Source organism: Xyrauchen texanus, chromosome 31 (assembly GCF_025860055.1).
Source record: "Xyrauchen texanus isolate HMW12.3.18 chromosome 31, RBS_HiC_50CHRs, whole genome shotgun sequence".
Classification (NCBI taxonomy): domain Eukaryota; kingdom Metazoa; phylum Chordata; class Actinopteri; order Cypriniformes; family Catostomidae; genus Xyrauchen; species Xyrauchen texanus.
Window position 1 is genome coordinate 7,796,025 of NC_068306.1, and position 72,089 is coordinate 7,868,113.

General features: G+C 39.7%; 2 protein-coding genes and 1 long non-coding RNA gene across 5 annotated transcripts; 2 read left to right on the top strand and 1 right to left on the bottom strand.

Moving 5' to 3' along the window:
* The first annotated feature begins 2,353 nt into the window (after positions 1–2,353).
* LOC127624793 (terminal uridylyltransferase 4-like) lies at positions 2,354–33,962 on the top strand. Its single transcript, XM_052099685.1, has 30 exons — positions 2,354–2,513; positions 5,653–6,137; positions 7,270–7,415; positions 9,636–9,752; positions 11,191–11,368; positions 11,947–12,035; positions 12,144–12,195; positions 12,521–12,590; positions 13,270–13,396; positions 13,498–13,617; positions 14,780–14,965; positions 15,042–15,216; positions 16,526–17,034; positions 17,290–17,440; positions 17,602–17,688; positions 18,845–18,948; positions 21,832–21,889; positions 21,977–22,080; positions 22,427–22,516; positions 22,766–22,879; positions 23,005–23,082; positions 25,000–25,177; positions 25,674–25,721; positions 27,297–27,379; positions 27,512–27,627; positions 27,952–28,106; positions 28,264–28,367; positions 29,654–30,230; positions 32,492–32,644; positions 33,814–33,962. Exons 2-30 carry the CDS (start codon positions 5,717–5,719, stop codon positions 33,894–33,896), a joined length of 4,473 nt encoding a protein of 1,490 aa, XP_051955645.1. The 5' UTR covers positions 2,354–2,513; positions 5,653–5,716; the 3' UTR covers positions 33,897–33,962.
* A 5,006-nt stretch (positions 33,963–38,968) lies between these two features.
* LOC127624855 (uncharacterized) lies at positions 38,969–40,712 on the bottom strand. Its single transcript, XR_007968227.1, has 3 exons — positions 40,363–40,712; positions 40,039–40,245; positions 38,969–39,116 (listed from the first exon to the last, which is right to left on the bottom strand). It is a non-coding gene; the product is annotated as an uncharacterized LOC127624855 (long non-coding RNA).
* A 653-nt stretch (positions 40,713–41,365) lies between these two features.
* On the top strand, positions 41,366–51,231 carry LOC127624824 (cytochrome P450 2J2-like). Of its 3 annotated transcripts, none has more exons than XM_052099766.1 (9): positions 41,366–41,637; positions 45,401–45,560; positions 45,636–45,788; positions 45,919–46,079; positions 46,339–46,512; positions 46,665–46,806; positions 49,967–50,154; positions 50,262–50,403; positions 50,502–51,231. In XM_052099766.1, the coding sequence occupies exons 1-9, from the start codon at positions 41,455–41,457 to the stop codon at positions 50,690–50,692; spliced, it is 1,494 nt and encodes a 497-aa protein (XP_051955726.1). In that variant the 5' UTR covers positions 41,366–41,454; the 3' UTR covers positions 50,693–51,231. The 3 variants fall into 3 exon arrangements, with proteins under 3 accessions (XP_051955726.1, XP_051955728.1, XP_051955727.1); XM_052099768.1 differs by having other exon boundaries at positions 41,434–41,611; XM_052099767.1 differs by having other exon boundaries at positions 41,514–42,823.
* The last annotated feature ends 20,858 nt before the right edge of the window (positions 51,232–72,089 follow it).

A 72,089-nucleotide genomic window follows, 5' to 3' on the forward strand; every position in this document is an offset into this window, starting at 1 on the left:
GAGATTTATAGTAAAAAAAGAAGACATGGAATGAACATTGGAGTCGTGTGGATTACTTTTATACTGCCTTTATGTGCTTCTTGGAGCTTCAAAGGTCTGGCCATCATTCACTTGCATTGTTTGGACCAACAGAGCTGAGATATTCTTAAAAATATTTGTTTGTGTTCTGCAGATGAAAGAAAGTCAGGGTGAGTAAATGATGACAGAATCTTTATTTTTGGGTGAGCTATCCCTTTAAGGGGACAACTGCATGAAATTCTTTTAAAACATATAATATAATATTTTTGATCAGCCTAGTTCAAATAATTTAAGAACAGTTTTTCAACGTTAATCAACATCGACACCTAGTGACCAAAAACGACTCCAAGTGGAGCTGTTTCACCTTTACGCAAATAATACAAAACGTTACTAAGTATGATATGCACAATTAAGAAGAGTGGCCACTGTCCATGCAATGGACCACAGATAGTCAAATGACCATTAGCCATTCTTGCTAATATTTGTATAACACAGGAGCATTTAAGTTACTTTAAAATACATTATACTGTAGAATAAACAGTTTATGTGCATGCACAGTGAATGAGGTTCAATGACATAAGCATTGTGGTACAGTACATGCATTGCGGATCTCTTAAGCATTATATGCAACAGTGTTAATGGAATGAATGAAAGTTAATAAGTGTTCCCAAACATTGTTAAAAATCAGGCATGCTGCTTTAAATGCTTAAAACTCACACAGATGAAGCAGTTGAGATTCATTGCAAGAAGAAGGTTGCCACGTAGATGAATGAACACACTCAACACAGTCGCAATGATGAATCACAACTCCAAATTGCTTGCTAGTATTTTATTAGAAGAACATTTCTGGACGTGAGGAAATCATAAAATACCATTAAAGCATGCATGCACACCACTAACTGATGCAACATTAGTAATACATGTGTTTATTACATGCATGTTAGTGTTGCATCTAACGCTGGACTATAGAGTTCATTACCGATCCTCTGTATTTATCCAGAGAAACTGACCTCCCTCTGCTGTTTACCACCTTAAAGGTGTAAAAGTCTCTCTTTTTGGCCTCAGTCACTCATAATGATAATGTAAGCGCTCGGAGACTCATCTCTATACTGCTGCAGGATTACTCTGATGTGGGGAAGATGAGTGTGGAACGGGATGGGACAGTCCGGCTGCAGACAGAAATCGTTAAACCTGGAGCGGAATTTGCCCTCTGATGCAACTGCGGACTCTTACTCATGCCCCAAACAACCAATCAGAAACGACTCTTTGACATTCACCAAGACGTGTTTGAGCCGACCGTTATATTATATTATATTATATTGTATTGTATTGTATTGTATTATATTATATTATATTATATTATATTATATTATATTGTATTGTATTGTATTATATTATATTATATTATATTATATTATATTATATTATATTATATTATATTATATTATTATATATTATATTATATTATATTATATATATATTATATTATATTATATTATATATATTATATTATATTATTATATATTATATTATTATATATTATATTATATTATATTATTATATATTATATTATATTGTATTATATTATATTATATTATATTATATTATATTATTATATATTATATTGTATTATATTATATTATATTACATTATATGATATTATTTTATATTATATTATATTGTATATTATATTATATTATATTATTATATTGTATTATATTATATTATATTATATTATATTATATTGTATTATATTATATTATTATATATTATATTATATTATTATATATTATATTATTATATATTATATTATTATATATTATATTATATTATATTATTATATATTATATTATATTGTATTATATTATATTATATTATATTATATTATTATATATTATATTATATTATTATATATTATATTATTATATATTATATTATTATATATTATATTATATTATATTATTATATACACAGATGCAAGGGAATGCAATGGCAGAAGAGGTGTGGAATGTTGGATAAGTATAAATAAATAAATAAATAAATAAGCTGTGTATTGCATATAATTACTGCATGCTATTATATAATGTTAATATTGTAATATTTGTTTGTTTTTATTTAAAATAAATTTCGTATTCATCAAGGAAACATTTTATTTTATTTTGTAACGTCACAATGTTTTTATTTTGTTTGTGTTTAGTGAGCCACCGCGCGCCCCTACAGGCACGACCCTGTCAGTCTGACGCCTTGAAGTGACGCGTCGATCTCCAGTGCAATTTCGCGTTTTCCTCCGCCTTTTCAGCGCTGACGCGGCCCCCACAATACCTCGCGCGAGCGACTTAAGATGGCGCGTGCGTTCGCTGTCTCGAGCAGGGCCGAAAACAACAACAACAACAGTAACAGCAACATCATCAGCCCCGAGATCAATGGCGTTTAGCCGACACCGCGCACAGACCCAGCTCCTTATGTGCCCATTTACTGCACACTAGTGAATCTAGGTAAGGAAGAAAAGTAAACAAAGAGCAGTAGTCTTTGTAGCGAATCGCGCGAATTGACTCCAAACATATACACAAAAGTTGTGATTTTTCAGAAAGCTAGACAGTTGAATATTTACTTAACCACCATGTAAATGTATCCTGTCTACAAATAAAGCGATATGTAACCGTACCGGTGACGTATTATCCACGTATTATCATTGCAAGGTTACATGGGCTGTTTAGTCATATCAGGAAATCATAAACAGGCAATCTAGTCTGGCTGGGTGTTGCATTAGAGCAAACACACACAAAGAAAGTGTCCTAATTGTTATTTGGGCCTGTATATATTTATAGCTGTAGTCCCTGTGTTACTGTAGTTTGGGGTTTGGGGCCTGCAGGTCATTAGGACCAGGTGAACTGATGCACATTTCCACAGAAGTCAAAACTCAACTGTGTCAAACTTATGCACAGTTTCCACTATTCCCTGTTTTACTATCTTTTTAATGGGAATGTCTCATTTATACACAGTGCCTATTTCCGTAACTTTATTAAATGTAGTGAGTATTATAAATTTAGCTTGTATGATGCACCTTTATTTCTCTGGTTTTGCTTTAATGCTTTTACGACATGGGCGTAGATTTGCCTTGAGCATTGGGAGGTTGTACTTGCTTGTTTTGATTATTGGGGTGGGGGTTACCTCCCCCCATCCCACCTGGAATCTATGCCCCTGTGTTATAATGTATTCATATAGCAAGTATGCTTTAATGCATGCTATGTTTGCAATGTAATAGTACCTACTGTATACTATTCTTACTATTGTTGTATGTATTCTGTACACAGTATAATTTGGTGAATGCATAGAATACTTGGATGACCGCCTACATTTGCCAACAATGTGAAGTATACCATAGAGCACACTTGCTGTACTTATTGAAGTACACCGCTGTGTTGAAATGCTTATCATATAATAATCCCCCTTAGTATTTAAAGTGTGCATTATCGTAAATGCACTGCACACTTTTCAGTCAGTATTTTATGTTTACATGCACCGCTTCAGTCTTCATCTGTCTGTCCTAGTAAACATGACAGTGTGTAATCAAATACGTGAAAAAAGGAGGTCAGTGTCAGATTAACGTGTTTGCAGGACGAAGCCGCGCTGCAGTCACATTATGCAGGTCTGTTAAAGCCCAATGTATCCATCGCTTTACTGTGTGCTGGTACGTCTTGACTTGAACATGGCGGTTGATTTAAAAAATAAAGTAAAATCCATGGGGGATGGTTGGGTCCAAACATTTGTCACATGCACGAGAGTTACCGCACATACCTATTTAATGCTGTAAAATCCCATTGACTTGTCTATAGCAGGCTTCTGCGTGCAGCGTTTCAATTGTGCATATTTCAGAACATATTGATGGATTCTCATTTGTTTATTTCAAATGTATTGAAAGGGACTTTTGCATAGTAAGATATTAGTCTTATAATCTCTGTATAAAGCATCAAAATTACATTTAGATTTTATGAACTTGTAGTAAATAAAGAAATAATGACGGAAATATTTGGTTTGTCTATATTTTCCGAGCAGTCTCTTGTATTTTGATATGTTTGTCGCAGCTGTCATGTGCTCCGCTGCATGTTTTATTAAACGATATGCTTTCTGGCTCATTCTATGAACACAGTCAACACGAGACTAGTAAAAGAAACCATTATAACCACTCAATTATGATTTAAAGCGATATATATACAGGTGATAAAGTGTAATTGGTTATGTGTACATTCTGTATTCTATACTGAAGGATATGCATGACCATAATATGACCTCTTGCCATCTGTTATAGTATTTTATGAAGTTGGTTGGAGTAAGTAATGGAGGTTTAGTCAATGCAAAATGCTTAAACGGTGGCTTAAGAGTGTAGTTCTACACATAAAAGTGTTGTATTGTTTTATAAAGTCACCGAAAATGTCCTAAAACACAAGTCCAATATCTTCCGTTTTTTTTCTCTTTTTTTAAAATGTTAAAAGATTTTCTTGAACTGTTGTCTTGACCGTTTTTAAAGGGGTGAAGGGGAGGGGTACACGTCAACCTATCGCTAAACTTCGACCGTTTTCCGGCTGTATTTTGCACATTTTCGCAGTGGAGAGCTCGCTCACATGCTCACGGTTGCCAGATTGAACAAATAAAGCATCACACAGGGCAGAGTTTAAATTCTGTTGTTTATCATACTTGGATTATTGAAATATTTAATTTGCCTTCAGCCTGTCTTCTAGAAAAACTGCACTGCGACTGAAAATTATAGGCTCAGCTATACTTTGTTTTTCCCAAACTATTCTGTCTGTACTCGAATCATAAAACCGAAGGATTCTTTGGCCTTTAGGCCAACGTCGCAAAATCAGACTGGTGCAATTTCAGTCAACCTGGTTGACCATCTACTTTTACTTGAAAGGATAGTTCACCCAAAACTGAAAATGTCCTCATCATTCACTCACTCTCATGCTATCCCAGATGTGTATGATTTTCTTTCATCTGCAGAACAAAACTGAAGATTTTTAGAAGACTATTACAGCTCTGTAGGTCCTCACATTGCAAGTGAATGGTGACCAAATATTTGAAGCTCCGAAATGTATATAAAGGAGGCATAAATGTAATCCATGTCTTCTGAATAGATCGAATCATTTTATGATGAGAACAGACTCGACGGCTCGATCATGATTTCAAACTTGTTTACGCTTCTTAGTGCTTGACGCATGCGCAGAGCGATAGATGGCGCTAGGAAGTGTAATCAAGCTTGAAATCATGAGCGCAAAGACTACTGATGTCAAAGTCTATAGTGAAAATTTAATTAATATTTGGACTGTTCTCATTCAAAACCGATTTGATCGCTTTAGAAGGCATGGATTAAACTATGGCATTGAATGGATTACTTTTATGCTGCGTTTGTTTGCTTTTGGAGCTTCAAATATTTGGTCACCATCCACTTGCATTGAATGGACCTACAGAGCTGAGATATTGAGTGAGCATTGAGCACAATAGATATATGACTGTATCCTACAATACAATGTGTGTGAAATGACCATTTTTAACTTTCACTCTCCAATGAGAAACTTTTCATGGATAAACATTCTGAGATATCCTGACTCTGATTCTGCCCCATTTCCTTTCCAGATATCTTCAACCCAAAGCCCTTTGGGCCTTTTTTTCAATCTAGTTCGGAGAGAAGCAGAGTGGCATGGAGGACCCAAAGAGCCCTGTGAAGGTGGTCAAACCTTCCCGCTCGAACAGGGGCAACACTTCGTCCTCCAAAACCCAGAGGGAGAACCCTAAGGCCCCAAGCCGAAGCAAGGACGGCATCCCCCGGGTGAAAGAAGACCTGCAGGGCAGCCGTGGCAGTGGCCGGACCCGCACTGGCAGCCCTCAGGAGCCGGAGAAGGCTAAAGCTCGTAGGTTGACTGGCAGGACCAACTCTGGGGAGAGGGGGAAAGGAAAGACCCAAGCCCAGTTGAGCGAAGCCCGTCAGCAAGCCCAGGAGAGCAAAACTCCAGGCAGAGGCAGCGGGCCGGTTAAGGATGCAGGAACAACATCGTTGCCCAACACACACGAGGAGACCTCAACGGAAAACAGCACCATCACAACTAAAGACAAGACACCTGGTGAGAAAATACAGACTGACTCTTTAGTTTTTATTCGAGAATATGTATCGGCCCGGGCTATTAATGAGCTAATATTCATTATATTAGTAAATATATTTGAAACCCAAATTGACACTGATGAAAATTACAAGTTTTGAAATACAATGGCCAGCTCCTTTTGTCTTGCTAAGGCTAATTTCCTTGCTAAAACTTTGTATCTTCTGGAATACACATAAATAAATCTCCAATTGAGCCGTCTATCAATATCAGGTCATCTATGAGTCATTTAGTACCAGGTTCTCCACAAACGTGCAGTGCATGATGGGAGAGGGGCGGCTCTCAAACGGCCGCAGTGCAGCCTCTTTTCGAACGGCTCTCCTCGCCGGGCCCTCGTAGATGACCTGATATCGATAGCCGGCCCACAAGTAATTTAGCACCAGGTTCTCCACAAACGTGCAGTGCATGATGGGAGAGGGGCGGCACTCATCCGGCCATGCCCCGGCCCCATCTTGAACAGCTGTCCTCGCTAGGCCCTCATGGGCCGGCTATCAATATCAGGTCATCTACAAGTCATTTAGCGCCAGGTTCTCCACAAACGTGCAGTGCATGATGGGAGAGGGGCGGCACTCAAATGGCCACACCGCGGCACCTTGTCAAACGGCTCTCCTCGCCAGGCCCTCGTGGGCCAGCTATCAATATCAGGTCATCTACAAGTCATTTAGCACCAGGTTCTCCACAAACGTGCAGTGCATGATCGGAGAGGGGCGGCACTCATCCGGCCAAGCCCCAGCCCCGTCTCAAACAGCTCTCCTCGCTGGGCCCTCACGGGCAGGCTATCCCTGGCCAAACTGGGCTCTCTCGTACTGCGCAGGATAACAATTGCAACAACACATCATCAGTAGAGTAAAACTACCCTGTCTCACAACGGTCTAACTGACTCAGTAATAAATGATTAAGGCCTGGTGAAAAGTTTAATGAGACCTTCATACAGCAAAATTGATAGGAATAAAAATTCACCCTAGGACATGAAATTGCTCGTTTATTTTGGAAAAATAAATTGTCAAGCTTTTGTATTGTGGCTTTTTTGGTAGGCACTCTGTTTTAATGATCTGTTTTTTGTTTGTGTGTGTATGTCTGTTCCTTTAAATCACAGGTGTGGATGCCGGTAGACAAAGAGGCAAGCCCACAGCTGAGGTCACAGAGGTCATGGAGTTGGGAAACTTGACCTCTGACCAGCAGTTGGGCCTCAAACAGGCTGAGGAGAGACTGCAGAGAGATTACATACACCGGCTGCTCAAGGTAACGCATAACTGATGCATTCAAACTAGTGATGTCCCGATCCGGCCAGTATTCATCTTAAATCCGTGATCGGCCGATCGTGCCTAGATTTAGGGCAGCATGCAGGCAATCACACATACACTGCTCCTCTAATGAATGAGTGCTTTCTCAGCCCTTGAAGCATGACAGAGTGGCCTATGGCGGGTGAGTTGTTGGCAATTATAAGCATTCGCAAATTTAAACTTTCAGACATGATGTGAATGAGATGAATATGCCGGTTTTTACTGGTTTTCAGTATGTCACAATGGCATATGTAAGATTATATTCATCCATACAGAACTCAGTGGATTTGTGATGTATTTTGTACCTGAATGTTAAAATAAGCTATTACGCCATTCTAAGTAAAAGTTGATTATATATGTGAGTTTTATAAAATGCTAGCTGCACTAAGTTAAATGCATTAAGCTGAAGACATCTTTTAGTTACTTTGTTTACTTAGTTATTTTTGTAAACAAACAAAATAACAGTCTGCAGCTCTATTATCTAGGCAAATACAAGTATCCGATCGGGACTATGCAGATATTTAAATATTGGATTGGGGCCAAAAAATCTGATCTGGATATCCCTAATTCAAATTCAACCAATACTAAAGATATCTTGTCAAAATGGTTAAATAGGAAGTACTGCGAAGTCCTCAAAGTACTATGAATTTCGTTTATTTTATGCTCTTTGATTTTATGGGTTGTTTCGCTCCTTAAAGGAATAATTCACCCAAAAATAAAAATTCTCATCATTTACTCCCCCTCATGCCATCCCAGATGTGTATGCCTTTCTTTCTTCTGCTGAGCACAAATTAAGATTTTTAGAAGAATCTTTCAGCTCTTTAGGTCCTTACAATGCAAGTGAATGGTGACCAGAACTTTGTATCTCAAAAAATCACATGAAATGAGCATAAAATTAACCCACATGACTCCAGTGGTGAAATCTATATTTTCAGAAGTGATATGATAGGTGTGAGTGAGTAACCGATCAATGTTTAAGTCCTTTTTACTCTAAATCTCCACTTTCACTCTTACATCTGAAAGTCACATGTGGTGCTTATTTAATTCACTTTCAAATCTGAACGTGAATGTAAAAGTGGAGATTTACAGTATAAAAGACTTAAATATTGATCTTTTTCTCACCCACACCGATCATATCACTTCTGAAGACATGGATTAAACACTGGAGTCTTATGGATTACTTCTATGTTTCCTTTATGTAATTTTTGGTGCTACAAATGTCTGGTCACCATTCACTTGCATTGTATGGACCTACAGGGCTGAGATATTCGTCTAAAAAACATTGTGTTCTGCAGAAGAAAGGAAACCATACAATTCTAGGATGGCATGAGGGTAAAGTAAATGATGAGAGAATTTTCTTTTTTGTTTACTGTTCCTTTAAGTAATATTTCACTCTGGTATATTAAATTGCTTTATATGAAAACAAATTATTTAAAAGTTCTTTATCCATCAAGACGGTCTTTTGCCAATACGTATTATTAGATATGATTTAAGTGCCATATCCGCGTACAAACAAAACTGCGAATTTCATTTTTAAATGCAATTTACTATATTATTCATATTATAATATTGAATATGCCAGAGTTTGATATGCATGACCAGGGAGTGTTATACGCATGTAGGTCAGTTAACGAGACCAAAATATAATGTGAACGACTTTACAAAAACAAATCCTAGTTGAGAAGAAAATCAGAGTTGGGTCACATTCAGCTGCGGTGTGAATGTAGCCTAAGAGTTGCATGTTGCGATTAAATCTGATTTGGCAAGTTATCCAGCTATATAAGCTTGGATTGGCAACAAAAATGTGTTTTTAAAAAAATAATGCAACTGGATAATTCAAGTGGATTTTTGGTAGCATGTTTAGGATTCACTCTGTGCCAAACAAAAACTTAATTTAATCATCTGATGTAATTCCGATTAGTTTACATTTGCAAATTGTACCGCCTTTGTGTATTACTCAAACTTTGATCAAGCTATTTGCATGAGTATATCAGACTATTTTACCTTCTATAATTGCATGTTGACTTTGCTTTTGAATGAAGGCGAATATCAGGTCATTAATTTAATCAGAATCAAACAAAACCCTGTTAATGAGTCGTTAAGGGTTTCTTGATTTCTCTGTCTGTGAACAGATGCCACTCATTGTGATTGGTTCCTCTGTCTCTGTGTATATCAACAGCAATCTCCTGAGTACCCAAATTTTCAGTATCTATGCAAACTGTGTTCGGTCCACGTGGAGAACATCCAGGGTGCTCACAAGCACATTAAAGAGAAACGGCACAAGAAGAACATCATGGTGAGTGAAGCTTTTTTCTTCTAGTGTTGTATATGAAGCTTGTTCCTGTGTGTTCACAATGTCAAAGTCTTACAACCTAGTGAGCTCTCTACATAGACACCAATGTTTTGCGACATATATGCATTTATATTGCAAAAATGCTGTCTATGTATGCTTCTTGCTAGGGCTATTTCTGAAATGGATTACTATTGGGGCATTTCCACTGCGCGGTACAACTCAACTCTGCTCGCTTTTTTGGGGTTTTCCACTGTGGATAGTACCTGGTACTTTTTTAGTACCACCTCGGTCGAGATTCCAAGCGAGCCGAGCCGATACTAAATGTGATGTCAAGATTCTGCAGATCACTGATTGGTCAGGGACAATCGTCACTACCAGCATCACTGGATTTCAGAGACGCGACATCAACCCGCTAGTTTTAAAGTTAGCAACAGCGATAACAGTATCATTTGTTCATGCAACTAATTGAATTGTGAAAAAAGAAATGGCTGTGCGCAAAACCACACCATGGTCAATAAACGAGGTGCAGACGGTCCACTCGTTAGCGATGAGCAAAACAATAAAGTCTCTCAGGAAGTGTCTCAGCTGTTGGCCGCACACGGCTACCACCGGACCAACCAACAGTGTACGGAAAAGTTAAAAATACTTAAGTGACAACAGAACCATCAAGGAAAAGTGGAAGTGTTTCGACCAAATGGATGCTATCTACACCAGCGAGCAATGGGAGGGAGAGCGCCCTGATGGATGATGGTACATTTTCTTATGTTAACTCGATACTCTGCTGGAAAGCTTCACTTTATTTAGCTGACCTGCTACTGGAAGCTTCTAAAACAACCAGGCCAATTTAACTGTTACACTTGTGTAAAATCACCATGCAACAACTGCTTTATGCAGCACAATGAGCTAGTAGCTAACAGCTAGCGGTCAAGTTATTGTTTTGGTGAGTTTGTGTGGTGATTAAGATGATGTCATGGCAGTAGAGGCAGCGCAACTATGACAATCAGCCTACAATCGTACCCACGTTGAGGTGGCACTAAACTGCAGTGGAAGTCAAGCTCAGAAAAGTAAAGCGAGTAGAGTTGTAACCGTAACGTGCAGCGGAAAGTGCCATAACTATAGCTGCAGTATGTAGTATGTATAGTATTTGCATGGTAATATGAGGTCATATGACGTCAAGATAGCATGTACAGTTGTATATTTGGCATTAATGCTGATTTCACTTACTTTACAATGCCTATCTTCTTATTTTCTATAGTTTTTAAAAACAGTACACATATACTGCAAAGTCTACAGTAAGAATTAAGCTTGTATTCCATTCTGAGCATAGCCAAGGTTTAAAGGGACATTCACAAAGCAGTTCACTTTATGTTGCTATTTATCTGCAAATAGCTATATTTCTATATATGAGCAACTTGTTTATGTTGGATGTGTCTCTCCGCAGGAAAAGCAGGAAGAGAACGAGTTGCGAGCGCTGCCTCCTCCCTCTCTTGCCCAGTTGAGGGCGCTAGACTACGCTGTGCTGGAGGCTGCAAAGGTGCACGGTATTTCAGAGGAAGATTTTCAGCTGAGGCAGGCCGTGGTGTCCCGAATGGAGGACATTATACGCAGTCAGCTCTCAGGTATGATAAAATCTGATTTTCTGGCTGCATTAGTCTCACATACTCCGATTTTGACTATCAGCGGGCAGTCTGGCGCACATTGCAGCTTTTTCTGGCCGAGAACTGCCCACTTAGACATGTCATTTGACATGTAATGTTTTGATTGGCATGCAAATCAACAAATCACAGTTAGGTGGGTTTCTAAGTGCTTTTTAAGAGCAGAGTCAGTTACTTACCGTTATCGTTCTTTGTGCAAATTTTCAATGATGAGATTAATAATGCCGGCAACGTTGAAAATGAAATTGAAAGGTATGAAGACTTTGCATGTCGAATTTCTATACATCCAATAGTACTGCTTATTTGACCGAAACAAAGAGAACATATAAAAATGATTGGATGCCACTAACTTGGCAAATCCAGTAATTCATTCTTCCTCAAAAGTTGTCGACCCGGTACCTCTAAAACGCAACTTTGTCCTCAATAAAAACATTTGAGCCCTTTAAGCGTCTTGCATCCATCCCCAAGTGTTGTCCTTTTGTTTGACAGGGGCTGTTAAAAATATTCTTTCTTAATGTTCTCTCTGTCTTTCTCTGATGTAGCGTGCTCTCTGCGTCTGTACGGATCCTGCTTCACCCGCTTCGCCTTCAAAACGAGTGACGTCAACATCGATGTGTCTTATCCTTCAACTGTGAGTGCTAACATATGCATATGGAGCTTTGCTGCACCAGTGAATGCGAATAAACGAATTTATTGACCATGTATTATGGACCATTAAATAAACATTTATGTTCTGCAGATGACTCAGCCTGATGTGTTGATCCAGGTGCTGGAGATCTTAAAAAACAGCGGTTGGTTTGACTTTGTTCCTCACGAGCACCACCAGTCAAAAGTTGGGCCATACCTACTCATTCTTTATTAGCGCTATTTTTTTCCCACATTTTAGAATGATAGCAAAGTCATCAAACCTATAGGCAAAATGTATTTTTGTGTCCGCAATTAATTTCAATGCTTTTATCACAAATCTGTAAATCAGAAGTTTTGTAAGATATGGATGTCTGACTGGTCCTACATATATGCATCATAGATATTGGGTGCTTTTACTAGCAGCTCTCAGATGCACAAAATACTTGTTTCGAGAGCTCAGATTAACTCTAGTTTCACTTTTGTTTCCAGTGAAGTTCGTCGAGGTGGAGTCTGACTTTCACGCCAAAGTTCCTGTTGTCTTCTGCAGAGATGTGGCAAGGTCAGTTTTATTATCTACAATAAAATGAACATATGTAAGCTGATAGAGCAACAAATGTACTGCAAGAAAATGAACTAGGGCTGTCGATTTAACGCGTTAAATTTCTGCGATTTAATTATATTGAACAATAACGCAATTAATCATGCCTCCGACCCATACTGAAATTTGGTTCTAAGGAACTTTCCTACCATTGGAGTAATTCAAGCATCCTAAAAACACAGCGCTCATGACTAGAGACGCTGAAAAATACTGAAACGCGGTGCAACCAAAGTCTGACGCATGAGTACAGAGCCAATAATTAATAATAGTGCAGATGGAACTTGGCCAAAATGTGACTATGTTCAAAGATATGGAAATAAGACATTTTGTTTTGTCTTTTACGCCACTTTTTGTATCGTCTAAATGCTTTTACTTTACTGCTGCTTGCCACGTATGTAGATTATGTGATGTGGCCTATTTGAATTGTATAACATTCATATATTATATTTATAATTATGTTAATTATTAAATAATCTTTTATTTGGGGCCTCTCTGTAAATATTAAGATTTGCGATTAATTTAATGCATTTATTGGCACGTCGTGTAATTCGAATGCAAATTTTAAGCGGTTGACAGCTCTAATATTAACACATTAAAATAATCTTTGAAACCCAATTTGAAGTGTTCTTTGTCTCTACAGCGGTTTGATGTGTAAAGTGAGTGCGGGAAATGATGTTGCGTGCCTCACCACTAATCACCTCGCAGCTTTGGCCAGACTGGAACCGAGACTGGTGCCTCTGGTGCTCGCCTTCCGTTACTGGGCCAATGTATGAATCACCAGCACGCATACGATCACAGCTTTCTTATTGTAGCTGATTCTCATTATTGCATACATCTCATCTAATGAGTGTACATGTGTTATTTGTAGCTGTGCCATATTGACTGTCAGGCGGAGGGAGGAATCCCGTCCTATTCCCTCTCTCTGATGGTCATCTTCTTCCTGCAACAGAGGGAGAAACCCGTCCTGCCTGTTTATCTCGGATCCTGGGTAAGAATGATTGTTTTAGTCGTTTTAATGACTCAAATTCTTATTCAGATGGAGTTTTTTGGCTTCATGGTCAAAAAGACTGTTTATTTTCAAGTGGAACATATTAATTCAACAGGACATTGTGTAGGACAGGACTTGATTTTTTAAATCAGGATATGATTGGCTAACAACATATCATGATATTATGCCATCATATCGATAAGCCATGATATTATTGATCAATATTACATGGGTCTTTGTAATACACAATGCTAAAGGGTCAATGGCACCATCTAGTGGTCTGATATTTCTGAGGAACAACAGCACATTTGGTGACTAAGACATACCAGACCGCTCATCCAGGTATTGCGAGTAAACTCTCCTACTTCTCGGATCACTTAGCAGGACAATGAACAGTCTGGCAGTCATTTTCACAAAATTAACACCCAACAGAATGCTGAAACATACCAGAGGTCGAATTGCATAATTACACAATAATTACATAATTTCAATGCAAATCAACATTTTATTTCCATGTATTTATTTATAAGTAGGATAATGTACAGTCATGATCGTCACCCTTTGGGGTTTATTTTACAATAACAAACGACTGACTGAACATGGTCCCTTACGTGTTTCTGGGGCCTTGGATACGTCAGCAGCAACTAAGCAAAATGTTCAACTTTGTAGTCTTTATTTTAAATCTAAAGACTTTCCTTTTCAGCCGAAGTCAACGGGAAAAATGTTAACCAATAGGCAAATGGCTATTAAGGCATCGTTTTGGGCCACTGTAGTATGAAATGCAGCTTTCTGAACATTTTCCAATTCTTAATGCAGTAAAGATTACTGCAGTGATTGCATATAGATTAAACAAAGGAGCATTTCCATTGAGATATGTAGAGTGACCTTGGTTGGTGAAAAATGGCATCATAAATTGCACTTTTTTCTGTCAGGCTTGTCCGGGAAATGTTTCTATTGAAAAGATGATTGGCTCTTTTAGCTGATATGGTGGGACTTCCATTCCTACATCCACCATATTTAGCATTATGAGTTCTCCCATTCATATGTGTAGGAGTTTCTAATCTCATCCTATATGGATTTTGTAGAATTCCCCCTCTTTTTGCGATGCACATCAATAGTTTATGCAAAGTTGATGTTTTTTATATGGTTGCCTGTGTGGTAGATTGAGGGCTTCGAGGTGATGCGTGTGGATGAGTATCATCTAACGGGAATGGAGTCGAATCTGTTTGTGGGGTGGGAGCACAGACCTGTTCCTCCAGGTGAGGGCCGAGGAGAGGGCAGAACCAAACCGGAACCCAAAAATCCCACTGAGAAGAGAGAAAAGAAGGGCCAGCACATGACGGGCAAGGTGACTACTACATTTTATTAAAGAATTTTGGAGAAAAGCCTGAAGTTTCTTTTCCTTACAGTGTATTTGTCCGTAGGCTCGTTTGACTTTGGAAGCGACGGTGAGTGCGTCTCTAGGTCAGCTGTGGTTGGAGCTCTTGCGATTTTACACGCTGGAGTTTGCCCTTGAAGAACACATCATCAGCATCCGCCTGAGAGAAATGCTGTCGCGAGAACTCAAGCACTGGCCACGCCGCAGACTCGCCATCGAGGGTAAGAGATGATGGAGGACAGATGGATATGAATAGTCCCTCAAATGTATTTTCTATCAATTTAGTTACTCTTATTTTGTTCCAATCCAGAGTGACTTGCTTTCTTGGCCATGCGAAGCTGAAGACATGTAGGTTTCAGTGAGAAATAGAGGCTAGAACTTTACAATAGGATCATTTAATTTGTGAACATTAGTTAATGCATTAGGTATCATGAACAAAATACATTTTTCAATATTTATTCATCTTATATTTATGCATTGTTAATTCATGTTATCATAATACGTTAACTTATAATTGTAAAATATGTATTAGTATATGTTATAAATTGTGAGTATAAATTGTACTAGCTAATGTTAACAAATGCAACCTTTTTGGTAAGTCTTGCCAATATCGGGCTGTCACGATTATAGCATTTTTGCTGATAAATAATTGATAACTTGTCATATAAATAATAGCGATTAACGCAATTGTTTTAGGGCTTGTCACAATTATTATGGTTAATTATCATACAAATTGTCAAACTTCTTCTGTGCGTGCTTAATACACCTAAAGAAGTAGTTTATTCATATTTAACTTGAAAACATATAATAAAATAGGGATATGTTATTTCCTTTAAGGCTTTAAAAACTTTGAAAATACTGCACAGGGGTAAAATGACATGAAAAATTATGTTTCAATATTTGAATCTAAATCTTATCTCTTTAGTTTATTTCATCCAGCCTGTATATTATGTTTTATTACATGTAATGCTTTCTGTCGATTCAAGTAGTGGTCTAAACCACATAACTGGTAAACTGTTAATCAGAAGGTTGCTGGTTCGATCCCCACAGCCACCACCATTGTGTCCTTGAGTTAGGCACTTAACTCCAGGTTGCTCCGGTGGGATTGTCCCTGTAATAAGGGCTTGTAAGTCGCTTTGGATAAAAGCGTCTGCCAAATGCATAAATGTGTGCCGCGAAACATGCCGAATAGGCCGCGATGAGCTAAAATGAGCCAACACGTTATGCTGAAAATGACACCAAACACCCCCCCCACCAACGCTCAAAAACGTTTGGGCCAGTTGCCATGTAAATTCCGGGCTAATTTCTCTTCCCAGTCCTGTCTAGTCCCTGTAATTTGCGTTTTCATTGCAATGGGCATTAAAATCTCTAAAACCCTCATCCGCCACAATATTAATAGTCGCTATCCACTTTGCTATAGCAATCATCAACCGTCGTGAAGCTGCATTTACATGATTCGTGCCGCTTTAAGCTCCATAGGAAAAGTGTTTTCATAGAACCAAACCAAACATTGTGGTTTGCGTGTTGCAGACCCGTTTGCGCTGAAGAGGAATGTGGCTCGCAGTCTGAACAGTCAGATGGTGTTTGAGTACATACAGGAGCGTTTCCGTATGGCGTACAAGTACTTCGCCCGTCCTCAGAGCAGGAACGCACCGAACGGCAGCCGCAGAATACAGAGGAAGAAACCCAGACACCACAGCAGAGCTCAACCGCACGCTCGTGACGACACAGCCAAATCTGACAGTCTGAATCGTAGGAATGTGGAGAAGAATGGCGAGGAGGACGACGATGGAGACAGCAGTGATGATGAGGAAGATGAAGAGGAGAAACTGATAAGAAAAGGTATCACAGATCTTCTGGTGAAAGAAATGCAGAATGAGGTCTCGTCTTCCACCGTCGCGTCCCACTCCACACTGAACGGCCTGCTGATGGACAGTGACGAAGAGGAGGATCATGAAGAACATGAGACTGAGCAGGACAGTATTGCTCCAGAGGACATGCACTATATCTTTGACAGGATGATCTTTACTGGAGGAAAGGTAACGGCACTGGTTAAATGAATATTGTTACATGAATGAATTATTCATGACAACATATCAATGAATACACTAATGACTCCAATGCATATGTTGTCTTATGTACCTCATTAATTAAGCTCTGCGGCATGATGCCATAATGGATAGTTGTGATTATATTCACGATAAGAAGAATTTACCCATGCTGTGAAGTAATGCATTACATTATCTCCTCGAATTACATGAAGTGAAGTTTCTAGTGGTTGTTTTGCTTTGCAGCCTCCAACAGTAGTGTGCAGTATCTGCAAGAGAGATGGTCACCTTAAAGACGAGTGTCCTGAAGACTTCAAGAAGATCGAGCTGGTACCTTTGCCGCCCATGACTGAACACTTCAGAGATATCCTGGACGGCCTCTGCTTGCTCTGTTACCGTAATTGTCAAACAGTATTTTACCACGCTCCATAGTCATCACTCCAGTGTATCTTCAAGCCAGAAAACTACCTTTTAAATGAGCTTTTTTTTGCCAAAGGATAATGTACATTTATATTTGTGCTAACTTAAAATTCAAATGCAATGTTTTTGTGTTTGTAGGTGAGCTTTTGCCGTCTCCTGTAGAGCAACAGAAGAGGGAACAGATTTTGGCCGGTCTGGAGCGCTTCATTAGAAAAGAGTACAATGGTGTGACATGCATGCATACAACCACACCTAACCTATTAATGTTAATGGCAACTGTCATGAAAGTAAAAACGGTCATCGAAAAAATATTTTCATTAAAGCTGAAGTGTGTCATTTCTATGCCACCAAGCAAAAAAGTGCTGAAATATTTCAGTTTTCCACCACAGAGCCACTCTGTTGATGCTTTTTTGAAATCAAGCTACGAATGGCTTTCTTATCTATGCCTCTGCATATTAAGCTGGAATAGGCGAAAGTTGGGCCCTATGGAATCCTATATTCCCAAAAAATCCCAAAAGAAGCACTTTGAGTTTGTATGTTTCTGATGACGGCTTCTCACTTTCAGATTAGCATTTCGCTACATGGCTTGGTGTGCTTAGAGGCTACGATTTATGTATATAAATATATAGTCTGCATGTGCTGGTCGCCTCACAGTGAATAAGGGCTCAGTTCTTTGTCGTCTACACACATAACGTGCATGGTTTTTATGATGCCGTGTTATCAGTGTATGAGCGGCTGGCTTCACACATTCACTATGAAGCATGCAGCACATGCAGACTGTATATTTATTTACATGTCTGCCTTTTACATGATAAATCATCATTCTAGGACGTGTCATGATTTTACTTTGATTAATTGTGCACTCATACATTCAATTCATCCCAAATATGTTAAATTCCTTGACATTCCGCATTTTGTAGTTAATTCCGTTTTTATGACTGGATTCTGTGATTCTGTCTGTGTTTTCCACATCATGGAAATTATAGGGTCCTATGAAAGTATATTGACACACATCACCTTTAAAGGTGCACTCAGTAATTTGTTTTGCTCATTAAAAAAGTTTTACTCCTAAAAATATTGTAATTGTAAAACAAATTATTAAAATCAAGACCACTCACAAGAGACAGTAACCTTATAATGCTGTATTATTTTTCATGGTGAGGGTCCCCTCATGGGGGCTGCCATTTTAGGATCACATGACCAGCTTAATAATACTTGCTTAATCTCCTTAATCGCCTCGATATGGGATGCATTAACTCATGGGTTAAATTAATTATCTTTTGCTGCATTCTTGCCAAGAAAGGGCTGTCTACTGACAAATAGAATTGTAGTTTGCATGCTACTTGATGGTTTGTTACACTCTCTCTCTCTCTTTCTTTAGATAAGGCTCAACTCTGTCTTTTTGGGTCTTCTAAGAATGGTTTTGGGTTTCGTGACAGCGACCTGGACATCTGTATGACACTGGAAGGTCATGACACAGCAGAGGTACTGCACACGGGGACATTTTAACCCTGTAAAGTTGCTGATTCTTTTTGTTTTACTTCTCTTTTTCACATTTATGGAACATTTAGTGTGTTATTGGCATGATATATCATTGATCTTAATTTGCATTTAAAAAATTGGTATGGTTAGGCCAATATTGGAATTAAATAATGGTAAATGGTCTGCACTTACATAGCGCTTTTTTAACCTTAGAGGTTACCAAAGCGCTTTACACTGTGTCCCAATCACACATTCTCACACAGCAATGGCAGCAATGCAAGGCGCTAGCCTAGCATTGGGAGCAACTTGTGGTTCAGTGTCTTGCCCAAGGACACTTCGGCATGTGGGAATCGACCCGCTAACCCTGCGATTAGCGGCCGACCCCGTTCGACCACCTGAGGCACAGCCACCCCTAATAATAACAAACAGTTGTCCATTTTTTCTACTGTACATTTAGAATGTGTGTTTTTTACTTTTTTTTTTGTAAATGTGCAAAACAGGATAGATTTATTGTATTGACCATCATATCAGTTATCACCATAAAATAAATACAATTATTGCTTATTGTTAAAGGTTCAATACAAGTTAAGTTCAATCGACAGCATTTGTGGCATGATGTTGTTTACCAACACAAATGTGTTTGGACTCGTCTCTTCTTTAAAAAATAAAGCAAAAAATCTGGGTTACAGTGAGGCACTTGCATTGGAAGTTATTGGGGCCAATTTGTAACTGGTAAAACACTCACTGTTTCAGAAGAATAAGACGTAAACAATTAGGGATGCACTGAAATTTCGGCCACCGAAAATTTGTTTTGGCTCCCTTCAGTGCTCAGGTTTCACTCCCAATCGATCCAGCCATTATCACTGTGCTACCAAGCAAAGGTCGATGTCAGCGGTGTGGAAATACTTCAAAGCAGTAATGCAGCTCCCTACACGCATACTACGCAGTCTGTGTAGGGCACCAACTCCCTAGGAGGGCACCAGAAAGTCCACCGTGTGCCCTTCCTCGCACGATACATGTTATTCAAGGACCCAAAAGCAGTTGCGAAACACAGACGATCGATTCACGCTCATATCACGCGAACGCGACAATCCTCTTGACTACTGGCGCATTAACAAAGATCAATTTCCATTGCTTGCACGGACTGCATGCAGAGAGAGAGAGAGCGCAAGACTATTCAGTGCAGCATCTCATGTTCTTGATAAGAGGAGGAACATTCTCTCCTGAAGCTGAGCAACTTTTGCTCTTGAAGAGAAACCCGCCCCTTTTACTTGAATAGAATGCAGTTCAATTTGCTGTGTTTAGCAGTTACATTAAAATTAGTTTAGCCCTGCAAAACTTTGTTCTTCACTTGAGGCTACATCTGTCATTTACAGTTGAGGATGGTTTTAGTTCTATTAATGCTACGTTTACATATACAGAATAGAGGCCCTCTGCCGTTCTGTGTTCTGGCTGTTGTTTTCATTAAAATGACCGTGTTTCATATTTAAACATTTTGTATTTGCAAGATGCTAGCTTAGAGCTGCTAAGTCAGGGGAGCCCAATACGTCGATCGTGATCTACCAGTCGATCGCAAAGGCAATGCTGGTAGATCGCACAAAATGTAAATGTACTTTCGTTAAATTTTAATAAAAATAAATACAATGTCTTTCCTTCTTTTAGTTTCTGTCTGACTTGCACTTGACGAGAAAATTGCGATGCTACTGCCCGGATTAGGCAGAACTGAATGTAATCCGACAGTAATCCGGGCAGTAGCAATTTCGCGCTCTGTTCTCAGAAATCCTTGGAAGGCGCGTATGCGCAAACCTAGTTGTCATGGCAACTGAATAAACAAAACCTGGCCTGGTCAATATTTACTCGTCATCAGAATGAGGTAAATGCCCTGGCTATTGTAATCTATTGTGCTGTAGGGGTTTTGGGTTTAGTGTTAAGACTGAATGATATCAACATTGAACATTGTTATATATTTTTTTATTAATTAGAAGATTAATTCCATCAAGGGATACATGCAGTAGTCCCAACAAGCATTTTCTTTTAATGAAACAGTTTTTTTTAGTTGGTAGATCTTATTGAGTTGGTCATTTAAAAGTAGATCACGCAGAAGTGTGGACACCCCTGTGCTAAGTTCATTACTTGACTGCTGTTTTGCATATCATTAGAGTTTTCTAGAACGTTACATTATTTGGATAATTTGTCATAAAAAAAATCTGTTCAATTTGATTGTTAAAGAACTGAATAAAGAATAATATATTTAATAATGTTTTATATATTTTCTGTCCAATTTTGGAGCGTTACTTTCAATAAAAGTGTGATAATTTTATAGTTTTTCAATTCAGATTCATGAAATTAAAGTATAATATTAATACAATTATAAAAAATATATAGATATTTTAAAATGGGTATTAAAAAAAGTTGTTTTCGGCCCAGAATTTTCATTTCGGTGCATCACTATAAACAATATGTGTGTTATCATGAATTTAATGTGATAAAACTGCTGCTTAACCTTTCTGTGTAATGTTATATCCAATTTTACCCTAACGACATAAAACTATGATTTTAAACAACTTTACAGCTCAAATAGTTCTCAAGTTTTAACATAAGAATTCATGTAAGTGCTTTTAAAAAAGTATAAACTTGGAAATAAATAGACCCCATTACATTTATGCATTTGGCAGATGCTTCTATCCAAAGTAACAACCTGGAGTTAAGTTGCTCAAGGACACAATGGTGGTGGCTGTGGGGATCGAACCAGCGACCTTCTGATTACTTGTTATGTGCTTTAGCCCACTACGCCACCACCACTCCATTCACTTCCATTGTAAATTCCTCAGTGTAACATGAGGTTCTTCCTCATGATTGATTGTTCTTGTTTTGTTTTTCTAACAGAAGCTGAACTGCAAGGAGATCATAGAGGGTTTAGCCAAGATGCTGAAGAAACACACAGGTATGTAAGTGTTTATATTGAAGCTGAAGTTAGTATCTATTTGAGCACTGACCCATTTTTTTTTTTTTTTATGTCTGTATGGATCAGGCCTGAGGAATATCTTGCCTATCACAACTGCTAAAGTGCCTATAGTGAAGTTTGAACACCGGCAGAGCGGACTAGAGGGAGACATCAGTCTCTACAACACACTGGTCAGTCTTTCCTACGGGTGGTTCACTTTTGAAAAGTTGGCGTCCCGCAGTAATCCCTGTAAAACTATTTTAAACAGCATTTGCAAATTATTTTATTATACATGCAGTTTGACGGCCGTAATTAATAGAGACGATTTGGGTGTTTTTCATCGCAGGACTATTTAAAATTAACAAGTGAAGCCAAAAAGGTCTTTTAAAACGCCTAAAATAAACACTCTCCCTTGTACATGTATACATTTTAATCGGATATCTTGATAATCATCTAAAACAGATAATTGCATAGAAGCCAGGTGGCAGCTACCCACATATTTATGGTGTGTGTACATACATTTATTTTGTTTGTCAGGCCCAACATAACACCCGGATGCTGGCTACATATGCTGCTATAGACCCTCGTGTGCAGTATCTGGGCTACACCATGAAAGTATTTGCAAAGGTAAGACCAGATATCGCTTAATTAATCGTATGTCTTAGTTTCATTGTTCCAGAATGAAGACAGCAGCATATAAACCTTAAATGTGAATAAAAATTCAATGTTCCCTAAATATTCATACTCTGTATTTACAGCATACCATTTTATCCATCAATCATTCTGCAAAGGCAAAATACTTACTTTAAAGTAGCGAATATGAACATGGCAAAAGAGAGGCGTGTCTAAACCTACATTTAAAATGTGTGTTTGTAGCGCTGTGACATCGGCGACGCCTCCAGAGGAAGTCTCTCCTCCTATGCTTACATCCTCATGGTGCTGTACTTCCTGCAACAGAGACAACCACCTGTCATCCCTGTTTTACAGGAGGTACACACACATACGTTTCTGCACTGATTGATTTTGAAGTCTTCTGCAAAGACATCTTTTCGGTTTGACAGACTAGCCAGAATGGTTTTGTCTAGTTTGTAATTGTTCTATGTGGTGTTCTGCAGATTTTTGATGGCAACACTGTTCCTCAGAAGATGGTGGACGGCTGGAATGCTTTCTTCTTCGATGATCTTGATGAGCTGGTGAGTGTCGTAGCATGGTTCTGTGTTAATGCATGTTTTTTTTGTTCCTCCTGAAACATTTAAGGACACATTTTCTACATGTTGTAGTCCACTTATAATTAGGGATGCACCGATATGAAAATATTTGGCTGATACCGATTTTAACTTTAGCACTTTTTACTGTTCTAACAATAATAATCCATTGAACATGGATTAGATCTGTCATGACAGGCCGAAATTTTAAAGAGAGCCACAATGAAAGGTAAATGTGAAAACACTGATGATTGATACGAATACAGATTCTGTATTTCTAAAACGTGCAAAACAAAAGAACTCACATTTTACATGTTTGTATTATGATAGAATGTTACAAATTCATACCGTGCATGTGTTCGGCAATTCCATGGAAAGGTCAACCACATCATGGAAAAAGAAAAGGTTTTAACCAAATGAACAAAACCCCTTTTTAAATTCTGTCTAATAGTGGGATAATGGATAATGCCATCCAGACCGATGAATGCCGACTATAGGCAATTTTCCGCTGCACGTTACGGCTCGACTCGCCTCAACTCTAACGTTTCTGAGCTTGCATTTCCACTGCAGTTTAGTGCCACCTCAATGTGGGTGGGATTATAGGCTGATCGTCATAGTTACGCCACATCTACTGCCATGACATCATCTTAAACACGACACAAACTGACCAAAACAATAACACGACCGCTAGCTGTTAGCTACTAGCTCATTGTGCTGCATAAAGCAGTTGTTGCATGGTGATTTTACACAAGTGTAACAGTTAAATTGGCCTAGTTGTTTTAGAAGCTTCCAGTAGCTGGTCAACTAAATAAAGTGAAGCTTTCAAGCAGAGTATAGAGTTAACATAACAAAACGTACCATCATCCATCGTGGCTGAGTCCAGGGCACTCTCCCTGCCATTGCTCGCCGGTTTAGATGGCGTCCATTTGGTTGAAACACTTCCACTTTTCCTTGATAGTTCTGGTCACTTAAGTTTTTTTTACTTTTTGCTACACTGTTGGTAGGTCCGGTGGTAGCCGTGTGCGGTCAACAGCTGAGACACTTCCTGAGAGACTTTCGATTCGTCCATCGCTAACGAGTGGACCGTCTGCACCTCGTTTAATGACCACGGCGTGGTTTTGCGCACAGCCATTTCTTTTCACAATTTGAAAGTCGCGTGAACAAATGACACTGCTATCACTGTTGCTAACTTTAAAACTAGATGGTTGATGTCGCGTGTCGGAAATCCAGTGACGCTGGTAGTGACGATTCTCTCTGACCAATCAATGATCTGCAGGATTTTGACGACTCGCTTGGCACCTCGACCGAGGTGGTACTAAAAAAAGTATCAGGTACTATTCACAGTGGGAAAACCCCAAAAAAGCGAGCAGAGTCATGTTGGGTCAAGATTTACCATGCAGTGGAATAGCCCCTTATGTTTTAAAACGCAGCCTTTTAAGGTTTTAGTAATCATGCAAGGCCATGTTACATTTTCAATCTTAGTTAAATCAGTCATGAAGCATTAATGGATATCATGCTAATGTCTCAGAAGTCAAAGTCTGCTGGTTTCAACATCGGTGCATCCCTACTTATAATTCTAGTCGAGGTTTATTACACCAAAACGAATCTTAGTTTTGCATGACTATTTTCCAACCTAGACTTTGTTTTTGGTGCTGTGTCTTTAAAGCAGCTACATGTAAATAAGTTGTAAATAAAACTTGCTTGCAAAACCATATTTATGTCTGATTCGGGAGTGAATCGTTGTTCCATGAATCATTCAAACAGGTTCACAAATCGGTCTGATTCATTAGCGAATCGGTCTGAATTTAAAAGGCCGGAAAGTTCATGGCATGACAAATGATGATGCTCGATGCATTTTCAAGTACGATCTGCATCTTAACATTTGAAGTTTCTGTGTGTGTACAGCAGCGGCGTCTTCCGGAGCTCCATCAGAATAAGGAGAGCGTTGGAGAGCTGTGGCTCGGCCTGCTGCGCTTTTACACCGAAGAGTTTGATTTTAAAGAGCATGTCATCTCCATCCGACAACGCAAGCGCCTCACCACCTTTGAGAAGCAGTGGACCTCCAAATGCATCGCAATTGAAGGTTGGAACTGCAGACCTAACCGGGTGCCACAGTAGATTGAAAACGTTTTATTGGTTGAATAGTTTCATGCTGGATAGCTCCATCCACATTGAAATATAATTGGGGGTTTACTACCTACTATAAGATCATGGCGCGGTCACTCCAATAGCCACTAGCCAATAAGAAACTATCCCATTAAGGCCCACCGAACAAGAGTTTTGTGGCAGAATGGCAAAACAAACATTTGACAGCTTAAATGAAAACTGGGAGTTGAAGGAATCGTAGAAACATTTGTATTATTGGTGCTGCTTCTTATTGTAAGTTTTGAAAAGTTATTTCCACTTACTAATGGCACACATCTAACCCCATATAAATCAAACATAACATTTGTACTGATTTTCTATGATTTGTTTTTTTTTAGTTTTTTTACCTCTTGCATAAATTTTACTTTCAATGAGAAAAAGAAAATAACTGCTTAATGACTGTTGATTTATTATTTATTTTTTTTGAATGACAGATCCCTTTGACTTGAACCACAACCTCGGTGCTGGAGTCTCTCGTAAAAGTAAGCGGAAAAATATTCCATTCAACATCTTTCAGTGTCTGTTACAGACCTTATTACAGCAATTATTGTGAATGGGTCACTGACTTTTTGATTGTAAAAATAAAATAAATCAAGTTTAAAATGCATGTGTTTAGTACTACATGTTGATTTTCATTTTTTTTTAAAATATATTTTTTTGGTTAATTTACTTAAAACGCTAAATAAAACGGGAGTGGTAGTGGTGTAGTGGTCTAAGCACATACCTGGTAATCTGGTAATCAGAAGGACGCTGGTTCGATCCCCACAGCCACCATCATTGTGTCCTTGAGCAAGGCACTTAACTCCAGGTTGCTCCGGGGGGATTGTCCCTGTAATAAGTGCACTGTAAGTCGCTTTGGATAAAAACGTCTGCCAAATACATAAATGTAAATGTAAACGGAATCACTATTTATTCTTTAAAAATGTATAATAATAATAAAATTACACCATACACCTTCTAACAAGACTTTCTTACAGTTTTTATTTTAAGTAAATAAAAAACAAATCGCAAAATGAATTTTGTCCATCATAAAATTGGTATTTTGTTTTTGTTGGGTTTTTTTGTTGGAATAAATTAATAGTCTTGTACCAAAGGGAAAAAAGTGCATCATGCCATTTACCCAAGTATATGTTTATCTGCATGGTCAGATATTAATGGGGGCTCTGGGGGCAAAAATGCCCCCCTAGTGCATTTGTCAGTTTTTGTTATTTGTAACATCTGAATACTGGTACTATCATGGTCCTAGTTATGCATTTGATTGCATAAATGAGTTGATGTTGATGGAGAGGTAATACATAATCTTCATAATTTGTATTCATGAATTGATTAAAAGGGATAGTTCACCCAAAATGCCATCCCAGATGTCTGTGACTTTCTTTCTTCTGCAGAACGCAAGTGAATATTTTTAGAACAATATCTCTGCTCTGTAGGTCCATACAATACAAGTGAATGCTGACCAAAATGTTGAAGCTCCAAAAAGCACAAAGGCAGTATAAAAGTAATCCATACGACTCCAGTGGTTAAATCCATGTCTCAGACGCGATATGATAGGTGTGGGTGAGAAACCGCTCAAAATATATCTCCTTTTTCTCTATAAACCTTGACACCGGTAGTCTCCTTGGCGATCTTGATTTCAAGTCCGTAGCGCCATCTAGCGCATGCAACGAGCACTTGAAGTGTAAACAAGCTTGAACTCATGAATGTGCCTAAAGATTGCAATGGCAAGATGTACAGTGAAAAGGGAGTTATATTATAGTCTTCTCAGCCAATATCGATTGGATTGCTTCAGAAGACATGGAATAAACCACTGCAGACTTATGGATTACTTTTGTGCTTTTTCTGGGATGATATGAATGTAGTGAGAGAATTACAATTTTGGGATGAACTATTCTTTTACATTAACATATTTGTCATAAATGGATGAGACTCAAGTTTAATTTTAAATGGTTAGAAAAATAGATGCCCTCATAATGGTAAAAATGCCCTTGAAATTCAAATATTGCCTCAATGTAAATCGTAATTTCTGACACTGGACTCGCTCACTCTGCTCTCTGCAGTGACTAACTTCATCATGAAGGCCTTTATCAATGGCAGGAAGCTGTTTGGCACCCCGTTCTACCCTCAGCCTGGAACAGAGGCGGTGAGTCACAAACTCGTTACAGCTGCTCTTCAGCACAAGCACTCGAGTGTCATACAGAGCGCTATTAATCTCAGATGATGCCCTCATTCTCTACACATTCAAACAAAGACTCTAATGTTCTCTCTTTCTCAGGATTATTTCTTTGACTCAAAGGTGTTGACAGACGGTGAGTTGGCTCCAAATGACCGCTGCTGTCGGATCTGTGGGAAGATCGGTCACTACATGAAGGATTGCCCAAAGAGGCGCAGGTGCAGTGTTTATGGGTAACACTTATTTTAAAAGTAGGACACCATAACAGGCAGTGCGCTGAAGAGATTTTACCATGATAAAGAGATGTTGTTAGGCATGACATGTGAAAAAGAAAAGGTAAGATCACTGTAATGTGACTACAGAAACGAATGCCCAATTATTCGGAAAGCTGTTTGAAAACAATGTTTATTTTTACAATCCCATTTAGTGGCGCAGAAATTGCACACTTTAGCTTTAATGTGTGTGCAAGTATATTGCTGGATTCCAGTGCTCACACTGCAGTGAAATAATCTTAAGACCTTCTGTGTTTGTTTGTTTTTCAGAATCAAGAAAAAGGAGAACGAGAGAGAGGAAGAGGTGAGAGAGGAGGAGAGAGAGCCGAGAGAGAGACGCTGTTTTCAGTGTGGTGATATGGGTCACGTGAGGAGAGACTGTCCTGATTACAAACACCTGCGGCAGAGAGGAGCGCCGGGACCAGGTACAAGTTTATTTCCACTGTGGCAGCGTTCATCTGCACACCACGATGTTACAATTGCTATTTTTCTAAAAGAGGAGAGTTGTGGTTATTTATCTGCAGTGTGACCTGCAGAGGGCACTTTTTGTGTTTAACCGATTACTTTTGTTTGCTTTTGTAGCTCCTCACATGGTCCGAGGGATGGCAAGCTCTCAGTCTATCCCCATACCTCAGGGCGCTTCCGTCCAGGATCGGGTCGGCCGGAACAGACAGACCTCTGAATGTGTAAGGACTCAAATCTTGTGCAGTCAACAAGGGCTGGGCTATATAGATCCAAAATATATCTAGATATCTTTCTGCCTTTTTGTAAATTTCAAATTTGGACCTAACTAGCCGTTCTTGCCAAGAACTTTCAAAATGTTTGTAACACTTTACAATAAGGTTCGTTAACGTTAGTTTGCATTAGGAATCATAAACAAACCTTGAACAATATAGTTAGTTAATAAAAATACAATTGTTCATGTTAGTTCATAGTGCATTAACTAATATTAGCAACTTTTGATTAATGATTAATTAACGCTGTAAGATTAATAAATGCTCAAAGTATTGTTCATTGTTAGTTCTTGTTAAATAATGTTGTTAATTAATGTTAACAAATGGAACCTTGTTGTAAAGTGATGCCAAAATGTTTAATGCATTTAAAATCTTGCAAGCATCGGGACGGGACATTTTAAGTAATTTGCACTGTGTATGGCAGAATTGAATCATCGAAGCTCAGCATCAGAAATATCGCACACGAGAGTACTACAACGTCATGAAACGTGAACACCAGCCAAGTGGTAGGCCTACTGCGGTCAACAACATCTAAACAGTTTAAGGTTTTAGAAACAGTCAGATACGTATGGATGCACGAGACAACATGAGTCCTGAAGATAATACAAATTCTGTTTTTATGAAAGTGTCTCAAATGTAAATGTGTATATTATGTGTAAGTTTGCAAAGCGTATAAGGATGTACGTGCAAAACAGTGGAAAAACTAGTATTTTTAAGGGGGTTAGCATGATGACGGGGCTTTTTACTCGTCATCTTCCCATTATATTAATGATTTATCTTTTTGCTCCAAAACGGCATAAAATTGTTTGTTGCTTAATTTTGTCATTTCCCCTGACATTGATTTTCTTAATTCTTCAAGTCGCACCTAAATTATTTTATATATTAATATTGTAATATATTTATCATAATATGTATTTCTAAATGAATTTGATGGCCTGCGTCACCAAAACTCTGTTACTTAGGGTCCACTTCCATTGTACACCAACTCAAAAGAACGCAATTGCCAGAAAAAGACTCAAAATAACAGCTTGTGTGGGATTCAAACGTAGCAACTCTGGAGGGGAAACTAAACTTAATCAAATTAAAAGTTTAAAATTCTATTGGTAACAAAATCATGGCAAATTTAACACCAAGCTTCAATATATAGCTCAGCCCTACTTTTAATCCAGGATCAAAACTTTGTCCTTTTACGACATGCTAATTCTATTCTAATCTCTTTTTTCATCTTTTTCGTCCAGTCTGATACTCGTCAAACTCCTCCGTACTCCCCTCAGCCGTCGCCATACACCCAGTCTTCCGTTTCTCTGCCGAACAACAAGCCTTCCTCATCCTCCTCTACCTCTGCTGGCCTCCCCAAACCTTCCATACCACAACAACAGCACGTTCCACAGGTCCAACTTCCCATCTTCAACTTCCCACACTCACACCCGGGCCAGTACCATCATGCTGGGCTCTCTGCGCTAGGACGCCTACCCTCCCATGGCCAGCAACCCGCCCTGACCACGGGCTCCTGGCCTGTCCACGGCCCCATCATCCAGGGCTCTGGGGCGTCCACTGGCTCTGCCCACCCTGGCCAGCTCGCCTCGACGCCTGGCCTGAAGTTTGCAGTTCGCGGTATGGGCGGGAACGGAGGTGGGCAGCCGGTCAGCCCTACCCCAATGAATCTCAACGACCCCAGCATAATTTTCGCCCAGCCGTCAGCGGGGCGGGTGCCTGGGGGGGTAGGGGTCCCGGGCAGAGAGAGGGGGCATCACTGGCACAATCACCATCTCAATCCAGGTGCACTCATGGGAAATGGCACAGTAAACAAGACAGGTACACGGATGTGGTGCTCTCAATCACTAATTATTGTGTGTGTGTGAGTGTGTTTTGTATAGGGATGTGCGAGACTAGTTGTCTAAACTGTTCTGATGCTGCTTGTTGACACTGGAATTACTAGTTGGTTAATAATGGATTTTTCTCCATTAAACTGTTCAACATTTTCACACATTTAATTTAGTGGCTGCACTTAAATTACTGTCATGTTAATTTAACATATTTTAAATGGAATGATTAATACAAATATTACTTTTAAAAAGAGTATTTCTGGAGCAGATACAAAGTTGCATTTCACCTTCAGCTGCCACTTCAGTGGTGGTGCAGGAAGCGGATTTCGAAACGTTGGCTTGAAAGTCGGATGTTTTCACATTTCAGTCGTCTTTAAATCAGTGAAAACATTTTTTTCACATCAATACACTCCGTACCCAATAATGACAAAGCAAAAAACTGATTATTGATAACGTCACATGATAACCGAAATGTCACATTGACATAAGTATTCAGACCCTTTGCTATGACACTTGAAATTTAGCTCGGGTGCATCCCATTTCTCTGGATCATATTTGAGATGTTTCTACACTTTGATTAGAGTCCACCTGTGGTGAGTTCAATTGTTTGGACATGATTTGGAAAGGCACACACCTGTCTAATATAAGGTCTCACAGCTGAAAATGCATATCAGAGCAAAAACCAAGCCATGAGGTCAAAGGAACTGCCTGCAGAGCTCAGAGACAGGATTGTGACTAGGCACAGATCTTGGAAAGGATACAAAAAAATGTGGCTGCATTGAAGGTTCCCAAGAGCACAATTGCCTCCATAATTCTTAAATGGATGAAGTTTGGAACAACCAGAACTCTTCCTAGAGCTGGCCGCCTAGCCAAACTTGGCAGTCGGGGGAGAAGGGCTTGGTAAGAGAGGTGTCCAAGAACCCGATGGTCACTCTGGTTGAGCTCCAGAGATCATGTGTGTAGAAGGACAACCATCACTGCAACACCGATCCGGGCTTTATAGCAGAGTGGCCAGACGGAAGCCTGTCCTCAGTGCAAGACACATGAAAGCCCACTTGGAATTTGCAAAAAAGCACCTAAAGGACTCCCGGACTGTGAGAAACTAGATTCTCTGGTCTGATGAATCAAAGATTGAACTGTTTGGCCATAATTCCAAGTGTCATGTTTGGAGGAAACCAGGCACCACTCATGACCTGCGCAGTACCATCCCAACAGTGAAGCATTTTAGGATCATGCTGTGGGGGTGTTTTTCAGTAGCAGGGCTTGGGGGACTGGTCAGGTTTGAAGGAAAGCTGAATGCAGCAAAATACAGAGATATCCTTAATAAAAACCTGGTATAGAGCGTTTGGGACCTCAGACTGGGCCGAAGGTTCACCTGCCAACAGGACAACGACCCCAAGCACACAGCCAAGACATTGCAAGGGTGGCTTAGGGACAACTCTATGAATGTCCTTGAGTGGCCCAGCCAGAGGCCCCGACTTGAACCCAATCAAACATCTCTGGAGGGACCTGAAAATGGCTGTCCACCGACGGTCCCCATCCAACCCGACAGAGTTTGAGAGGATTTGCAGAGAAGAATGGCAGAAAATCAACCTGGAGTTAAGTGCCTTGCTCAAGGACACAATGGTGGTGGCTGTGGGGATTGAACCAGCAACCTTCTGATTACCAGTTATGTGCTTTAGCCCACTACGCCACCACATCACATTTAAAAAAAAATTATGATTGCATTCAAACAAGTTGATTGATGTGACCGCATTACAGTAATTAAATTTTTTTTTGTTTTGCATGACAATACATGTTTCTTAGTGAAAAATAAATATAATAACATAGCCTGACATGTTTCCATCCCTTCAAATCCCAATAGATAAATCAACCCCATTCTGCTTTATTTCTTGCCTAATATTGCCTTTATATGTCACATGTTATGTGATTGACATCTTCTGAATATTGCCCATAAGAACTTTTAAATGAGTATTTGTTTTTCTATAAGAGCAAGTGGTGTGTGTGAGATCAGGTAAGCCTCACGAGGTGTATTTTGGGTCCACTGGGTGACATCACGTCTATTAGATCACTGCAAACTGGTTTTACTGGGTTGTAAAGATGTATTCATGCCTGTGCTGTATTCTGTGTATAAGAAGTGGTTGTTTGATGAATGTTTTATTATTCTGAGTACTTGTGTGTGTTTTGATGAATTTGCTTACTGTTAATGTACAACAATCTGTTCACTGTTCTTTTCTGGATATTTCTCAGATCCTAACTTCGTGTCTCAGCTTGGGGGTGTGAATCAGGGCTCTCGGTCTTGGGAACACAGCAATGCTGCCCAATATTCATTGTCTCCATCCTACATGCCCTACCGTATGCCACCTTACCTGCAGCAGCCCAACAAACCCTACATCTCACAAGGTATGTGTCTCATGTTTGTAAGGTAACAAAAAACATCAAAACAGGCCTAGTTTCAACCCCAAAATCAAAATAAGAAATTGAATTACTAACGGAATGAATGTATGATTTTTTGTGAATTATTATTATTATTATTATTATTATTATTATTATTATTTATTTTTTGCCATTTGTAAGATTACATTTCTTATTATCACAATGTTGATTCTCATTACTGTAATAAAGTTGTAATTTCTTTACTATATTGCAGTAATATTAACTGTACTTTCAAATATTTTATAAAGTACAAAAATGATCATTTTTGCATTATGGTGCATTCACATGCAACGCAAAGTGAGCGTTTCGCGCAGCGCGATTACATACAAAGTCAATGCAAAGATGCGAATAGACACCAATAGATGCGGGTATGGCGAATGTCGACTCAAACACGTGAAATCGCTTAATTCGCGCAAGTTTACATTTTTCAACTAGTGCGAGAAATCCGCATGACGCGTTGTTGTGAAAGCCTATCAGCATTGATATTGTCTGGATATTACTGATGTACTGACATAGTAGCAGAAGAAATCTGGAAAAATGCATGAAAAAATTGCTGTAGCGGTGTGTGGGCACCCGGCAGTGTATGACACAACGTCACACATGTACAGAGACCGGACGAAAAAACACATCGCTTGGAGGAAAGTGAGCGAGGAAGTTGGACTTCCTGGTAATTTCTGAAAATATCCGCGTCTACTTGATTCCAGCTATTGGTTGTACTTTACTATGAACTAAGTCGTAGAAGCCCCTCCTCCTGTCCTTTTCCGGAAGAGAAGGGGGAATACTCGCGGGTTCGTGTTATTTGCGCGAGTTTAAACACACATTTATAATCCAGCGGTCAAACTCACGCGAGCAATGCGGGGCCAAAATTTGCATTGCATTGTATGTAAACGCACCATTACGGTAGTGAGAAAGATTGAAACCCATCCGGCAAAATCACTTATCCTGCAAACATGCTGAGGTTCTCTATCATGTTAGGGTAGTTACAATTGTGATTGTGATATTGTGACGATGATGAATCGCCGATGTATTTAATAATGATGTATCCTGATGTTTAGTGAACTGGAATAACCTGGAATATTTGTTTCATTCAATGGTGAAATCAGGACTTTTAAGCTCTTTTTTTGCCCCTTTTGCAGGTTCTATGGTGGCAAATCAACATTACCCACTTATTCAACACGGTCGGCACGGCAATCTCAACTACATTCAACAGAAGAAATGAAGTGACACTTTACTTTTTAAACCAATGCCCAACGTCCTTATAGAAGACTAACTTTGCATCATTTGGTCGAGACTTTTTAAAATGAATTTTATCATTTTTGTAAATCTTTTTAATGTTTTATTTTCCTTTATTTCTGTGTGTATCATCACATTGATTTGTGATACAAAATGTCAAATATTTTAATACCCCTATTTTTGGAGGGGTCCCAAAAAGTGTTTTTATTTTATCTGTAAAATAAGGATTTAAAATGTATTCACTTTATTTTTATTAGCTGTATTCCTATTTTGCTTGCGTAAGGACAAAGGCTTTAGATGGGGAAATCAAACTTAACACCCAGTGAGACAATTATGTAGTGCCAAAATCTTCCCTATAGCAAATAAAGAAAACCAACACAAAAAAAAAAAGAGCAGAAAAAAAAGAAAAGACCAAAAAAATAAAGAAAAAGCAAACCAACATGCTCATGTTTTGCCTTTTATTTTCTGGAGTGCTTTTTCTACCAGCAAAGTTGTGTTAGAACTGGTATGGTCAAAATTAGGCATGTGCACGGAGTCGGGACGCAAGAATAATGAACGTTTATTGCAATGGAATTTCCTCAAATACTAACACGGCAGCAAATAAAGTGAGTTGTGAGCCTAAATGGCACAATACATAGATCTTCAAATGATAAACTCTATATATATAACTCGCATTATAGTCAAATAAATATAATCAAACTGGTCTCACATTTTCAGCAAAGCCTTTTTGGGGTGTTTGGTTTTTAAATGGTTTCAGATCAAGTGGCATTGACTTGTCTAATTATTGTACATAAATATGCACACCCCAGAGCAAAAGGGGAAAACGCTGTCTTACCATTTATCAAGCGCTGAAACTTTGCTCTGTAAAAAAACAACCTGGAATCGTGTTTAACAATCACATGAAGTCCTCTTGTAACCTGAACTCATTCAGAATGCAGCACAACAAATGAAAAACAAGGCAGGTGTTTCGTTTTACATTTATGCATTTTGCTTTTATCCAAAGCGACTTACAGAGCCCTTATTACAGGGGGATTGTAATAATCCCGGACGAGCCCCCAATTGTTACGTTTCCCCCTCCTACCAACAAGCGCGAGTTGAGGCGTTTCTTGGGTATGACTGGTTACTATAGAGGTTTTTGTGAAAATCTTGCCTCTGTAGTTTCACCCCTGACAGATCTCTTGAATACAGAATGTAAGTTTGTATGGAGCCCTGAGTGTGAGTCTGCTTTCCATGCAGCTAAAGATCTTTTGTCTAACGCTCCTGTCTGCCCCAAATTTCACCTTTCCATTTAGTCTGCAGGTAGATGCCAGTGCTTCTACAAGAGGATAGCTCGGGTATTGAACATTCGGTATGCTATTTCTCTAAAGTTCTCAAAATGCCAAAGACGGTATAGTACAATTGAGAAAGAGTCATTAGCCTTGTTACTAGCTCTTCAGCATTTTGAGGTCTATGTAGGGTCTGGCAATAGCAAACCGATAGTGGTTTACACGGACCACAACCCTTTGATTTTTCTATCCCGTATGTCAAACGCTAACCAGCGGTTGATGAGGTGGTTGATTATTACAATCCCCCCAGAGCAACCTGGAGTTAAGTGCCTTACTCAAGGACACAATGGTGCTGGCTGTGGTGATCAAACCAGCAACCTTCTGATTACCAGTTATGTGCTTTAGACCACTACGCCAACACCACTCGCATCTCGAGATGCATTTATAAAAATTACAATTTTTTTTTTTTTTAATTTAGCTTGTGTCTAAAAATTAGGCGATCCTGCCTGAAATGCTGTAAGCTTGTTTGAACTGCCCCTAATTTGCCCTATACTTGAAATAAACTGCCCAAAACCAGTCAGGTTTTTGGAAATAGTTGAGTTCGAGCCGTGTTAAAGATCTCCATTTCACGTGTTGAATAACCGAATGGTGATTGTGGTGCATGGAACGGCTTAACCGAATGTCAATTAGCACGTTAATTCCCCCTTGCAGAGCGTGAACTCTGATCCGTTCACTGGTGTTGTTTTGGTAAATTTGAAACTTCACTAATTTTAAGCTTGTCTTGAATGTGTGGATCCATTTAGCATTAACAGTCATGACAGATCAAGTGTGACTACACAAGTAACATGAAAGGACATGTCAAACTCGCTATCTCTCTTACAGGCTCCTCCCACTTGCGCTACAGCTTAATAAAGCACACCGGCCATGTGTGGTTCTTATGTTTTATTTTGGAATGAATCTGTTACCATTTGAACTACTTGGTTGAACTTAGACCTGAATTATACATAAACAAGGCGCTTGTCTGGTACCTCAAGTGGTCTAGTGCTGATCTGGATCTGAGCCTCATGGAGTCTAGTCCATTCCGGGTCGTAGGAGGTCTTGCAATGGTCGGAGCCTTGGAGGGTGTACTGTTGATTCTGCCATGAGGTCGGGCAGAAGTTGGCCTAGTAGACTGTTTTGGTCAAACTGGTTAGGGCTGGTAGACAACCTTAGCTAAGCTGTTTGGGACCCATGGTCTAACCATGTTCCAAAACCAGCTTTTGTTGGAATAACCTGCTTTTTCCTGAAGGTATCTTCTCTCTCTCTCTCTCTCTGTGTGTGTGTTCAAGTATAATAATGGCCACATTGGTTCACACCTGGAGGCAAAAGAGTAGGTTTTCTCTCCACATGTGGAGGAATTTTGGCCTGGGGAAGAAGTGGAAGAACACGTATGAGGAAGAACGTTACCTAGTGGTTGCTGAAATGTTCAAAGCAAAAGCTTTCAAAGAATATCGGTGTCTGAAGGAATACAGTCTAAAATATTTAGATGTGCTGTAGTTTCTAAATCAGTTAGCACCTCATTCTGTTGAGTCTTTGGCTAACATCATACCGGGTCTGAGTAACGCACTTTTCCGCTGCACGTTACGGTTCGACTCCCCTCAACTCTACTTGCTTTGCTTTTCTGAGCTTGCATTTCCATTGCAGTTTAGTGCCATCTCAACGTGGGTGGGATTATAGGCTGATCGTCATAGTTGCGCCGCCTCTACTGCCGTGACATCATCTTAAACACGACACAAACTGACCAAAACAATAACACGACCGCTAGCTGTTTGCTACTAGCTCATTGTGCTGCATAAAGCAGTTGTTGCATGGTGATTTTACACAAGTGTAACAGTTCAATTGGCCTGGTTGTATTAGAAGCTTCCAGTAGCTGCTCAACTAAATAAAGTGAAGCTTTCAAGCAGAGTATAGAGTTAACTTAACAAAACGTACCATCCTCCATCGTGGCCGAGGCCAGGGCACTCTCCCTCCCATTGTTCACCGTTTAAGATGGCATCCATTTGGTCGAACCACTTCCGCTTTTCCATTTAATGGTTCTGTAGCCACTTTTATTTTTTTTGTAACTTTTCCCTACACTGTTGGTAGCCGTGTGCGGCCAACAGCTGAGACACTTCCTCAGAGATTTTATCGTTTCGCTCATCGCTAACGAGTGGACCGTCTGCACCTCGTTTATTGACCATGGCGTGGTTTTGCGCACAGCGATTTTCTTTTTTTCACAATTCGAAATTTTCGTGAACAAATGACACTGTTGATATTGCAGATACTGTTGATAAACCAGCGTCACTGGATTGTCGGAAATCCAGTGACGCTGGTAGTGATGATTCTCTCTGATCAATCAGTGATCTGCAGGATTTTGACGTCACATTTAGTATCGGCACGGATCGCTTGGAACCTCGACCGAGATGGTACTAAAAAAAGTATCAGGTACCAGGTACTATCCACAGTGGATAACCCCAAAAAAGCGAGCAGAGATGCGTCGAGTCGTACCGTGCAGTGGAAAAGCCCCATAACAGGGACATTCTGAACTATATTTCTAAGTTGCCTCCGTTGCATTTTTTGGATGGTTCTGATGCTCAGGTCATGGAAATATATGGCCATTATATGCCCAACAAAAAAATCAATATGGAAGGACAAGTTGACAAACACTTGAAAATCAATCAATGTTTTATTGTGATGCAGTTATATCAAATAACCATCACCATATCTTTAGGTAGTAGAAATGCATTTAAGTACATTTGTAATTAGACATTTGCCTATTTTCAATAATATGTACTGTGACAATTAAAATGCACAATATTGTTATCATGCACACTTCAAAAAACAGTGAAAGTTTCTAGATAACAGATCTACCAAATTGTTTTGATTTTTCTGAATGCACTGTAGCATTTCCATCCATAAATCAACATTCCAACACTCTTACAGTAATAGGAAGACTTACCAAATTACTAGGAAACTCTAAAATCCATGTTTCTTTTTCAATTAAACTTTTCCCTCAAAATGTTGCACTTGTTGTCATCTGTTCATTTGCAATAAAAATAGACCATAATAAATTAGATAAATGCCAAATAGCGGCATTGGACTCTTGTAATTAAGAACAACAGTTTATCTTTCAACTCACTTTGTAATTCAATATAATACCGTGATTATTAGCAATTATGATGTAAACGTTTGATAACGTCACATCCCTATTTGTAATAGTTTTAATTATAAAAACATACAAGTTCTTGTGTCTAAAAGGACAATGTTTTGTTTAAAAATGTGTACATTTTAAGATACAATGATAGCATTATAATAATATAAATATATCTTCAAACCTTGAGTTGCCTAATTGCCACAGTTTCCTCTCTATATGTCACCTTTTTCAGATTTTTGCATGACTGCATAAACTAATTCAGTGCTTGTGTTTTTTAATATATAAATATAACATCTTAAAGTGCTTGCATATATTTAAAAACAACTCATTTGTGATGATTGAAGTTGATTTGAGGTTTCCTTGATTTAAAATTGGTCACTACAAAAAGTTTGGAATGAGACACTGGTCGTGTGGATCAGGTTGAGAATTACATGACGGGAAAAAAAAGAGCAGATTTGTAGTAAATGCTTTGGTCATTTGGTCATTTTCCATAGCGGGGATATTCATTGTAAACCATACGTGCTGTCCAGACTGGCTCTGTTTTATGAGGCAGTGGGGAGAAGGTTTGTCTGGACACCGAGTCCCTGCAGTCTCACCACATCAGGCATGGAGTCCAAGAGCTGCCGGACAGAGGCATATTTGTTCAGCACATTTGGTTCAAAGAGGAGTGGGCAAAACCTGCATGCTTTAGTCAAAGAGACACCTTTAGAATGACTGGCCATCAGTTCACGAAGTGCTTGCTTCAGCTTCAACAGGTCAGTGTTTAGCGCTGTGGATGGAGGGATAGATGGATAACTAGAATGCAACATGCATGTTGGACTACAGCGTTACACAATAGCACATTTACCATATATATTCCATATTGTATATTTACATGGTACTCCAAGCTAATTCGAAGAATGACACGGTGCATGCATGCCCAGAGATGATTTAAAACGTATTATATTACGTATGTGATTTGTTCAAAATGACTTGGTTATCCCGTGGTCCTGTTAGTTGTGGTCCATGCATAACACCATTGTGTATATATAGAAATAATCCATGTTGAGCTCAATCGGCAGTATTTGTGGCATAACGCTGATTACCCTCCTTTTCTAAAATAACTAAAATCGATGTTACAGTGAGTCACTTACAATGGAAGTGAATGGGGCCAATTTTTGGAGGTATATAAAGGAAGAAATGTGAAGCGTTGCATTTTCTTTCTACTTCACGATAATTCTTCGGTTAAAACGCATGTATTATTTGAGCTGTTAATTTTGTATTTTTTGAAATTGTGGGATTACCAGGTTGTTGTGTTGCATCATAATGGCAACACAGTAGTAAAATTGGGCATAACTGAACAGAAAATGTTAGTAAGCCATTTTATCCCACTTTAATCATGTTAACATGCATAGCCTGTTGTTAAAGTTAATTGTGGCAATATACTTTTGAAACAGTGAGTATTTGAATGTTTTCTGATTGGCCCCATTGACTCCCATTGTAAGTGACACACTTTATAAGCAACCCAGTTTTTTACTTTTTGTAAAGAAAAGGAGGGAAAAATCGAAATGGTATTTTTCTGGTTATGCCATTGTTGATTGAGCATAGCCAGAATATTCCCGGCTGCAAGAAGTCAATTTGAAGTCGCTTTGTACAAAAGCATGAGCTAAATGAGCACTAAGTGAAATAAGTATGACATATAGCCTACTCACGCGTATTGAATGATGGTGGTAGTCCAGAAGACACCACTTTACTGTACAGTGGCATCTTATCCGGTCCTCCGAACCCGTTTTGGGTCATCTTTTACGTCTGTAAAGTAATATCTTCTCACTGTTTACTCTGAAGGTGAATCAACCTGTTTACTGACTCGTCTAAGAAAACAAACCAGGACTAGAACTTCCGGTATAAGCTGAACTCAACTGTGAATAAAGATAGAATAATATACAGCCCTTCTTGCATTCAAACTACTGAAAGTTATAATTAATCCTAATCAATGACTCGACTGATAAGACGTGTATGAACCGGTAATAACCAACCTGGACTCATCAGTGTGTGTTTACGAAGAAATGCACCCCTTCTAGCTTTAAAGGTATCGAAGCTTGCGGGTTCACACAGCGCGCTGGAAGAATCGACTCTTCAAAACTTCAATAAACCGATTCAGTGATTCGTGTGAGTCATCACACAGGTGTTCCCAGAAGGCAAGCGATAACTATGCATTGCTACATATAAATACATCGGCGAAAATGCAACACTGAAAACTATTTTGTTTTGGTTAGTTCTCCAACCAGTCTAACCGAGTTGAATAAAGGACCGATTCAAAAGAATTGTGATTCAAACGGAACACTTTCATTTTCACATTCGTTTCCAGTGAAGAACAACACTAATGTTACTGTGGGTTGTCTTTCAGGAAAAAACAAAACTGTTTTTCCACGGAAGTCACATTGTAAGGGGGAGGTGTGTTACTATATATGACGTCAATGTTTACAAACAAACGCTCCGCCCCTTTTTTTAGTTGCCCAGAAAGAACTGCTGTCTGTGGGCGCTTCACTCAAATTGCGTTTAAACTGCCCAAAAAAGTGCTGTTTGCAGGATTGAAACACCCTTTTCCCACAGATTATTGGAGATTAGGGCTTCTTTAAATTTCCACCACATCATTGCATCAGGAAAAACTATTTATTTGACATAAATGATGATCTTTCAAGGACTGATTTGATTATGGGGGAGAGGCGTTACCTCCCATGCATACTACCATTTTGCAGAAGAGAATGCAAAATGAATGCAAAGTAACACAAAAGTAACGCTTTAATTTCCATTTAAAAAAAAAAATCACTTTTAAATCAATTCAGTTACTTTTTTAAGGAGTTACGCAATATTATATTGAGTTACATTTACCCAACACTGTTTGTGAGAGAATGAAACTCTTAACTGTATGTGCTGTAATTAACTGTATATTTCTATAATTAATTATTTCACACCGTCATAAGTCAAAAGTCAAAAGTGCAGGGGCGTGTGCTTGCGATTGATTCAGCGAGAGTGAGGGCGGGGCCTTGATTTCGCGGCTTTACTTCCTGCTCACTACTGCGCAGGTCTGGTCCTGAAATCGCAACTGCGCAGACTCAAGTCCCAAGATGTCAGCACCATATCGGGACACTGGCGGCTTCTGTTCTCACCAATGGAAAAGAGCGAAGGGGCGTCGTCCATCTTTTTTTACAGTCTATGGTCCGGACGCTGGCCCGCCGCCAGACGGGCCGTCTTCCAGGCACTCTTCCTCTGACCTTCTTCCAGGTGGCCCGCCATGGGTTCAAAGCTCAGTTACATATTAGCATTAGCATAACATTAGCATTCTGATACTCATGTCATGGCACTATATGCCCATTGTTTACATTCCTAACTAATGAATACATTCATTAATTAATAAATATAAGAGAACAAGTAGACTTTCAAATTAAAGTTTTACTGTAATGCACATCTTACTTGACATGTATTGAATGTATATCAAATAACCTTCACTGCAGTGTTCAGAAGGAGGACATTTTTAACAATAAAATAATAACAGTAAAAATATAAAACATTCCTGTTCTTGTGTCTGAGTAAACAACAATTTTGCAGCAGAAAAGTTTTTAAAAAATAGCAACTAAAATCATAGATTTAAGAGAATTTCTTATGACCTCCGAGTTGCACCGTTCATAGACTTCCTGTATCTTACTATTATTTTCAACTTTTTTCATGACCTCACACAAGAATTCAGTGTTTAAGTGTTTGTGCAATCTCATTTTTAATGGTAGTTACACAGTGTCTGATTTTGTGAGGGTGATTTGAGGTTTCTTTCCTTTAAAAACGAGGGAAAATTAATTCACCCATTGTGATAAAACCTGAAAATCGAGTTTGCATCTGTATAGTCATGCTTTACCTTTGACATAATTGCACTGCTTTTCACCTTTACACGCCTAAACAGACCTTTTGTGACATGTCATTAATGGAAAAAAGATTAGGGAGAGGCATTCTCCATTTCAGTTGTCTGTTCTGTAATTTAGTTCAGTTGGATCACAATCATAGTAGAAGAGAGATTTGAGATAGTCAATCATTTATTTGCTAGACACCCAGTCTTTCGCAGCATGTTTATTTGCAATGAGTTAACTTTGATCCACCCTTGGCTGACTTTAGAAGGCACACCAAGAGAAAAGGGTTTGTTCCCTGCTCTCTCTCTCTCTCTCTCTCTCTCTCTCTCACTGTGTCTCCTCCCTCTTCCTCATGTTCTTCATAAACACACCGACTGTGCGACTCTTGGAAACAGTCTCTCACAGTGAGGAGTAATCTGACGATTTAGACATGATCTCTGTGGGTCTGGCTCTGATTCTGGGCTTGATCATTCTGGTTATTTTTGAAATAATCAGGATTATTTCTTCCAAAGCTAAAACTCCACCTGGACCCAGACCTCTGCCTTTTGTGGGGTCCTTACCATATTTTATTATGGATCCAATGGGATCAATCAAATCAGTGAGTCTTTCTTTGCCGTGTTTCTGGTTGTAACTTTTAGGAGAGTAATATTTCAGTCTTTGGTAAACCACCTTTTGAAAGTAGATGTTTAGTTTTATGACAGATATGTGCTCAGAATCAGTAGTGTAGTCTGTGGCTTACGCCATGTGCCCACCTATCTTTCAAAGGATTTTGCGTCTGCCCAACTAAAACGAGATAAGATACGATGTCTGCCAGAACAGCGAGGCGACTTTTGACCCGTAACTTTTAATTATAATGAGGTGATGCCACAGCACCATTGAGTCACTACTACAGTACACAACTGCTCAGATTGTACTATCATTTACAGTTATGCATTTGGCAGACGCTTTTATCCAAAGCAACTTACAGAGCACTTATTACAGGGACAAAGCCTCATCACTGACCCTCAACACTGTGTTCTCAGCCCACTCCTGTATTCCCTGTACACACATGACTGTGTGGCAGCACATAGCTCCAATGCCATCATTAAGTTTGCTGACGATACGACGGTGGTAGGTCTGATCACTGACAATGATGAAAGAGCCTACAGAGAGGAGGTGCACACTCTGACACGCTGCTGTCAGGAGCACAACCTCTCCCTCAACGTCAGTAAAACCAAGGAGCTTGTGGTGGACTTCAGGAGGAAAGACGGAGAACACAGCCCCATCACCATCAATGGAGCACCGGTGGAGAGAGTCAGCAGCTTCAAGTTCCTCGGTGTCCACATCACTGAAGAACTCACATGGTCCATCCACACTGAGGCCGTTGTGAAGAAGGCTCACCAGCGCCTCTTCTTCCTGAGACGGCTGTGGAAGTTTGGAATGAACCACCACATCCTCACACGGTATCCTGACTGGCTGCATCACCGCCTGGTACGGCAATAGCACCGGCCACAACTGCAAAGCCCTGCAAAGGGTGGTGCGAACTGCCAGAAACATCATCGGAGGTGAGCTTCCCTCCCTCCAGGACATATACACTAGGCGGTGTGTGAAAAAGCTCAGAGGATCAGACTCCAGCCACCTGAGTCATGGTCTGTTCTCACTGCTACCATCAGGCAGGCGGTATCGCAGCATCAGGACCCGCACCAGCCGACTACATGATAGCTTCTTCCCCCAAGCAGTCAGACTGTTGAACACTTGATCTATCAGGATCAATAATTAGCACTGCACTTTATTAATCTATAATCTCACACTGGACTGTCAACATATTCTCCTCAATACAACTACTTCATATATATATATATATATATTTCATATACTCCTACTTGTTGTATTGTATATTGTGTATTCTATATTGTGTGTATTTTTTACTGTACATTGTATATAATTATTGTGTTGTGTAAGTATGTGTACATTTGATATGTAAATTGTGTTGTGTAATTATGTTCTTTACTGTAATTGGTATATGTCTCGTCACTGTCATGACTGCTATGTTGCTCGGAACTGCACACAAGAATTTCACCTACTGTTGCACTTGTGTACATGGTAGTGTGACAATAAAGTGATTTGATTTGATTTGATTGATTAAATAGAGTACATCACAGGACATGTCAACTACCCTTAAACTATTACTTTTACAAAAGGCAATTTTACGCTGCACGTTACGGTTCGACTCGCCTCAACTCGACTCGCTTTACTTTTCTGAGCTTGCATTTCCACTGCAGTTTAGTGCCACCTCAATGTGGGTGGGATTATAGGCTGATCGTCATAGTTACGCCACATCTACTGTCATGACATCATCTTAAACATGACACAAACTGACCAAAACAATAACACGACCGCTAGCTGTTAGCTACTAGCTCATTGTGCTGCATAAAGCAGTTGTTGCATGGTGATTTTACACAAGTGTAACAGTTAAATTTGCCTGGTTGTTTTAGAAACTTCCAGTAGCTGGTCAACTAAATAAAGTGAAGCTTTCAAGCAGAGTATAGAGTTATCGTAACAAAACATACCATCCTCCATCGTGGCCGAGTCCAGGACACTCCCTCCCATTGCTCGCCGGTTTAGATAGCGTCCATTTGGTCGAACCACTTCCACTTTTCCTTGATGGTTCTGTAGTCACCTTTACGTTTTTTTTTACTTTTCCCTACACTGTTGGTAGGTCCGGTGGAAGCCGTGTGTGGTCAACAGCTGAGACACTTCCTGAGAGACTTTATCGTTTCGCTTATTGCTAACGAGTGGACCGGCTGCACCTCGTTTATTAACCATGGCATTGTGTTTTTTCACAATTCGAAAGTCGCGTGAACAAATGATACTGTTATCTCTGTTGCTAACTTTAAAACTAGAGGGTTGATGTCGCATTTCGGAAATCCAGTGACGCTGGTAGTGGCGATTCTCTCTGAACAATCAGTGATCTGCAGAGTTTTAACGTCACGTTTAGTATCGGCTCGGATCGCTTGGAACCTCAACCGAGGTGGTACTAAAAAAGTATCAGGTACCAGGTACTATCCACAGTGGAAAACCCCCAAAAAAGCAAGCCGAGTTGAGTCGAGTTGTACCGTGCAGTGGAAAAGCCCCAATTGTGTTAGTTTGAAAACCACTTTATTTGCACTTAAGTACAGTTCTCTTGTCTCATCAGCTGTCTCAGTATGGAGAGATGACCACTGTGTATGTTGGAAGGAAGCCAGCAATAGTCCTAAATACAATCCAAGTCACCAAGGAAGCCCTAGTCCAGGAAGGATCATCTTTTTCTGGAAGACCAGCCTTACCGATTATAGATTGGATAACTAATGGACTTGGTGAGTAACACATATTTGAAATGTGGATCTTGTACTGCTACATTCTACATGTGTCTCTTTCTCTCTCTCTCTCAGGTATAATAATGGTCACATTTGGTCACTCCTGGAGGCAGCAAAGGCGATTTGCTCTCCACACGCTGAGGAATTTTGGCCTGGGGAAGAAATCGGTGGAAGAACGTGTTTTAGAGGAAGGCCGGTACCTGATCGCTGAAATGCTCAAAGCAGAAGGTGTGAGGTGTTTATCTATTCAAACTTGTTCCACAATGTCAGGGTGCAAACACACCAATGCAGTATGTGCTTTAAAAAGTTGATAACGACTCAAATTATAACAGCACTGATAAATACTCCTTTGTTTCAGGCAAGCCAACCAATCCTCAACATGCCATACACAATGCAGTTTCCAACATTATCTGTTCTATTGTCTTTGGAGATCGCTTCGAATATGATAATAAGCGCTTTGAATACCTTCTGAATATCCTGAATGAAAACTTCATGCTCGCAGGGTCATCTGTGGGACAGGTATGAGTTATATATTTTTTTGACTACTTTTGGCTCAACTACCTCTATGTTTATACTCGATATTTTACTTGCCTGCAAAGTAAATGACCACCGCAGGATGATCCATATTTGGTCCATATTTAATTCAGCCAGCCACGTATATTAAATGCTTAAAAGAATCACTGTCCTATTACTGCAAAAGTGCCAAAAGTCTCCAAAAATGGCAAAAACCAAATAAGTAGTCCATACAACTTGATAAACAATAGGTGTTCTGTTTTAGATTTTCAACTTGGTCCCCTTCATCAAGCACTTCCCTGGACCACACCAGAAGGTCCTTCGGAATGCCACTGAGTTATTGGGTTTTATCCGGGAAGAAGTCAAAGAACACAGAGAAACTTTGGACCCAGACAACCCACGAGACTTCCTTGATGCCTACCTGCTGGAGATAGAGAAAGTGAGATATCGACATAAAAAACCACTCTAATTGTGCAAGTCTGTTCTTTGTTGTTACATCAAACAAATGGTTTTCACATGTAAACAGTACTGTACATGTATCTGGAAACTAGATTTATTTAAGATTAACTAATCTGAGATGCATTTGAGCAGCACAAGTCCAATGAGGACTCCACGTTTCATGAGGAGAACATGCTGATGTCAACAGCTGACCTGTTTTTGGCTGGAACCGACACCACTTCGACCACCATCAGATGGGGACTCATCTTCTTGATGGAAAACAAAGACATACAAGGTGCGAAGGCTTAACATTATCTGTAGATCAGAACATTACAGGTGTTTTGATGAGTAAACTGAGCTAAGAACTACCCCAGATGAATTTAAGTAACATCAATGGCTAGTTTCATTCAAGATGCAAGACTTCCATGAGACAGATTAAAGGAAAGTTATTGGTTCAATATAAGAACAATGTTGGTTACCACAAATCATTTAGACTCTCCCAGTGTGTGTGTGTGTGTGTGTATATATATTATACGTTTGAAGTCAGAAGTTTACATACACTTAGGTTGAAGTCATTAAAACTAATTTTTTAACCACTTCACAGATGTAATATTAGCGAACTATAGTTTTGGCAAGTCGTTTAGGACATCTACTGACATCTACTGACATGAGTTGATTAATTCCAACAATTGTTTACATACAGATTGTTTCACTTTTAATTGACTATGTATAATTGACTATCACAATTCCAGTGGGTCAGAAGTTTACACACACTTTGTTAGTATTTGGCAGCATTTTCTTTAAATTGTTTAACTTGGGTCAAACATTTTGGTAGCCTTCCACAAGAATTTTAGCCCATTGCTCCAGACAGAACTGGTGTAACTGAGTCAGGTTTGTAGGCATCCTTGCTCGCACATGCTTTTTCAGTTCCACCCACAAAATTGGCCACTCCAATACCTTGACTTTGTTGTCTTTAAGCCATTTTGCCACAACTTTGGAGGTGTGCTTGGGTTCATTGTCCATTTGGAAGACCCATTTGCGACCGAGCTTTAACTTGCTGGTTGATGTTTTGAGATGTTGCTTCAATATATCCACCTTATTTTCCTTCATCATGATGCCATCTATTTTGTGACGTGCACCAGTCCCTCCTGCAGCAAAGCACCCCCACAACATGATCCTATCACCCCCATGCTTCATGGTTGGGATGGTGTTCTTCAGCTTGCGAGCCTCACCCTTTTCCTACAAACATAACGATGGTCATTGTGGCCAAACAGTTACATTTTTGTTTCATTAGGCCAGAGGACATTTCTCCAGAAAGTTAGATCTTTGTCCCCATGTGCACTTACAAACTGTAGTCTGGCTTTTTTATGGTTGTTTTGGAGCAGTGGCTTCTTTCTTGCTGAACAGCCTTTCAGGTTACGTTGATATAGGACTAGTTTTACTGTGGATATAGATACTTGTCGACCTTTTTCCTCCAGCATCTTCACAAGATCCTTTGCTGTTGTTCTGGGATTGATTTGCACTTTTCGCACCAAACTACATTAATCTCTAGGATACAGAATGTGTCTCCTTCCTGAGCGGTATTATGTCTGCATGGTCCCATGGTGTTTATACTCACAGACTGTCATTTAAACACATGGTGGTACCTTCAGGCATTTGGAAATTGCTCCCAATGATGAGCCAGACTTGTGGAGGTCAACAATAGTTTTTTTCTGTGGGTCAGAATTACAGAGTTTACCAGTGTTATGTCATCTATCCATGAAGATAATATTATACACAACTGTACACTGATAAGGTTAGTGTGTGATTTCTATCACACATGTATGAAGTTTACATTTTATGGCTATACTTTTGAAACAATTAGTATTTTAACATTTATCGTAGGGCTGAACGGTTTGGGCAAAATATCTAATTGCAATTATTTGTTTTAAATATTGTGATTGCAATTTGAACTGCAATATCATTAACATACAAAATTAAATATTAAGTGTTTCCTTTTGACCAAAATGAAATCATGAGCAAACATGCTCTACTGCCATTAGAAATAATGTTCAAGAAATGGTGTTGGCCCACTTTTTCTTCATTATTTTTGGGAACCAAATAATAAGTTATTATTAGGTAAATAAATTGGAATGGACATATATTTTTTAATAATATGAACGACAACAATTACTATTATTATTATAAAACCGTACCATATTTATGTAATATTTTCTTGAGGCTATGCAGGCCTTTATTTTGGTGGAAGCTTTTATTTTGGCAGTATGCTGAAGGAAAACATTTCTGTTCATAGAAGAGATGACAATGGCCTTAAATGCTTTAAGCCTAGTCTGCCGGCAGGTCATCCCCATCTACCTGGACGAGGGAGGGGACAAGGGGAGGGAAACAGAAATAATTAAAATGGGTGGGTACTTCCTGTAACAGTGTAGTACCCCCCCAAAAAACACTGTAAAATTTAAAAGAGAGGGAAAAGGCCAACGCAGAGCGACAGAGAGAGAGAGAGAGAGAGAGAGAGAGAGAGATGAAAAAAAATTCTTACTCGCCAGTTCTCCGATACGCCACAGCTTGTTCCTTTGCCACTCCTCCACCCTCTCTAATGGACGACAGCCAGGCCTCTACGGGCTAATCAGAGGCAGACCTCCAGCCCCTGGCGGACGGAACACCCCGCCGCGTTCTCGGGGAACAGAAGGGGTCTCCAACGCCCCTGGCAGCGGTTCACCAGCTCCAGGCGGACGGCAGTGATCCCCTTCCCTCTCACGGTCTTAAACCCTGCAGCGTTTCAGCAGCCGGTAGGCGACTCCTGCGCCCCTGGCAGCGAACCTGACTGCTCTAGGCGGTCGGTTAGGAGCCCCTTCTCCCCTCGCGGTCGGCGGCCATCATCCTCTATTAGGCGGCTGGGCTCCTCGTCCCCCGGCAGATGGCCGCTGCTGCTCCGTTGGGGTGGACGGTAGTGGCGAGAACTCTACTACGAACCGGCTTGACGATATAAATAATAGTTTAATATAAAACTTAAATAAAAGACAAACACACGCATGACGGACATGTCCGTAAACTATCTCTCTCTCCCGCACGATCCTCTGCAGTCGACCTTTATCCCTCTCAGGTGGCTTGATTAGCCTAATACGGGACCGGGTGTGTACGATCACGACCCGGCCCCACCCTGATTTTATTTTGATAAACCGTTCAGCCCTAATTTACTGACTGGCTACATTCACTTCCATTGAAAGTGCCTTACTTTTTTATATTTGTATTTTTTGATAAAAGTTGGATGAATTTATTTTATTTATTTATTATTTTGGGGGGGTAATCAACATTATGCCAGCAACCAGGCCGTGAATTTCAACAAATTGTGGTCCTGTTGAACATAAATAACATGTTAATGTTTTGTCTTTCGATCTACCTTGAACCTGTAATACATGAATATCTTTTTAATTCCCTTTTGTCATACAACGCAGAGCGATGTCATGAAGAAATCATTCGGGTGCTGGGTTTCGACCGCCTGCCCAGCATGGATGATCGCGACAAACTGCCGTACACGAACGCAACTGTTCACGAGATTCAGCGCTGTGCCAATATTGTACCCCTTGGCGTGATTCACCAAACGACTCAGCCCACAAAACTACAAGGATACGACATTCCCAAGGTAATGAATGGATTTTGGATGAACATATAAGTGAATTGTAAGTATGAAAAACCCCTATAAACCTCTCATCTGGCACACATTCCACTCTACTGTACTTTCCTTCCCAGGGAACGATGGTCACGACAAACTTAACGGCAATTATGACTGATAAAGAGCACTGGAAGCATCCGGACACCTTTAACCCAGATAATTTCTTAGATGAAAATGGACATTTCTGCAAACCAGAGTCTTTCATCGCCTTCTCCCTGGGTGAGCGAGTCCCCCATTTGTGAAATGAGTAAACAGATTTGATCATAATCAAAAGTTACTGGACTGATGGTTTAATGTTGGGCATGTTCCTTTTTCAGGTCCAAGGGTGTGTCTTGGCGAGACCCTGGCGAGGACGGAGCTCTTCCTTTTTATCACATCTCTGCTACAGCAAATCCGTTTTTCTTGGCCGCCCAAGGCAGAGCACATAAACATGGATGGCATCATTGGCCTAGTCCGTTATCCTCATCCATTCAACATCGTTTGCCACAGCAGGGGTGCCAAAGATTGATAATCTGGCCCAATATGCATTGACAGGTTAAAAATGGACAGTCTTGCCATACAAATTCAAGAATAGTTCAGGAAGCTTGGTGACGAATCAATCAAATAATCAATTACAGTTTTATAACATCGACATCAGTCGATGCGAATGTTGAAGGTCCTTAAAGTGCCATTTTATGATTTAGGCAGAGCCATGTATTAACTATGTAAGAATTCAAAGACCTTTTGACCACTGAATTGTCAAGCCGTATCCAGTCATTTGTGATTTTATAATGATTTTAAAATCACTTCACAGAGATTGCATACATAAGCAGCACTTTCTAGGCAATGAGATATTTTAGAGCCAAGTGTAACTAGATTGTAACAATTGGACCTGGAAATCCCAATTGTAATATTCGCTGATGTATACCCCATTTAAAACTGTACTATGTTGGGAGATTGTCACTTGCCATTTTGCAGTAATTGTGATTTTTTTTATTTTATTGTTATTATTATTATTTATTAATTTAAAATTGTTTTTAAAAATGTGTAATAAAATGATATTTACAATGCAGGTGTAGAAAATAGAGATGTACTTTTTCCACAAGCAGTGCGCATTGCTGATTGGGTAAAAATATGATCATGCTGCGATAAATGATTGTTCTGATTTATGAAAATTAATCAAATTGAGGACAGAGAGTGATCTCCATATGGTGCTGTTACTCACTGTCTTTCTGGAATCTGAGGGACTGAGATTATTAACATTATTACCCATTAATCTAATCCATGATGCTCTGACGAAGCCCATGAGGGCTTTCATCTGGAGGCAGGGCTGGACCGGTAATCTGGCAATACCGGGCAGTTTCCCGGTGGGCCGGTGCAATGGGCGGACTGGCCATTGGGAGAACCGAGCGGGCCGGTGGGTTGGCCGCGAAATGTGCCGAATGGGCCACGATAAGCTAAAATGAGCCGCTAACGGACATCAAAACGCCATCATGATATGCAGAAAATGACAGCATACCCCTACGCCCCCCCCCCGGCAGCATGAGTATGCCAATCGACACTGACCTGTCAAAGGTCATCTATAAAAACAGCCAATAATTAACCACTGCATTTGTGGACACATACTGTAACCTCAATGGTAAAAGCTCTTACTATGAAACATTAATACAGAAAACAAGATATTTGGTTCATTAAATGAAGCTTAACATTGTTTTTGTGTTTGTTTTTGAGTTGCCACAGTATGCAATAGACTGGCATGTCTTAAGGTCAATATTAGGTCAAAAATGGCAAAAAAAAAAAACAACTGTCTCTAGAAACTCATCAGTCAATCATTGTTTTGAGGAATGAAGTCTATACAGTGCTTGACATTGCCAAAAAAAAATTCAGATTTCATTCAAAGGTGTAACTACAGTCTTCAAAGACAAAGCACAACTGTCTCTAACAAGGACAGAAAGAGATGTGGAAGACCAGATGTACAACTAAACAAGAGGATAAGTACATCAGAGTCTCTAGTTTGAGAAATAGACGCCTCACATGTCCTCCGCTGACAGCTTCATTGAATTCTACCCGCTCAACACCAGTTTCATGTACAACAGTAAAGAGAAGGCTCAGTGGTGCGGGCTTATGGCGTCTGTAGATTGACGCTCTGGACTCGTGCACAAGCATCAGTCTTTGACACCTTGGGACTGAGAATGTGTTGCCAACCTGCATTGAAGCAGGGGCCCGGCCATATATGTATATATATATATATAAAATGTAGTAAAATTGTATAGGCTAAAATCATTATTAATATGAACTTATCCTATTAAAATTATTTTGTGATGTCATTGGAGACACTATGTGCTGCCTGACAAGTGCTCTATACTGTAAATGTGTATTATTATTTAATAGTCATGGGCTATTTAAACAACTTTGACCTAGTGATCAATTTCAAGAACAATTTGAATTAAATGAAGCTTAATGCTTCTCTTCTTTGGACTAACATTGTCAGTAAGGAGCGTCTTTAAGTCATTTAGTCCTTTATGATGCCGCTGTTAGGAGATGATCAACCTCTAGGGGGCGTTGCATGCACAGGGAATGGATGTCTTCTTCTCCATCTTTCAAGTGAGCAATCTGGCTGTATTTTCAGGTCAGGATGGTCTTCCATCAAATAAATCCTTTCATATCCGTACAAATTTAGAGTATAATCAGTATCAGTCAGGATTAATTAGTTCTCCTGTGTGTAACAGTCCAGTCCAGTGACTCTCAACTGGCTACAAAATAGTTTATTGTACAAAAGTACTGGACTGAAAATGGTGGTTGTGTGTACATCCAAGGTGCTCAATCAAATAAGGTAATATAGTTCATAGTAAAAAAGGAGACAGGTACACTGCTACATATTCTCCCATGCAATTTTATAGATTAAAAGTTGTCTGTTTTATCTATTAAATTGCATGTGAGCATATGTAGCAGTGTACCAGTCTCCCTTTTTTATTACTATGTATTGTATAGGAGTAAACAAAAATGACCTGAACACATAAACATAAGGAAATGCATTAAAGGAATGGTTCAATCATCATTTACTCACCTCATGTCATTCCAAACTTGTATGACTTTTTTGTGGAACACAAAATACAATGTTTTAATCAATATCTTGTTCGTCTTTTCAATACAAAAGCATTTTGACTGATTTTAAGTCATTAAAAAAGCATGACGTCCACTGCACACGAGTTTCTCGGGTGAGCACAGAAAAATGCATTGAGTTTTTGGTTGTTTCTCACCATAACCTGCTGTGTTGGATGCCTTCAGAAGACTTGGAATATGCACAAGTCACATGGACTACCTTTAAGACACTTTTAGGTCCTTTTTAAGCCATAAAGTGACTCGCTATGCATTGCCATTGTATTGAAAAGATAACATGGGCTATATAAATTCAAAGGTCTCTATTGTGTACCAAAAAAGATAGTCATATGGGTTTAGAACAACCTGAGGGTGAGTAAATGCTGACAGAATTTAAACTTTTCTGTGAACTGTTCCTTTAATATTACTGTGAACTATGTAGCCCCTATTATATGAAAAAACTTTTAACTTATGCTGAATTGCACACAATTAACTGGTCAGTTGCATTTAGCATTGTTTTTTCTCAGCTGTTTGAGCTAGAAAGGTACTAAATGAATCTATATTTTAATTGTAGGTCTATTCTTAATAAGATGAGCCATTTGGAACGGGGAAATCCAAACTCATAGATGTGAGTTAATTACCCATGGAAGATCTCAAACCAGTTAATTCGGTGTCTTGCACGTTGGACTCAAACGTGAGCGCTTTCATTGGCTAAATGAAACGTCAGCCCAAGGTGGATGAAGAACACAAGTGTGATAAGCGCCGCAGTCCTCTATTTTGTTTGATTTGTGCAAATTAGGGCATGAAAGTGGCTCTTAATGGATGCGGAAACAGCTCATTTTGTGGAACATCGGTAGTCGCAGCACAACCCAGTGTTGCTGCCTCTCTAAACGGCTTAACACGGTTGAAGTGTGAAAGTCAGACAGCTAATTCAGATCTTAATGATCGAAATGCGATGCAGCCGGGCAGTGGCTCAGATTCCCTCCATGAGGCAGATTGCAGAGCTCCAAATCCTCAAAGGAGCATAAAATCACACAGAGTTCACTCCTAATTCAGAGGGATGAAAACATGGAAAAGATGTAGTTGGAAAGGTGAAAGGAAGAGGGATAGGTGGAGTGGGTGTAGCTATATAGGTGTAGGAATTTAACGATTCTGATTCTGATTCCTCTTGTTCTATTAATGATTCTTTTAGTAGTTTGAGTAGGCCATTTTTGAAAATAAAGAGATCTTTTTATATTTTAACAGAAACTATTCTTGCAAAAGGTGTGTTCATAAAAACTTTTGAATTATGCTGTATGTTTTGCGCTATAGATTCAAAAGAACCAGCTCATAAGAGTCATTAGTTCAGGAATCGGACCACACTGGTCGCACTGTATGTTTCGCGCTGCAGATTTAAAAGAACTGGCTTATACGGGTCATTCGTTTGGGAATCATCTACTCTTTTCATGCCGTAGATTCAAAAGAACTAGCTCAGAAGGGACATTTGTTTGGGAATCGGACCACACTGGTTGCACTGTATGTTTTGGGCTGTAGATTTGAAAGAACTGACTCATAAGAGTCATTTGTTTGGGAATCATTTAGTCTATTCACACTGTAGATTCAAAGAACTGGCTCATAAGAGTTGTTCGTTTGGGAATCGGACCAAACTGGTTGGACTGAATGTTTTGCAATGTAGATTTTAAAGAATCTGCTCATAAGAGTCATTTGTTTGGGAATCGTCTACAGTTTTCATACTGTAGATTCAAAAGAACTGGCTCATAAGAGTCATTAGTTATGGAATCGGCCCACACTGGTCGTGCTGTATGTTTCACGGTGTAGATTCAAAAGGACTGGCTCATAAGAGTCATTTGTTCGAGAATCGGGTCACTCTGGATGCATTGAATGTTTCAGGCTGGAGATTCAAAAGAACTGGCTCATAAGAGTCATTTGTTCAGGAATCATCTACTCTTTTCATGCTGGAGATTCAAAAGAACTGGCTCATAAGAGTCATTTGTTCTGGAATTGGCCCACACTGGTCACGCTGTATGTTTCACGTTGTAGATTTGGAAGAACTGGCTTATAAGAATCATTTGTTAGAGAATCGTGTCACACTGGATGCATTGTATGTTTCAGGCTGGAGATTCAAAAGAACTGGCTCATAAGAGTCATTTGTTCGAGAATCGGGTCACTCTGGATGCATTGAATGTTTCAGGCTGGAGATTCAAAAGAACTGGCTCATAAGAGTCATTTTTCAGGAATCATCTACACTTTTCACACTGTAGATTCAAAAGAATTGACTTATTAGAGTCATTTGTTTGGAAATAGAACTACACTGGTTGCACTGTATGTTTTGCGCTACAGATTCAAAAGAACTGGCTAATAAGAGTTGTTTGTTTGGGAATCGGACCACACTGGGCAGCACTGAATGTTTTGCAATGTAGATTTGAAAGAATCGGCTCATAAGAGTCATTCAACCACACTGGTTGCACTGTATGTTTTGATTCCAAAGAATCATCTCATAAGAGTAATTTGTTCAGTAATAGTCTACTCTTTTCGTACTGTAGATTCAAAAGAACTGGCTCATAAGAGTCATTAGTTCAGGAATCGGACTACACTGGTCACGCTGTATGTTTCACGTTGTAGATTTGGAAGAACTGGCTTATACGGGTCATTCGTTTGAGAATCGGATCACACTGGTTGCACTGAATGCTTTGGGCTGCAGATTCAAAAGAACTGACTCATAAGAGTCATTTGTTTGGGAATCGTTTAGTCGTTTAATGCTGTAGATTCAAAAGAACTGGCTCATACGAGTCAATTGTTCGGGAATCGGACCACACTTTTCACACTGTAGATTCAAAAGAACCGGCTCATAAAAGTCATTCGTTTGGGAATTTTACCACACTGGTTTACCACAAAAATAAAAAAAAATAAGGCTGATTCTCTGCAACACTTGTTAGAAACCTGAGCTGGTAAGTAAAATGTTGTAGGCTAAGATTCACGAGATATCACCACTGTGACATTGATCAAGGCATTTCGGGACAGAGATTGAGGAGAAGAAAGTGTCTGTTAGAATAAATGCACCTGCATGTAAGTATATGGTGTTGGTGGAAGCCATGACTTGAGAGGCAGTGTGTGACTGATATAAAAGAGGATGGTGCCTTAAAGACTGACAAGGTGATGAATCACCACTTGACTTATTTACATTCGCTTTGTATATAATCGTACAGCTCACCCTTCACTTTTCAGTCAAATGCTGAAAAGAGTTCTAAGAACACGGCGCATAGTTAAAAAACAGGAGCTTTAATAGATTTACATATTTAGCTATATGTTAATTAGACTGTCTGACTGATGGCCTATTAGTAAGGGTTGTTTCAGCTCACGAAACTCACCTGTGATTGGCTGGATGGTCGCTTAATCAGCCCAAAGTCATAAAATGCAAAGAATACTGTATACAAATCCACCATTTGGACTCGGTTTGGGTTTAGCTTGGAAAAGTGTGGGGGACAAAAATCACCCTTTTAAAGAGTGGCTGCTACGCCCTTGGCACACACTTATCTATAGCATCAGGTGCAGCATTTCTGTAGATAGCAAGCATTTAAAGGGATAGTTAATGCAAGTCGACACACATGAGGTCGTTTTAATGAAATGCTTAGAATCATGTCCAGAATGTAATATACATAACAGCAGAGCAGCCTGTCTCTGGATCTGAATATGAGATTACCACACAGGAAAGTGTCAAGCCATAGACAAATCCAGTTCTCTTTAATCCCTTTGACAAGGGTCTGACAAGACGACACATTATAGGGATTATTCACCCAAAAATGACAGTTCTGTCATCCTCATGTTGTTCCATGCACATATGACTTTCTTTCTTTCTTCTGTGGAACAATTGAGGCTACAATTATAGCCTCAGTCACCATTCACTTTCATTGTATGGAAAAAAGATGCAATTAAAGCGAATGGTGATTGAGACTTACATAGTACTTAACATTGTCTTTTCTGTTCCATGGAAGAAAGTCAGTCAGAGGGGTTTGGAACTACATGAGGGTGAGTGAACAATAACAACATTCTCATTTTGAGTGAACTATCCCTTTAAAGTTCTAATAACCCATCATCATTGCATTTTATTGGACCTATTAAGGTACTTTTGACATTTTTGATTAATAAAAGCAGACTACGTAGTCTGTGTAGTGCACCAACTCCCTAGGGGGTCACCATCTTACCCTAGGAGGGCACCAGAAAGTCCACCGGCTGCCCTTACTCGCACATTATAGGTTATTCAAGGACCCAAAAGAAGTTGTGGAACACAGACGATCGCTTCGCGCTCATATTAGGCGAACCCCGTCGGAACTCTGCGTAGGGCATCAATTTGGCCAGCGGCGGCCCTGACTTGAACACTGTATGACCAATCAGCATCCAGGACTGCTACTGCCCATTTTATAATCACACAGTGGGTTGCAGATTGTGATCTGAGAATCAGTAAATATTCAGAAATGCTCTGAATGATTTTCACAACTTTCGGTCCTGTGAACGGTTCTTGTGAATCTGTTCTTCCGCAAATGTGGACAAACACTTCACAAAAATACTCAGACACTCCTGAATCTACAGTGCAAAACATACAGCACAGCACGCCCAGTTAAGTCTGATTCCTGAACAAATGACTCTCATGAGCCGGTTCTTTCAAATCTTTAAATAAACTAGGGTCGAGACGAAACAATTTTTTAATGAACATCATGACACAAATGTTGTTGATTGATCTGAACTTGTTTTCTCATCTCATCTAATCAGAATTTAGAGTAGGAACTATCCGTTTCATAATTCCTCGCTGTCCCGGTTTATTTTGCCTTTCTTTCTCTTTCTCTCTCCCCGTGAGCGACAGGCTGTGTTTGGAGTTTTTTCTGGCAGCGTAATTTGTCGGCTTTATCTTGCTGGAGGGATTGAGCTGGCTTTGGGGAGCATGCTTAGATATCAGCTACATCCATTATCTGTCAGCGGATAACCTGATTCAGAGCGGCTGCTGCCAGGCATTAAAAATGGACAGACAGAGAGAAAGAGAGAGACAGGCCTTGTTCTGTCTGCTCTGCTGAGTTTAATGGTCAAGCTGATCAATTAGACAGCTGACTCACAGATCGCAGTGACAGAGGGATTTAACTAGAGGGAAAAAATCAAGGAGATTATGAAAGAAATCACCCTGTGCGCTGAATATATCACACTGATAGAAACAATGGAGAACACATTAAATTATACACATTTATGGTTCATGCGAATGGATGGGAATCTCATTATTAAATAAATGTTTTTCTCCAAAATGCATTGGCCATAATTATAGACACTCTATTATTCAATATGTTTTTCAGCCTCCCTTTGCCAAGATAACAGTTCTGAGTCTCCTCCTATAATGCCTAATGAGGTTGGAGAACACCTGGCAAAGGATCGGAGACCGTTCGTCCAATCAGAATCTCTCCAGGTCCTTCAAATTCAGAGGTCCATGTTGATGGTCTCTTTTTTGTGTTGATTTTGATGTTTGTTTTGGATCATTTTCCTGCTAGAAGATCCATCCCGGGCCCATTGTAAGCTTTCGAGGCAGCCACGTTTTGATTTTTGTATCTGTTGGTATCTGATAGAGTCCATGACGCCATGTATCCGAACAAGACCTCTGGCAGAAAAACAGCCCCACAACATTAAAGCTCCAGCACCATGGGTCCTGGGTAGCTCAGTGGTAAAGATGCTGGCTACCACCCCTAGAGTTCGCTAGTTTGAATCCCAGGGCGTGCTGAGTGACTCCAGCCAGGTCTCCTAATCAACCAAATTGGCCCGGTTGTTAGGGAGGGTAGAGTCACATTGGGTAACCTCCCCATGGTCGCTAAAATGTGGTTCGTTCACGGTGGCAAGTTGGGCGTGAAGCCTCCACACCGGCAGCCATATCACCCTGCAGCTCTTAACTGGTTGCCCACTAAAGATAAGTAGGGTTGAGCCTGGCCAGTACCTGGATGGGAGACCTCCTGGGGAAAAAACCAAGGTTGCTGCTGGAAGTGGTATTAGGGAGGCCAGCAGGGGGTGCTCACTTTACAGTCTGTGTGGGTCCTAATGCCCCAGTATAGTGACGGGGACACTATACTGTAAAAAGGCACCGTCCTTCGGATGAGACGTTAAACCAAGGTCCTGACTCTCTGTGGTTATTAAAAATCCCAGATTAATACAAGGCCATGATAGATAGGGGCCAATGGGTGGAATTTGGCCAGGGCACCAGGGTTACACCCTTACTCTTTACGATAAGTCTCCTGGCCAGATTCCCCCCATTGGCCCCTATCTATCATGGCCTTGTATTAATCTCCATCCCTGAATTGGCTACATCACTCTACTCTCTCCTCCCCACCAAAAGCTGCCGTCGCATCATCCATATGCTATGTAAAGCGCTTTGAGTGCCTAGAAAAGTGCTATATAAATGTAAGGAATTATTATTATTATTATTATTATGTCTCCATGGCAACACGCTCAACAAGCCACGTGATAAGATGCGCGGGTTGACGGTCTCAGATGCAGAGGCAGCTGGAATTCGTCCTCCGCTACCCGGATTGAGGCCAGACATTACGCAACCACAATGACTTAAAAGCGCATTGAGAATTGGGCCAAATTGGGTGAAAAAAGTCATATGAATGGGAATCGGACAACAGTGGACATGTTATGATTCGCTCTGTAGAATGAAAAGAACCTGTTCATGAGAGTCGCTTAATTCGGGAATCTGAGGCTCAGGGTTACCGACCAGAAGGTTGGGGGTTCAAGCCCCAGCACCAACAAGATGCCACTGTTGGGCCCTTGAGCAAGTCCCTTGACCCTATCTGCTCCAGGGGTGATGTATCATGGCTGACCCTGCACTCTGACCCCAGCTTAGCTGGAATATGTGTGACCAAAATAAAGGATTCTATTCTATTCTAAAAGACCCTGCTCACAGTAAGGACTTACAATGGAAGTGAATGGGACCAGTCCATAAACATTCAAATGCACTTAACATTGTCAATCAATATTGGGATAAAACATTACAGAAATATGGTTAGTAAGCAACTTTATCACCCTACATTCAAATGAACACATGTAAATTGTGTCTACACTTTTGAAAAAATTACGTTTTATTGTAAGTACCTTAATGTAATCTCAATTTTTGCTATAAATTAACGAGGAATGACTTTAAATAACTTTTAGTTTTAATCAGCATAGGTCCGGTAGTGATGCTACACATCCGGCCCCTAATCAGGCTAATCAAGCCTCCGAGAGGGATAAAGGCTGATGGCAGTGCGAGAGAGAGAGCGAGAGAGAGAGAGAGAGAGAGAGAGAGAGAGATTTACGGGCAGCTGCCTGAAACCTGTGTGTGTTTGTGTCTTTTTGGTTAAGTTCATTATTAAATATTATTTATATTGTCAAGCCAGTTCTCGCCTCCTCCTTTCCGTTTTACCTTGTTACAACTGTCAAATGAAGATTGCGATTAATCGGAAAATCAATATTTTTACCCACACCTTTAGTATAGTATATAACATTTTATAATATTTAGTCAGATGCTGTGCATCATTATGTTTTTAACTCAGTTGCAGTATATTAAATATTTACATTTATTCATTTGGCAGATGCTTTTATCCAAAGCGACATACATTGCAGAGCACTTATTAAAGGGACAATCGCCCCGGGGCAACCTGGAGTTAAGTGCCTTGCTCAAGGACACAATGGTGGTGGCTGTGGGGATCGAACCAGCGACCTTCTGATTACTAGTTCAGCGCTTTAGCCCACTACACCACCACCACTCAAATATGGTGTTTTCTAGATTTAGCTATGGGTTGTGTTTAATATAAATTCCTCGTTGTTGCACCAGGTAACCCTGAAAAACAATAAACACTTAACCCAGCCTATAGGAGCAGTTAATGTTCAGGCTGTTTAGGCTGGTCTGTTTTAATGGTTTTTAGAGGGGTTTTGGGTGACTAAACACCAGCTTGACCAGGTCTGGAGAGCGTCTAGACCAGCTAAGACCAGCAAACCACCATACCATAGGCAGGTTTAAGCGGCTTTATTTAACAAGGAAATACTGATTTGCATGAAAAAGTAAAAACATTTGATTGTTATATATGTATAAAATATTGCCCCTCACCCAAGCCAAATAGATGTAATGTAGTTAGTCATAAAATATAGATAACTACATTTTCAAAACAGCAGCTTTACTGTAGTTAACCTACTTTAAAGTCAAGCTACAGTTTCAAAGCGGCTTCTCGCTGTTTATTGCTTTAGTAAAGAATGAGAGGACAGGGGTGAGATTAATTGCACTTAGAGATTAATTGATATTTTGAAGTCTGATTGTCTCATCGTTAACCTTTTGGGCGATTGTGTGTCTGTTGTCATGGTGTGGAGACGCATTGATCAAAAACAGCACATCTGTGTGAATGAGTGCCTCAGAGCGCTGTTCATTCATCACAGGAACTCTGCCTGCATGCGACCATCCTTATTAATGTCCTCTAAGATATCGGCAACTTCATACATCCTTCATACTTTCTCATGGTCTACAAAAGTTGTAGGGAAGCCAGTTTGAAATGTACCCCCCCCCCCCCCCAGTCAGCTTTGCTTTGAATAAAATGGTGTATAACTTAGTCTACAAAATACATTTGTTACACATGTGTTGTTTGCATTTTGCAAAATGACAAAAACATGTCTCAAGAAGTAACAGACCAAACTATAACCAAATATTAAAATATTAAAAAGTAATTAAAAAGGTAATTGCAAAATTTGATGAATATAAAACAGGAAGTAATGTCTCTCTTTGGCGTAGGCCCCGTCTGGTGGTCCAAAGTTGTAGTACTCGGAACCGTCATATCCTGCAGGAGATTTGAGGCAGGGGCGAGGAGCCTACCCCCGTGCAGGATGGGACTCAACTGGTGGTGGTGGGGTGGAGGAGGTTGCAGTGTTAGCACACTGAAACAGCAATGTGATAGATTGTGAGCAGACTTATAAAGCAATGGCTTACATGCAATTGGCTAGGAATTACTAATGGTGCAATGATGTACAGCTGCTAGTCTTCCCGCTCGAACTACGCTGCCTTACATTGAGTGGAGGAAGATGATCAGGGAATAACAATTTATATTTTCTCTTTTCCTCATACACAGCTATCGCATGGCTTCAGCAGACTTAAAAGGTAGAATGTCAATTGTATGGACTGCATTAATTGCATTTTTATGCCGTTTTTGTTCTTCTTTGGGATTTTGACAGCAATGGCCACTATTAATTGTCTGTGTTTGGAACAGTTCTGCATGAAGATTCTTCAAAATGTATCCTTTGGAATGACTTGAGGGTGAGTACATGATCACAAATTTGTCATTTTTGGTAAACTATTCTTTAAAAGCACCTTAGGGAAATTTCATCCCCAGTATTTATCACACTGTCTTTGCAGGGGGGAGATGCTGACCTGATTTAAAAATTTCCCTAAATTGTCTTGACGTCAGTTATTTTGTCATGCAATAGAGGACTGTTGCTAGAAAGATCTGGAACAGGTCCACTGTGACATAATTATTCAAGAAACATTTAGTCTATCCTTCAGAAACGGTAGCGTTCATCCATCCCAAACCTTGTGTTTGGGCGGGAAATCCACAAGTCTGGTTCATCCTTGGGAGCAATTTCCAAATGCCTGAAGGTACCACGTTCATCTGTACAAACAAAAGTCTGTGAGTATAAACACCATTTGACCACGCAGCCATCGTTCCACTCAGGAAAGAGACGCACTCTGTCTCCAAGAGATGAACGCAATTTGGTGTGAAAAGTGCAAATAAACCCCTGAACAACAGCAAAGGACCTTGTGAAGATGCTGGAGGAAACAGGTAGATGAGTATCTATATCCACAGTAAAACAAGTCCTTTATTGACATAACCTGAAAGGCTGCTCAGCAAGGAAGAAGCCACTTCTCCAAAATCGCCATAAAAAAACCAGACTACAGTTTGCAAGTGCGAATGGGAACAAAGATCTTACGTTTTGGAGAATTGTCCTCTGGTCTGATGAAACAAAAACTTTACTGTTTGACCATCATTATGTTTGGAGGATAAAGGGTGAGACTTTCAAGCAAAGAACACCATCCCAACCATGAAGCATGGGGGTGGCAGCATCATGTTGTGGGGGTGCTTTGCTGCAGGAGGGACTGGTGCACTTTACAAAATAGATTGCATCATGATGAAGGAAAATTTTGTGGAAATATTGAAGCAACATCTCAAGACATCAGCCAGGAAGTTAAACCTTGATCACAAATGGGTCTTTCAAATTGACAATGACCCCAAGCATACCACCAAATTTGTGGCAAAATGGCTTAAGGACAGGAAAGTCAAGGTATTGGAGTGGCCATCACAAAACCCTGACCTCAATCCAATAGAAACTTTGTGGGCAGAAATAAAAAAGCATGTGCGAGCAAGGAGGCCTACAAACCTGTTTCACCAGTTTTGTCTGGGGGGAAAGGGCCAAAATTCCATTGATGAGAACAATTTATGTACCAAGTTTGGTGGCTCTTGGTGAAAATTGGGGTGCTACAGAGACCCCGTTACATGCCCATTTTAAAGGGGGCAAAGCGACAATGTGTGTGTGCAAATTTCATGAAATTTTAAGAATGCCAAGTGCCTGAAAACGCCCAAATATTGGAAGAAAGGAAGATATCAAATATCCCTAACATTTTCAGTGTCTTGACATTATTTTAAAGAATTTTGAAGCAATTCATGTAAACACAAGAGGGCTATTTCAAATTCTGTTAAAAGTGCCTACTGCACTACTGCCAATTGGTGGCACTACGACCGTGACCCACAACAGCCACATCAATGTGATCAGCCCTCATTACCAAACATACAGCTCAATTTTTCAATAACTCATGTGATGCACTCAGAAGATATGAGACACTTCCTGTTTCCCTTTTTTGCATTCATTTATCATGTTGCCAGGGTGTGGTGGTGGCGTAGTGGGATAAAGCACATAACTGTTAATCAGAAGGTCGCTGGTTCGATCCCCACGGCCATCACAATTGTGTCCTTGAGAAAGACACTTAACTCCAGGTTGCTCCGGGGGGATTGTCCCTGTAATAAGTGTACTGTAAGTCGCTTTGGATAAAAGCATAAATGTAAATGTAACACCATTTGATAAATAAAAAATCTGTTCACAATATAGCGTCGTCAATGTCTTGGTATAATGTCGCCCACATTTGGTACCTGTAACATGAATCCCCTAGGAGGAGTATTTCAAATTCCAGAGCATGCATTTTTCAAACAATTCAAAATGTCTGACTTCCTGTTGGGCTGTCTTGGCTGACTGTCAGCATGAAAGTTATCCAGCTTTATGAGATCTATATATGTACAAAGACTGGTGATTGTAGCTCAAAATGTTAAGTGCCCCAAAAGACCCCAAAATCTTAAAAAAAAATTTAATAATTGGAATTTCTGAAATTATGTTTTGAATAGCAGTGAATGACAGATAATTGTGAAATTTTACTAGTGAAAATGCAGTTACAGCTATCAAAAATGATGTTTTTCACAAATTGAAATTTCATTTTTTATAGCAAGTATTGAAAAATTAGTTGTTTCTCATCAAAACCTATTGTATGCCTTTCAGAAGACTTGCAATATGTCGTACAAGTCGCATTGACTTCTTTTATGGTACATTTGGGTCCTTTTTTAAACTTTAAAAACTGCTGTCTTATTGAAAGGACGGGTGAAATACTCATAAAAAAAAGTAGTTCCACATTAGAAAGTTATACAAGTTTGGAACAACATTAGATTCAGTCATTACTGACTGAATATATTCAGTTTAGGGTGAACATTTCCTATAAGTTCGTAGCATAACTACTTTCAAAAATTATGTTTGATGTGGAATTGAATGGAACTTGCCCCTTTTTTTTATTTTCTTGTAAATATTAGATTTTTAAATAGCTCAGGCCCATGAAGGAATGCTTCCCAACCTCGGTGTCCTTTTTTGACAATGTGTGAATGTTGCAGTTATGAGAAAGCTTCCCTGACAGAAAGACTGACAGTTTGTCATGAGCTCATTGCACAGTGGGACAAGACTGTTGTTTGATTCGTTTTAAATTGCTAATAAAAGGAGGCGGCTCTACAGTCACCCTAGGTGCTCAAGCGTTCCTTTAAATGTAAACTAATGCTAATAACCCCTTCATTGCTATCTCTGAATTATGCCAATTTATTTAAACACAACAATACTTTAGATCTATAATGTTTTTATGGAGTGTCGGCACCAATAGATGCCAAATGTTCTTCAAAAATGGACATTGCATGTTTAAGTTCAAGCGTGGATGGTTTCTCTCGGCTAGTGCTCACCCAGGAGACACAGGGGGATAATGGAAGTTCAGAGCCAAAAACCTCAAGGGTTTCCAAGGAATGGCACATGCCCAGTCCCCCTGGACGTGTACCTGAAGAGAAACCCACAGATTCATTTAAACAGCACACAAACATCACAGACAGGCAAAGAATGAAGTTCAAATCAGCCTGAGGCAAGGAATTTTAATGTTTGTTTTAAATGGAAAAGAAAGTCTGTCTGAAATTGAAATTATTGAAATGCAGTTGGCTGGTGCTTTACAGTTTGATGTTTTTTTGGAATAGGATACTATCAACCTGGTTTCATAGAAACACATACTTACATTTTTGGCTTGTGTGAAATGAACACTAGAGGCGCAACAACAACAACAATTACTTTTATTCTCTTTCACACAATCATCAGTAAAAACGGCAGATTATCAGTTCAAAATCACGTACTTTTTTACCGACGTCTTATAGCATCTAAAACGTTTACTATAGCGAATGACTTTTTAGTTGATACATTTTAACATCTGCATTACATGTCCAACTGTAGTAGAGTGGTGGTGGTGTAGTGGACTAAAGCACTGAACTGTTAAGCAGAAGGTTTCGATCCCCACAACCACCACCATTGTGTCCTTGAGCAAGGCACTTAACTCCAGGTTGCTCCGGGGGGATTGTCCCTGTAATAAGGGCACTGTAAGTCGCTTTGGATAAAAGCATCTGCCAAATGCGTAAATGTAAACTGCATCTACATTTAAGCTTGTTGAGTGCGATCAAATTCTGCGGTAGCTCAACTGAGCATTGCACTTACAACGCCAAGGAACAAGTTATGGGTCCTGAAAAGCACGTAAGTGTCATAGAAGCACCACAAAATGACGAGGTTGCTTCAGTATTTACGTTTTTCAAATCACATTTACTTTTAATGACATTATTAGTTAAGTTTAGGTTTAAGGTGGACCTCAGTAGGGTATTAACCCATTTTAAATGTGTGTTAAAATGTCTTTGCTCTTGACAGATCAGTTAAATAGTAAGATGAAATAATGGAAGGTCAAGTCGAGTGCATTGCAATGTGAAATACGGTTGTTGTGTACTGCAGATTTTGGTCATTCAGCAATGGAGCACAAAAGTCTGTTTTTTCAGCCATCTTGTTTCTGGAAGTATTTTTCTATCGGTAAGACATGCAGGCTTGAGTGAAGTTTAAGATGCCATTTACTTGATAAATGTATAACAGAAAGTAATGTCTCTCTCTTTGGCGTAGGTCCCGTCCGACGGTCCGAGGGAGTTGTACCCAGAACCGTCATGTCCTGCCGGAGATAGGAGGCAGGGGCGAGGAGCCTACCCCCATGCGGGACAGGGCTCAACTGGTGGTGGTGGGGTGGTGGAGGTTGCCTTGTTAGTGCACTGAAACAGCAATGTGATAGATTGTGAGCAGACATATAAAGCAACGGCTTACATGTGATTGGCTGGGAATTACCCAGCTAATGATGTGATGATGTACACCTGCTAGTCTTCCCGCTAGAACTACGCTGCGCTTCCATTTCCCATAAATATTTTCCAAAGAGATTTCAATAAACATTTTATAAAAGAGTTCGAAGCCATGAACCACCTCTGAACAGAATCACACTATTACAAACTTTGATTTGAAGCAAAAAAGTGTTTGAAAATTTCAAGTTTGTGTACTTATTGTCTCAAATGAGGGAATGATCTACAATCCCATTAAGCACTGCAAATGATGTAGTAGAAGTAAAAATTATGGAACATTATGTCCAGTTTATGTCTTAATTGTTGAATCTTTTTATGTTCATGCAAATATTTACACATGTTAAGTTTGATGAAAATAAAAACAGTTGAAAGTGAGAGGACGTTTCTTTTTTGCTGAGTTTAGTAATAATAGTATGGTAGTAACATTCCCAAGGAGTTTATGCATTTATTGAAGTATAAGTGCATAACCATATGTCCCATTTGTGTGCATGCATACATACATATGTGCACGTGAATGAGTGTTAGCATGTGTGTGCGTGACCACAATAAAAGGATAATAAGGACGTCTTTTCGCTGTCACACCAACCAAGCCGCCACTCAGCTGTGGAATGCATCAGCAACAGGTCTGTGCCACACACCGTGGGGGAATATTTTTAAATATTATTTGCATACTTGGTATTCTGTTGTCATATGGCTGTTATTAGTATTCTACCAAGCCAATGAGGCATTAAGATCCACCAGATGTAACTTAAATGTCTCTCATTGTGGGATTTCCAAGTGTGTAGTGTCAGATCAGTGCTGTGCACGTCTCCTGTTCATACTGTAAGTGAGATGATCAACACAGATATGAATGTAAGCAGTGCATTACCTACATTACTTCTGTAACAGTCCAGTTCCCAAAGGGAAAAATCCCATTGATTGTCTCCTTAGGTGCATACATTTTTAATGATAACTTATACAACTTTAAAGACAGACCTACATTGAGCTCAGAGTTTCTTAATTGTTGGTCAATGATTCTATTGTGCTGGCAAGAGTGACAGAAGACATCTTAGAGGGGCTACAGTATGTATGTGTTGCAGCTGGTCTATTTGTGTGAGACACATCATGAGAAGTTGAGCGAGTGTGATAGGAAAACTCACAAAAGAAAACTTGCATGGGAGCCATTTGTGTTTTCTCCTCTTCTCTTAGGCAGCTCAGGTCAGTGCTCTTAACCTGTGTAAATGCCACAGTCAGTGAGCGCTTTATCTACAACACACAAATGATCATTCCACTCATCTGTATTCAATGCCCAATCTCTCTCCTACACACACAAACACACACACACGCACCGTTTAGCACATTACCACTCAAGCACAGCAATAGCATTATCTCATGATATCATTGGCAGCCTTATGCACCATGAAAAGTTGATCTGCTGAACCAAAAAATACGATTTGTGAAAGAAGAGTGACCTTTTTGTCCTCGTTTGAAGTGTGTCATTTCTACGCCACTAGCATTACCAAACAGAATTGTGAAAACAAGCATTGATACAAAAAGGTTTCCTGAATAATCCCCCATCATGCCAAGCCATTGGATCGCTTCTTCATCAGCAGCTTGATGTAGAACCGGTAGGCCTCTGTAAATCTTGTCAGAATCACTGAGGATTTGGGACATGGTCTGTCAAGCACCACAGCTGTAGTTTGGATCATGCCTCAAGCAAACCAGTTTGGAAGCACATTGTCCCTGGCTGGTTTAGAACCAATTTAGGGTGCACCATAGGCATAGTGGCAGATTAAAGGCAGTGGAACAGAGAGACGGTTCGGCTACTAAGGAGTGATTAACAATCTCTGCTGCAGCCCACTCATCACTCCAGGCCATATACTGGGAGTCGATCATTCTTGAGGATCTTGGCCAACATCTTTACAGTTGCAACCTGTCATCGGACATGAGGTGGTGTTATATTGCTGAGAACTGGCAGCCATGGAAGGGATTTAGTGCATCATCTAGCTTGGTATGGGATGATCCTGGCCATACTGGGCCATAGCATTTAGCAGTTAAGTAGCATTGAGCCAGAGCTGTTGTCCTTAGGGTTTGTGCCCTGCAACTCGAGCTTGTACTGTACCGGCAAACTTACTAAGCTGGTTATTCTAAGGTATTTACAAAGTGTTCCTTGTAAGTGATCTGTGTAAGGTTACACCCAAGTACACTGTGTTTGTTTAGTGTTTTATTCTCTGATCCTTAAGATAGATTTTCAGTTCCTGGTTTGCCTGTATGTTCTGGTGTCCTGGTATGTTTTGTAGGTGAAAGTCCAGGATACAGTTTTTGTTGAACTTTGCTGAAGCCGCCAACAGGAAAAGTATTTTATTGACAAATTATTAAACCTTATATTTTTATATATTAACAAATATAAAACAGAAAAGTAATGCCTCTCTTTGGCGTAGGCCCCGTCTGGCGGTCCGCGGAACCGTCATATCCTTCCGGAGATAGGAGGCAAGGGTGAGGAGCCTACCCCCGTGCAGGACGGGACTCAACAGGTGGTGGTGGGGTGGTGGAGGTTGCAGTGTTAGCACATTGAAACAGCAGTGTGATAGATTGTGAGCAGACTTATAAAGCAATGGCTTACACGTGATTGGCTAGGAGTTACCCAGCTAATGATGTGATGATGTACAGCTGCTAGTCTTCCCGCTAGAACTACGCTGCGCTTACATTTCTTGCATACCTAGTTTTGCCTCGGCACACCCAAAGTCTTGTTTCTGACTATGCCACTGGTGTCAAGTAATTTGTTTGTCCATGCTCAATGCACAAAGTGTGTCACAGCACATTAACAGAGCATATTTGGTATTGACAGTGCAATTAGAGAGCAAGATTTTGTCTTTTTATAGAAAAACATACAGACTATAAAATTATTCTCCTTGGTGTTCCACAGAAAGAAATAACAGCAAATGTGTTTGAAACGACATGAGGGTGAGTAAATAATGACAATATTTAGTCATTTTTGGGAGAACTATCCCTTTAAGCAGTGACTTTAATTGGACAAACCTCTCTTTTGTCATATTAAATCACTCATTTCCATTGCGAGTCATTGACATGCATTGACTGAATCTTTACGTTTGTGTAACATCACAGCTGTGATTGAACAGAGAAAGTCATCTCATTCGCTTGTGTTTATGTTTGTGTAATCACTGGTTCATTTTGGAGGCATGAGCATGACGGACTGATAACGAGGTTTGTTAAAACCCCATCGTCAAATGACATAGCCAATCAAAATGCAGTATGAGGGCACAGAATTTACGAGGGATCTCGCCATCACTGCCTCAATTTTCTTCACCCCCTCTCAGGGGAGATATATATTTATATATGTGTGTGTGAGAGTCTTCTCATTTCATAAATAAGGGCCAGTATTTGTGTGAGGTGTCTGACCCTAATGTTATGAATATTCATGAGTGCACACAATCTGTCAGCCGTTGGCCCATCAGTATGGCATCTCTATCAGTGTGTGTGTCATTTCGCCTGGCATGGGTTGGAGAGGCATGATTTGTAATTATGTTGTTAGATGCCATGAGGTTTTGGCAATGAGAGATGCATGGAGGATGTTGCAGGAGGCGCAAGGACACGGCGAAGACCAGATAGAGAGATGTTTTGTCATATGTAACAAATCTGTGCTTTTCAGTAGACTGGCGGATATACAGGGAATTGTGAAGGTAGAATTTATGACATAGATTTAAAGGAATTGAAATAAAATTAAAAAATCTAATTTGAGTTTGACATGGTATGGTATGCAAGCCTTTGAAATTCAAAACATCCTCCATTATGTTTCACAGAAGAGAGTCATATGGGTTTGAAACAACATAAAGGTGAGTACACCATAAGACTGAAGAAGTAAAAGAGGTCATTTACATATAAAAGTCTTAAATGTATAGCAAAAACTGTCTGGATAATGCTTAGGGTCAGAGAGAATGTGGAAAATGGTCATTTAAAACTAAATTATGACTGTTTTGGTGCAAGAAAGTCGAAAAAAATACATAGATATAAAGTGTATATGATGACCCCCTTTAACGAAATAACAAAAAAAAAACGTTTTCTTTTTACTCCTTTGTGTCTGTTTCTCCCTATATGTTTCCACTTGCTAGTCGACATGGTGCACACATACAAAAACGCCGGCTGCCCATACCTCCAGACATCGACATATTGCCCTAGTACCTGATAAGAGTTGGCCATGGGTTAAAGAGAATACATTTGTTCGAGCATATCGAGGGTTGTCCTGTCTAACCACTCTATTATCCATGTCCTTTACTGTCGTCCCTTCAGTCCTGCTGACAGTCACTTCACTGCAGCCAGCACATATTTCACATCTCTTCACGAGCTCAGGAAGGATTTCTCATTTCAGAGCTCATTACCTCGCCTGACAATTAATTAATAACAGTGCTCTGCGGCTGTATTCGGTCCACGGGGAATCACGGGCACACAAGCCCGCTCGTCTGTGGTTTACCTGGGACAAGTGTCTTGGTTTGTGAGTGGAGATTTTGGGGTTTTGATATCTTAGATCGACTGAGATTCCCAAAGGGGAGATTTCCGATTAGTGACATGAAACTGGAATGATTAAAAAAACAAAAAAATTGTATGTGTAAGAATTATACATATTAATTTGTATGACAAATTTCCATTAAACTGAATTAAGTAATCTTTAACTAAATGTGACATATTATTAATGAAATATAATGCAAAGTGTTTAACTGACAACTTGTATGCTTAACGCATTTATGCTTAATTTAAAATGGAATGAAATGGTGTTGTATCAGACAAGGTTTTTAAGGTGAATATTAAGTGGAGATTTTAACGAGTAACACGTACCTAAAACTTTAACCTAAACCCAACCAACAATGTTCTAAAAGCAAATGAGAGGTGAACAAAACAGACATTCTTACCATCAACCAACACCTAAACCCAGTGTTGTCATGGTGACTGAAGAGTTGGACGTACTGTGAATTAATTTTTTGGGAGGAACAGAGTAAAATTTAAGCCCTTAATTACTGAAAATCTTCCCCTCTTTTCTACTTTTGTGAAGACAAAGCACTCAAG

What these genes read in the sequence shown, in the direction of transcription:
- LOC127624793 (XM_052099685.1), top strand. Translation starts at nt 5,717, where the DNA reads ATGGAGGACCCAAAGAGCCCTGTGAAGGTGGTCAAACCTTCCCGCTCG. An exon ending in TCAGTCTCTACAACACACTG is followed by an intron (nt 22,081 to 22,426) that starts GTCAGTCTTTCC and finishes TTTGTTTGTCAG; the next exon opens with GCCCAACATAACACCCGGAT. An exon ending in GATTGCCCAAAGAGGCGCAG is followed by an intron (nt 27,628 to 27,951) that starts GTGCAGTGTTTA and finishes TTTGTTTTTCAG; the next exon opens with AATCAAGAAAAAGGAGAACG.
- LOC127624824 (XM_052099766.1), top strand. Translation starts at nt 41,455, where the DNA reads ATGTCAGCACCATATCGGGACACTGGCGGCTTCTGTTCTCACCAATGG. An exon ending in TGAAATGCTCAAAGCAGAAG is followed by an intron (nt 45,789 to 45,918) that starts GTGTGAGGTGTT and finishes CCTTTGTTTCAG; the next exon opens with GCAAGCCAACCAATCCTCAA. An exon ending in CAGGGTCATCTGTGGGACAG is followed by an intron (nt 46,080 to 46,338) that starts GTATGAGTTATA and finishes GTTCTGTTTTAG; the next exon opens with ATTTTCAACTTGGTCCCCTT.